Genomic DNA, 72,089 nt, shown 5'->3' on the forward strand with positions numbered 1-72,089 from the left:
CAAAAATGTGGAAGCAACTTTGGAACTGGGTAACAGGTAGAGTTTGGAACAGTTTGGAGGGAGCAGAAGAAGACAGGAAAATGTGGGAAAGTTTGGAGCTTCCTAGAGACTTGTTGAATGACTTTGACAAAAATGATGATTATAAAATGGACAATGAAATCCAGGCTGAGGTGGTCTCAGATGGAGATGAGGAACTTGTTCAGAACTGGAGCAAAGGTGACTCTTGTTATGTTTCATCAAACAGACTGGTGGCATTTTGCCCATGCCCTAGAGATTTGTGGAACTTTGAGCTTGAGATAGATGATTTAGGATATCTGGAAGAAGAAATTTCTAAGAAGCAAAACATTCAAGAGGAGACATGAGTGCTGTTAAAGGCATTCAGTTTTATAAGTGAAACAGAGCAGAAAAGTTCAGAAAATTTGAAGCCTGATGATGTAGTAAAAAAGAAAACTCCATATTCTGAGGAGAAATTCAAGCCGGCTGCAGAAATTTGCATAAGTAATGAGAAGTAAAATGTTAATCCTCAAGACAATGGGGAAAATATCTCCAGGTCATGTCAGAGACCTTCATGGTAGACCTTACCATCACAGGCCCAGAGGCCTAGGAGGAAGAAGTAGGTTCATCGGCCAGGCCCAGGGTCCCTGTACTGTGTGCAGTCTAGGGGCTTGGTGCCCTGCATCCCAGATGCTCCAGCACCAAAGGGGCCAATGGCTAAAAGGGGCCAAGAGCTGGAGCCATGGTTTCAGAGGGTGCAAGCCCCAAGCCTTGGCAACTTTCATGTGGTGTTGAGCCTGCAAGTACACAGAAGTCAAAAATTGGGGTTTGGGAACCTTTGCCTAGGTTTCTGAAGATGTATGGAAATGCCTGGATGCCCAGGCAGAGTTTGCTGCAGAGGTGGGGCCCTCATGGAGAACCTCTGCTAGGGCAGTGTGGAAGGAAAATGTGGGGTCAGAGCCCCCACACAGTGTCCCTATTGGGGCACTGCCTAGTGGAGCTGTGAGACGAGGGCCACCATCCTCCAAACCCCAGAATGGTAGATGCACTGACAGCTTGTACTGTGCACCTGGAAAAGCTGCAGACACTCAACACCAGCCCGTGAAAGCAGCTAGGAGGGATGCTGTACCTTGCAAAACCACAGAGCTGCCCAAGACCATGGAAATCCACCTCTTGCATCGACGTGACCTGGATGTGAGACATGGAGTCAAAGGAGGTCACTGTAGAGCTTTAAGATTTGACTGCCCTGCTGGATTTCAGACTTGCATGGGGCCTATAGCCTCTTTGTTTTGCAATTCCTCCCACTTGGAATGGCTGTGTTTACCAATGTCTGTACTCCCATTGTATCTACAAAGTAACTAAGCTGTTTTTGATTTTACAGGCTTATAGGTGGAAGGGACTTGCCTTGTTTCAGATGGTACTTAGGCTGTGGACTTTTGAGTTAATGCTGAAATGAGTTAAGACTTTGGGGGACTGTTGGGAAGGCATTATTGGTTTTGAAATTTGAGGATATGAGATTTGGGAGGGCCCAGGGGTGGAATGACATGGTTTGGCTGTGTCTCCACCCAAATCTCATCTTGAATTCCCACATGTTGTGGGAGGGACCCTGTGAGACATAGTTGAATCATGGGGGCAGGTCTTTCCCATGGTTTTCTCGTGACAGTGAATAAATCTCAAAAGACCAGATGGTTTTAGAAATGGGACTTTCCCTGCACAAGCTCTCTCTTTGCTTGCTGCCATTCATGTAAGATGTGACTTGTACTTCCCTGCCTTCCACCATGATTGTGAGGTTTCTCCAGCCACGTGGAACTGTAGGTCCATTAAACCTCTTTCTTTTACAAATTGCCCAGTCTCAGGTATGTCTTTATCAGCAGCATGAAAACAAACTAATACACAGAATAGTCTGGTTTCTATCTCTTTTCCAAAATACTGTTCGTTCACTATTTGTATTTGTAGTATATGGCATTCTTTCTCTCTCCACACACACACACACACACACACCCCTCCTTACACTTATACATACATACTGATACATATACATACATATGTGTATATATATTTATATATTCTAATATCTTTAATACCTCAGTACATCTTTACAATATATTTAGACTCCACATTTTAAAAAATTGTCCATTATTTCCTAACTCTAAACAACTTTGAATTTAACTAGCTATATTTTATTCCCATGGGGCCCCTTTTAATATAGGGCCTTTATTCAAAGTTTAATAACATAACATCAGCCTTCCCTATTAGTTCCTTAGTTGTAAAAGTCTAGGCTTTGCATGTCTGTCTCCATCACTGTTTTGTTCAAGTGTTTTTCTTTGTTACTTTCAATAATAGACAGATTATACAGGCATTATTGGTCAACCATTATTTCTAAAATGGAAGCTGAACCTCAAAATATGCCAAGGAATTTTTTAAGAGATAAAATAATAGATAATACTACAAAAAAGAGAGAAATTGTGAATGTATAGTGAAACTAAATAATTTCAATGAGGGATGCTAATATGAAGATTTCAAACAAATTGTCAATTTCTGTAAAAACTACTAACAAAAGGAGTCTGAAGTTACCAGGTAGAGTGGAGAAGACAGAAATACTGAAAAATGTTCTGTAACTATTAAGTAGAGGATACTGAGCCAAAATAAACAAACAGTAATTCACCAAAATAAGGTCATGAGCTTCAGAATTTTATTGCAAGACATGAGTCTTTGTGATTTTTTTTTTTTTTTTTACCCAGAAGGGGTAACTTCTAAATGCTGAGAGGTAAAACTGTTGAATTCCTTACCTCACTTTCCAGACATTCTCAAAATTGTTTTGAGACTAATGGCCTTCTCGTAAAGTAGACTTCAAGAGCAAACTTCTAAGAGGGTATATGTGAATAAATACACAATAACAAGAAATGAAATCATAAAAAAGGAAAGGAAGAAAGATAAAATCCAAAAAGTAGTTACAAGAATATGCGTCAAAGGAGGAATTAATTTGGCTAGCAGAACACTTAAAATAAATATTTATTTGTACCTTAGAAAAAGTAACGCAGTTACTACTGGAAAAACAATATTAGATGCCAGACCATATATACTCAAAGCCTGTGCTTTTAACTGTCATGTAATTCTACTAAATAAATCTGAAAAAAAGGAAGAAACAAAGACATAGAACTGAATGTGTTAAGAAATTGAAAATGTGCAAAATACATACATTCAAAGATTGTTTCTTTGAACAAATTAATTAGACATATTAAACACTAACATAAAATAGGGAAAAAATAAAAATGCAAACAATCCAAATTCAAAATAAGAACAAAGAATTAGCCAAAAGTTAGATGACATTAAGAAAATCATAAAGGAATAGTTTCCTCAACTATATAAATAAGTTTGAATGTCTGATTGAACTGCAAAATATAAATTATTACAATTTGATTCAAGATACATAGAAAATCTTAAGTAGACCAGGAGCCATAAGTTAAACAGTTGCGAATGTATTCTATAATATGCCTCTAGAAAAAAGAATGTAATGCTCAGATAGTTTCACAGGTTCAATTCTACCAATATTTCAAGGAGTATTTAAATCCAATTTTATTTAAATAGTTTCATAGAATATAGAAAGAAGAAGGGCTTCTAAATATTTTAGGATAGTACACATGCCACCACCTTGAAAAAATAAAATGGATAAAAATAACACATAGAACCATACAATTTCAGACCAAAATCCAGTCTAGTCTCAATACAAAGCAAGTACTCTCTTGAAAAGCAGAGATGATTGCTTTTAAAACAGTGTTCCTCTCCTCTTACCAGATCTCCCCAACAGACCACTGTAAAACCCAGTCTTTAGAGTAGCTGACAAGGCCCTTTGTGACCAGCTCACTCCATTCTAGCCAGATGCAGGTACCCTCATATCTTAGGTCTTTTGTCCTTTGGAGCTTCCTCTGGAAGAACTTTTCCTCATATATCTTCCTGGCTAATGCCCTCCTTCAAGTCTTTGTCAAATCTCACTTTTTATAAATGAGGTCTGCCCTAATCACTCCTAATCATTCTATCTAAATTAGCAACCAGTTCCCATACCCTCTCTGGATCTCTCTTCCCTGCATCTGTTTGTTTGTTTCTGATAGCAATGATCACTTTGTACCATATTACATAAATGACTGAACTATTGTTTGTCTTTGTTTGTCTAGCCCTACCAGAATGTAAGTTCCAGAGAGTGAAGTCACTTTTATCTGTTTTGTTTGTTGATGTATTCCGAACACCTAGAAATAGTGCTGGAATATGATAAACTAATGATGTATTTATTGAATTAATTGATTGATTTAAAAAATTGTATTCCTACTATTTTCTTTGTTCTCTCTTTTTGGAAACTACTATTATTTATATATTGAACCTCTTGGATTGAGTCACTAATTTTCCTGTCTTTTGAAAAACTTTTTTATCTTTTCCTTCTGGTTCTACTTTCTGAAATTCTTCTTAAACTTTCTCCTCTAGTATTTGAATATGTTTCTTTTTTTCATTTCTGCTCTAATAGTTTTAATTTTCAAGGACTGTATAGTGCTGATTTTTCTTCTTTATATAGTGTTCTGTTCCTATTTCCTGGATGTCATATCTTCCTTAATCTTTCTGAATAATATGCTAAATATGGGATTTTAGGGGGAGCTTTTTTTCCCCTCCCATTTTATAATTATAGAAACAAAAAAGGAACTGATAACAGTGAAATCCTATTGGAAGTAGGAGCTAGGGGAGGGGAGTCTTTCATTTTTCATTTTATATCTTTTAACACTACTTTAATCTCTTGCATTATGAATGTATTACTTTTATAATTATATTATTGATAATAATAATGAGAAGGTAGAGGAGAAGGAAGAAGAAAAGTCATTAATTAGATAAGCACTGTGACCTTTGACCAATGCCTTTATAATATTTATGCAAGAAAAGAAATACTCTTACCTATCGGCATAACACCTACGAATACATAATACATAAAAGGAATACCTATCAGCATAGACCCAGACAGAATTCAAGTTTCATCAGGCGACTTAATGCCCTTCTGCATTCTATAGTAGTTCTTCAATGAATAATTTAGTGTCCCTGTAATGAGTTCTACTAACTGATGTGTCTATTCATCCTTATCTATTGCAGAGTAGGACTATGGTGAAGGATTTTAATATGATCTGGAATTTTATTCATCTGTAGTTATGCTACTTGTGTCTTGCATGGCAATGTAGGCTATCTTTAGCCTACTGTGCAGCAATCTAAAGGTTAAACCTTCAGCTATCCTAATTTGGTAGTTTCCACTTTGGCTATTGAGCCCAGCCTGTTTGCTGTTTGACTATTGGGCCCCACCTATGTGCATGCATAAACCTTAAGAATTTTCTTTGCAAACATGACCTGGGAGGCTGAGCCATCATTTCCAGAGAAGGTGACTTAAGCTTTATATCCAAATTTGGATAGTTTGGGCCAACCTCCCATGTACCATGTTTGGGACAATTTAGGGTAGACATTCCTGGCCTAAACCCATATTCCTGTGCCAGTTTCCTAAAGCAGATACTATGAAGGCCCCATATTATGAGCAGAAGACACCAGGTAGCCTGCTTTTGCAATTCTCCGTCTACCTGACGGGCCCTGAAAGAGGACTGGTCATGCAGCATCAAGAGCTGACCATCCTAATGCATGCAGCCCTTCACTGGAGCCCTTTTCTTATGGAATGGCTGTTATTCATTCACCGTGGTGTGTCTGAAATGAATGCACGTACGAACTTCTTGCAGATTCTTTTAATGATAAACTCCAGTGTCCTCAGGAAGAAAACTGGGAAAAGCCACTGTGGAAGAACCAGAGGAGAGGCCTGCAAATTACAGGCAGTCCTATGCTGCATTGTGCTAAAGTTGCTGGAGGACACAGAACATGTGTTTTACAGATTCTTAAATCATTGTTCACTATTATAAAAGTGAGTTTTATTCTCTAATTCAGAGGAAGAAGATAAGTAAATTGTCTAATTCAGAGTTAGACAAAAAGCAAAGGGTCCATCAAAATGATGGCATTGTTTTTATTTAGGATGAAGTAAGAAGTGATAAGTCCAGAGATATAAATCTGGGGTTTCTTGAGTTGTACTTGTAACTGGGTTCACAGAGGAACAGTGATGAGGTTTGATTCCCATAAACTTCAAAGAGAAGATTATGCGAACAAAAAAATAAAATTAAATACTAAAATATGGTACAAAGCACCATTCATTGCTTGAAAGGGGGCTGAGTGATATATGGTATCTCAACTTAGAGGTAATGGTTTGAGTCGGTTATTTCTCCTCTATCAGGAAAAGAGAGAAAGAGACGAAAAAAGAGAAATAAAAATTCTCACATGTGATTTATTTTTGTGTTAAAATTGGGGAAAAACAATCTTTGAAATTGTTTGTTTAACTCAATGGTGGATGTAATTATTTAGCGATGTTGACAATAAAAAATGTTGTACATTGGACTATCAGGGCTTTGAAATGATAGCATATCCTAAAAACATTAGATTTTATTTTATGCATTATCACAATGATACCTAACATCCTTGTGAGGAAAAAACATACTCCTTGAAAAAAATCTTAATTTTCACGTAACATTTAGAACCTTTGGTAAATTAGGTCATTAAAGTTACTGGGTCTCATTTTGATTGGCTTATGACAGTCTCAGTCTGAATGACTGAACCTGCTTGAAAGGCATCCTCAGATTAATAATAATAAGAATTTCCTAGTGGCAGAGCTCATTAGTGAGCTAGCCTTCTTCAACCGGAGAAGACTTTAGGTCAAGCCATTGGAATAGGGTGAAAACAAAGAAACAAAGCTTTCCCCTGCCAACCATGATAAAAAGCATTTTTGAAAATATTTGAATACATGGTTATAAAAAAGACATTTGTAGTTGTAATAATTTATTAAAGCAACACAAACAGTGGAAAATTAAGACCTCAGTTTGATCTTTTATGAATTCGTGTATGTGTGGATGAATAGATGATGGATAGATAGATAGATAGACAGATAGATAGATGCTGATACACACTTTCTTTGTTTCTGCCCTCAGTGTGAAGGGATAGGTGTATGTTGAATAATTCTTACTGATGCAAAATTTAATTGCTCTTCTGCTTTCTTACAGTTATTGGGATTTGTGGACTAGATAGAAGAAGGAAACCTAGAACTCGCCAATGTCTAGATTCTTCTCAGTTGCTAAAGGAAAGATTCCTACTTTTGATACTCCTTTGTCCAACTCATCACCTCAGTGAGGTGGGGATGTGCAAGATGATGATTGTATAACATAATGCTTCTCTAGGGCACAGTCAGAGGATGCTAGGAGGACCCTAGGGGTCTCCCAGGTGATCCAGAGGAAGTTTGGCAAGTTCACAAGAAAAAGTGACATAATTGTTTGGCTTATGCACAGTTCTTAAGTGTGAAATGTTAGATTATTTTAAATTTTCACAGACATTCTGCATGCATTTCACATTTTTCTCAAAGGTTTTGCATGTGCTTAAAAAACTGAGTTGGTCAGTACACTTTGACTAACATTACATTAATAGAATGGTTCATTTGACAATGCTATTTTCAACATCCAAACAGCAAAATCAGATGCTTATATATTGTTTTCATTTGTTAAATAGTCTTTGTTCTTACTAGTGTGTCCTGTTATATCCCCAATTGACACAAACGAATAGATGACTCAGAAATACTTCATTGGAGATAATAGTGCTATTAAAAACAAATAAAAGGATTATATTTAGATGATGTTATGATATAAACAGTAAATAGATCTTCAGTATGAGTACAGAATGTGACTGTATATATATTGATAATTTCACTCACATAGCTAAAAATTAAAAGGGCAAATAGGAAATATAATTGTTAATATCAAAATTAAGATATTATTATTGTATGGGTGAGGTTTTCATCTCCAAATATGCCTGCTGTGAAACTTTTGAAAGCATTTTATGAAGGCTTCTAGATTTTCGTGTCATTTTTAAATTCATAAATGAAACATGCACTTATTTATCAGAACAAATGCAAATTAGTAAATCAGGACCAAATGGAAAATTTTATCTCTGAAGTCAAAGAAGAGATAAAAATGAGGTGCATAATTAAAAGTTTTTTCTCTATAGCAAAAACCAGTATAAATCTTATTTCACCAAAGTGCTTGCAACAGTCAGCCAAAATTAATGTCAAGTAAAAGAGCACAGAAAGAAAGCTGATTATGTCATTGCCAAAATAAGTCATTACCATAATTCCTTTATCCATTATATTGTTGGATATTCCTTTATAATAGTAGGCAGTTATGATTAATACAATTCCAATTTGACCCAAAGCCTCACCTAAGGAGTTCTTCCAGTCTATCCTCAGGATGACTACCATGTCATATTTTGTGTGTTCATCTACCTCCTACAATCACAAAGTCAGCATATTACAGGAACTGGTTGGGTAACCTGGTTAAATTTGTCTTCATCAACTCAGTCCTCCCTTTGAGGTAACTATAATTCTAGTTATTTTTTTCTCCAAGTGAGTGAAAATTATATTATACCTTTGTGATCAAAACTATGCAAGAACCTTTTTTTTTTTTAAGTTCATTTTGTAGATACCAATTGGGATTAGAGTGCTCTGTCTTTTCCCGTCCTTGCATATTTGATTCCAGGCAAAATTCTATTTAGTTAATTATGTGTATTAATCTTAAAATATTACTTGAGTATTCTCGTGTATTTTAATGTTCATTGCTATCTGCCCCATTATGTCTACTCTGTAACTACTGTGGATATGCTAACAAGTGTTGCAACTTACAGCGGGATGAAACCAGAGGTTGTGTAGTGTGTGAATCCGTTCTTAGTGTAGGAGAAAGTCTCAACAAAGGGAGAAAGGTATAATTTTTTGTTTTGTTATATGCTAAAAATTCAAACTGGAAAAGAAGATTATTTCTATTTACTTATTATTGTTTTGTAAGCATTCATATAGACTAGAAAAAAATGCATTCTCATAAATGCTAATACTAAGACCCACTAAATGTGCAATAAAGATTAGCGTTGCAGTGCAGATGAAATTGGCTCCACCTATACTCTCAGCCACACAGTGATTTATTCATAGAGAACAGTTAGCAGCCAACAATTTCCCTTCTATTCTCAGTTTGGAATGGAGAAAAAGGTACAAATTGTGAATATAACTAAATGGCCATCGGTGAATACAGATAGAACAAGACTCTACTTTTTCATACTGAACTTTTGAGTTTCAATAAAAACGGTAAGCATGTGAGTATTTGAAAAGAGGCTTGAAATGAAAGCATTTCCTCATAACCTAGACCAAAACAAAGACATCATTTTTATGGCTTCCAGTACTTCCTTCCAGAAATATAATCCTAGAAATTTTAGGGCCTTTAGAAATATAAACATGTCACCCCAGGTCCAACATCCCACAATTCTAAAATGAAAGAATAGAAAACGTCAGGATTTCTTAAAGTCTACGTTTTGGTACTATGACTCAATTATTAAAACAAAAGTTTTTTTTTCAACGACTAACAATTTTCTTAACTTCTTGGTCAAGAAGGAAATAGATGTTTACATTTTATATAATAACTTGATTATTGAAAATTTGCCTTTTTGCCAGCTGTATAATTTTATTTACTTTTGTAAAAGAATTTGTTGGCCCAAAAGATGAAAGAGAATATAAAAACAGAAGAAAAACTAATAATATTTTTCAAATCTTAATGCAAACAGTATAAGAATGAAGAATGCATTTTCAAGATGAAATATACAGCCTTGCCTGCTTTGAAGGGGATGAAACTATTGACTCAGCACCCAACAGCACTGAAAGTTATCTTCACTGAGAGCCACCGCTATGTTTTGAGTCCATATTCAAATGAGAATACCAGATATTTCTGGTATTCAAATGAGAATCCAGATACCTGGTATTCAAATAAGATATGACAGATATCTGGTATATCTCATTTGAACATGGACTCGAAACACACTGCCATCATTTGTGATACATAGGATTTTCTACTTTTGTTTGAAGAACGTATAGCAGTGAAAAAGAGAACCAAGTTGACAAATGAGTACCTATTTCTCAGGTTTTCTATCATCAGTATAAATGCAAAAATGTTGGTAAAAGTTTACAAGAATATTTTACTCTCAATATGAAACCATTATAATTGAACTTGAAATTATTTATGTTAAATGGCTTTTTATATTTAGAAGTATAAAGTTTTTTTAAATATGAAAATTTTGGGTCCATATATATTCTGAATAATCATTAAATGTTCTATTAATGTAAAAAGTTGATAATATTATTCTTACAAATATTCAATCACTTAAGATAAGCACAATAAAAATAATTAATGATCATCATACTAATTATACTAATTGTCACTATTTAAATATGGAAAGTCAAGTATATTTTATTTTAGCTATCTAAATTTGTTAATCAAAATAATGTACTCTTTATGAATTAAGACAAAAATCAGAGAATTAGGACTGTAGACTCTTTCAGGTGCCAGTAAATTTTTAGAAAATGAAATATTGTATTTAAAATGAATACTGACCCTTACTGAGATATGTTAGCATAGTGAACACTTGACTACCACTTTTTTTATTCCAGCTACTGCCCAAATAACTCATTCTTGACCCTGACTTGTTATTTACCCATTTCAACCACATTCATTTATTCACTTATTTGTACATATAACACTTATCGATAGTAGCCATCCTAACAGAGATTATAATTCATTATGGTTTTGATTTGCATTTCTCTGATGGTTAGGGATGTTGGGCACATCTTCATATACCTGGTGTCCATTTTTACTCTTCTTTGGACACATATCTATCCAAGTCCTTGTTTTTAAAAACGATATTTGCTTGGTATTGAATTGTAGCACTTTCTTACATATTTTAGATATTAATCCCTTATTAGATAAATGGTTTTCAAATATTTTCTGCCATTGCACAGGTTACCTTTTTTACTCTGGTGATTGCTTTCTTTGCTACATAGAAGCTGTTTTTCATTTGATGTAGCTCCATTCATCTGTTTTTGCTTTTGTTGTCTGTGCTTTTGGTGTCATACTCAAGCAGTCACTCTCTATGCAAAAGTCAAGAAGCTCTTCCCCTTCTAGGAGTTTCATAGTTTTAGGTCTTAATGCTTAAGTCATTGATCTATTTTGAGTTGATTTTTGTGCATAGGGTAATAATTTGATTCTTTGCATGCAATATTAATATTTTCCAGCATAATTTGTTGAAGAGGCTACCCTTTCCCCATTGTGTATTCTCAACACCCTTGTCAAAGATAAGTTGGCCATATATGAATGGCTACTAGCAAAATATAAGAAGTGTTTGTGAAGATCTCAAGAAATTGAAACCCTTGCATACTGTTGGTGAGAATGTAAAATGGTGTAGCCATTGTGGAAAGCAGTTTGGAGTTTCCTCCAAAAATTAAAAACAGAACTATCATATAATCCAGCAATACTACTTCTGGGTATATATTGTGAAGAACTGAAATCAAAATCTCAAAGAGATACCTGCACTCTCATGTTCATTACAACATGATTCACAGTAGCCAAGATATGGAAAAAACTCAAATGTCCATTGACAGAGAAATGGATTTTAAAAATTGTAGCATGTACATACAATGAAACATTATTCAGCTTTAAAAAAGACAGAAATCCTATAATTTGGAACAACATAGATTCTTCAGGATTTGGTGATGAACCTGGAGTACATTATGCTAAGCTATTCATGGAAGGACAAATACTGCATGATTCCACTAATATAATGTATCTAAAATAGTCAAACTCATAGAAGCATAGAATAGAATGATTTCCAGGGTCAGGAGACAGGGGGAGATGGGAAGTTGTTGCTGTATGGGTATAAAGTTTCATTTATGCAAGATGGGTGAGTTCTAGAGACCTGGTGTACAGCATAGTTCTTACAGTCAACGGTATGTTAATATGCACTTAAACTTTGTTAAAAAAGTAGATCTTAAGTTTTCTTACCACACATATAAAAACAACCAAAGGGAGAAAAAAAGAACACAAGTAAGTTTTTGGAGGTGTTGGATATGTTTAATGCTTCAATTGTGATGATGGTATCACAGGTGTGTGTATACGTTCAAAGGCATCAAATTGTATGCATAAAACATGTGCATTTTGTATATCTATTATACACCAATAAAACTGTTAAAAGCATTTATTGAGCACTTAATATGCGTTAGACACTGTCTCAGGTACTGGCATACATATTGAACATAATAGATCAGTGTTTCTACCCTCATGCAACTTACATTCTAATGAAGGGGAGTAGAAAATAAGGAAGCAAATAAGTAAAAACTTAATGTTATTATGTTCAATTATATCAAACATATTGTGAGTAGTTAATAAAGCAGGAGAGGGTATATGAAGTGTCAGGGGTACCCCCAAAAGCCCTTACCAAGAAGGTGACTTTTTAAAAAAATATAAAGGATGAAGTCAGCAAGCCACAGCTGTATCTATGGAAAAAGTATGTTAAGCAGAGGGAAGAGCAGGTGTAAAGGCCCTGAGGTGGGAGGAAGTGTGATGTGTTTACAGAACAATGAGAAGCTCAGTATGGCCTGAGTGTAAAAGCAAGAGAGAGAGAGTAAGATCAGCAAGTAAAGTGTTGAGGCAGTTTACATAGGGCCATATGGACTTCAAGGACTTTTGCTTTGATTCTAAATGATCTGAGTTAGTTTTTAACCACGTCACTGTGACTTGTATGATCAGGGAGAACAATTCCCAGCTAATCCAGATGAGAAATAATGATCATCTGAACAGGTAATAGCAGTAAAGATAATAACAAGTGGTTAAAATCTGGATATCTATTTTAATGCTAAATTCCTCAGAATTTGGTGATGGATTAGATGTGAACTGCAAGATAAAGAGGTGAATCAGGTTGACACAAAAGGTTTCGGCCTGAATAATGCTAAGGTTAGTGTTGTCATTAATTGAGGACAGGAACATTTGCAAGTAGAACTTAGAATGGGGAATTACAGGAACACTTATTTAAGCATGCTGAGTTTGTAATGCCTACTAGACATTCAAGAGGATGTGTTAAGTAGAAATTTGGATATTTACATCTAAAGCTGTGCAGTGGCAGGTAGTGGGAGGAGGAACAGCTGCTGATATTAGTCAGGAATCACCTGCAATGATTCACACAGTGATCACACGGGGACTGACTGGATAGAAAATGGAGAAGTTCCAAGGACAGAATTCTGAGACATTATAGTATTTAGAGGTAGATGAGGAAAGGAGAAACCAGGAAAGGAGATGGAAAAAAGAGAAGCCAGGACAAGAAAAAAATCAGGTGAGGGTGATGTCCTAAAAGCTAATGAAAAAAAAAAAAAAAAGGCAACAAATACAGAGTGATCAGCCGACGGGTCAAGAAATAACCATCAAGAATTGGCCATCAGGTTTAGCAATATGGAGATGACAGGTGATCATGACAAGCCAAGTTTTCAGAAAGTGTTTAGGAGAAAACCTAATTGGTGCATATCCAAGCAAATTTGGAAGGATGTCATTTGAGAACAAGGACAGACAAAACCACAAGGAATTTTACTGGATAGATGACCAAGAAATGGAAGAATAATTGGAGGGAGAAGTGGGCATTAAGAATGAATGCCATTTGGAAAAATAACATGTGTTTTTATGCAATATAAATGATCCAAAGAGGTTGATATTAAATACTTACATTAATTCATAATCCCCACACCAAGCATGAATATTAACAATGAAGTAAAATTTTGTGATGAGGTGAGGATTTGTTTAGATCAGACTAAAAATTATATATATATTTCAAAGCAGCTGCACTAAAACCACAATTTTTAAATGGCTTCACCAAAATTGCCAAGTCAAATGCCTTGTAAATCTAACTCCTTCATGTCCTTTTGTTCTTTTCTCCTTTCCAAATACTTCTACTCTTGTAGGAATGTATTCCTTTTAAACTGCCATCTTTCCTTGAACTTTTTGTATTTTAAATCTTAAACATAAATTTAGGAAAAAAAGCTTTGTTTCTCTTTAAGGTGATTTCTGCTACTAATAAGCCATGTTATGGAAATATCTTGGAAGTCAAGAGGCTCCTTTGTATGATCTTGGCCCTGTAGTCAGCCCAGGACCTGAGCTAATTTTGAGAATTATAGTCCGGTTATGTTGGGGTATTACATAAGACTGGATCAGGGAATGAGGGAAGCAGAATAGGACAGGGAAGAAGCCAGGCAAAGATGTGGGCTTAACTAGTGACTAACTTCAGCCTGATCCCATGGGGAGCCCTGAGGCATGACTTTCATCATGGAGTTGTTTCTTTCTGAGATAAGGGTGCTGGGCTCTTGTGCCACCTTGTTTGTCAGTCATCGTCTATAGGCTGCTCTCAGTGCAAAAGTTGGTGATAAAGAGCAGTCACTTCCCAGATAAGGCAGTTTTGTGCTTCCCAGGTTAATTTTCAGGAGAAAAGGAGCTCTTAGCAGCTAGACGTGGATGTACCACCCCAGGACAGGGATCTGGATGGAGCGGCAACAGTGTCCACTACACTGGCCATCAGTACCTGCCATTTAGATGCCTCTACGTTCCTCTTAGGAAGAGTGATATAGGTTCAGTAAGGTAGGCATGGATGTTGTTTATTGCTCCCGAGAGTACCAATAAGGGAAAGTGAAACATTCCAAAGCCTTGATGTCTGCAAAATGTTAGTATGACAACTCCTTGTCTATTTTCCCATGTGCATCTTATGAATAGCCATGAAGGCCGATCAGGACCACAGTTTACCTCTGCCTGTCTGGGGCCACCCACAAGGAATCCCTGGGAGCTGAGGTACAGATATATCCTCTCTGCTACCCCGTGTAAGGAGAGTTCCCGTCTATAATGCATCATCTATCATTGTCCTTAGGTGATATTCACAGTAGATTATAATGACTCCATACTTGACATGTATGTGTAAATTTCATGTGGCTTTTTGCTCATGTTAGATAACTGCTTTAATTGTGTTGGTGGTTGACAATAATCACTATAACTGCATCCATGAGATATTTATACAAGCATAATTCATGTTTTGTATTTATGCCTGTTAAACTTTCCTATAAGTATTGGCACAGGTACATCACCACATACTTTTACATAACACCAGAAAACATTGTTGTAGAGCAATTTTAGGAGGAGGGAGAACACTGAGATGTCAAACTTGTGTTTAGATTTTGGTTCTTTTACTTTATAGCTAATCTGGCCAAATAAGTTAATTGATATTCAGTTTTATCATCTTCAAATGGGAATTAACCAATCCACCTCTAATCCCATCCCCAAGGATTTTAGTGATGCCTCAATGTGATAAAATAGAAAGGGAAACTTGTCATAAATTCTTTGCTTGGGCCAATGTCCAGAGATTTTTTCCTAGGTTTTCCTCTAAGATTTTTATAGTTTCCGGCCTTACATTTAAGTCTTTGATCCATCTTGAGTTAATTTTTGCATATGGTGAGAGACACGGGTCTAGTTTCATTCTTCTGAATATGGCCAACCAGCCCTCCCAACATCATTTATTGAATAGGGTGTCCTTTCCCTTCTGTTTATTTTTGTCACCTTTGTTGAAGATCAGTTGGTTGTAGGATGTGGCTTTATTTCTGGGTTCTCTATTTTGCTTCATTGATCTATGTGTCTATCTCTGTACCAGTACCATGCTGTTTTAGTTACTATAGCCTTGTTGTTTAATTTGAAGTCAGGCAATGTGATGCCTCTACATTTTTTTCTTTTTGCTTAGGATTGCTTTGGCTATTTGGGCTCTTTTTCTGTTGTTCCATATGAAATTATATGATTGTTTTTTCTAATTCTGTGGAAAATGATGTTGGTAATTTGATAAGGATTATATTGAATGTGTAAATTGCTTTGGGAAGTATGGTTATTTTAACAAGATTGATTCTTCCAATCTATGAACATGTGATAATTTTTCATTTATTTGTGTCATCTACAATGTATTTCATCAGAGTTTTGTAGTTCTCCTTATAAAGATTACTCACCTCCCTTATTAAATGTATTTCTAGGTATTTTGTGCTTGTGTGACTACTGCAAATGGAAGAAAATATTTGCAAATTAGGCCTCTGATGAAGAATTAACATCTAAAAGGAAATTAAAGAACTCAACAAGAAAAATAACCTAATTCAAAACTGGACATGAACAGACATTTCTCAAAAAAAGAAATACAAGCAGCCAGCAAATGCATGAAAAAAATGCTCCACATCAATAATCATCAGAGAAATGCACTTTAAAACCACAATGAGATGTCATCTTACACTGGTCAGAATGGCTATTATTAGAAAGACAAAAAACAACAAATGTTGGTGTGGCTGTGGAGAAAAGGGAACACACACTATTAGCAGGAATGTAAATTAATTCAACCTCTATTTAAAATAGTATAGAATTTTTTCAAAAAACTAAAAATAGAACTACTATTAGGTCCAGCAATACCGCTACTATCTACCAAAGGAAAAAAAAAATCATTATTTAAAAAAGACACCTGCACTTGTATGTTCATTACAGTGCTGTCCACAATAACAAAGTCATAAAACTAACCTAAGTGTCCATCGGTGGTTGACTGGATTTAAAAATGTGATATATAAACACCACGAAACACTTTGCAACCATAAAAAAGAATAAAAACATATTCTTTGAAGCAACATGGATGGAGCTGAAAGCCGTTATCTTAAGTGAACTAACTCAGAAATAGAAAACCAAACACTTCATCTTCTCACTTGTAAGTAGGAGCTAAACAATGGGCACACATGGACATAAAGAAGGAAACAGCAGACACTGGGGACTCCAGAAGGGTGTGGGAGGGAGGGTGGTGAGGGATGAAAAATTATCTATTGGGTATAATGTTCACTATGTGAGTAATAAGTACACTAGAAGTTCAGTTCCCACCAGTATGTAATGTACCCATGTAACAAACGTGCACATGCACCCTATGAGTCTAAAATAAGATACAATAAAATAAAACAAATAGTGCAAAAAGAAAAAACAAGAAAGGAAAGGAAACTTGTTTAATGCCTGGCTCCTTAAATTCCTGCTCTTTCTTCTTCCTCCCTTTTATCCTATGCAGAGGTAGAGTTTGTGTGTTTTCTTTTTTCAAACCTGTCCTTCAAAGGAACTCATTTGCACTATGTCCTGGCGTCGGGTGTTGTACTGTGACTCCCTGTGATCTCTGTTTGCAGTCTGTCTTCACCTCAGGCCCAGTTCACCTGGACCTCAGCACTCCTTCACTTTCCTCAAAAAAAGAAAAAAAAAAAAAAGAAAAAAGAAAAATTCCCCAGTGCCAAATACAGTAGAGAAAAATAGGACATTTCCTCAATCTTCTGAAATGAAAATGCAGCAGCGTCCATATTTTCTTCCTATCCCTCATCAGCAATTTGCTCCAGACCCCTCTCCGTTGCACTTCCTCAAGGTCCCCGCCTAGCCAAAGCCAATAGCTCCCCTCCCCACCTTCCCCAGTCTCCCTTTGGCCTCTATTATGCTAACACTCCAAGCACTTATTAAAGGAAATTTCCTGGTAAAGGACATCTGATTACCCACCCACATTATAGTGAGAAAGCAGGCAAAGGAAGGTTTGCGTGAGCTAATACAAAACAACTTCCTGTTACTTGGTAGGAAATTTACTTCTGCCACTAATTTGTGATCTGGAGATTCTTTTGCTTCTAGGTCTAAATAATTGTGTAAACTCCATTTGTTTCATTTGAAATGTGGCTGTCATTTCCTGTCAGGAGGAAAACAAGAGAAACTCCTAATATACGTTCATCCTCTGATCACCTGTCAGCCTCACAGGAACACACATCTCACAATTTGTCCCTGCCCAGGCACTTCATCTTCAAACAGAAACTGCATCTTAATTATAGGCTTTAATGGGCTGTTTCACTCCAGGATCAATATGTCTGACAAAAACCAGGCTTCGCTAAAAGCTCATTAATTCACATCCGACTAATTCAGGATTTGTGATGATTTTGGCAGGGACCACGCTGAAGTTTTACCTCTTATACTGCTGCTTACAAAGGCTTAGCTTGGCCGATTAATTAGGGAGAACAGAATTGCCAGGGAAGTATTTACAGAACACCAATTTGCACAGAGATACAGCCTGTTTGTAGCTTCCAGACTGTTCAGCTCTTACCAGGCAACCCGATTTAGCAATTATTTTTTATTAGCACTCTGGACATAGAAACTGAAAAGTGTACTGTCTCAAAAAGTGTCTGCAGATGCACCATGTTAGCCCCTTGTGGCCCGTGCCTTCAGTACCTTATACCCATTGCTTGTTTTACCTCTCATTGCAGCTGTAGCCGAGGTGGACGTTTCCATGTGGGGTCAGAGTCATTTCTACAGGCAACGTGCAATCCCCAACAAGGAATGTGAGCATCTCCTTGTTCTTTATCTCAGGACCTCCTCTGAACCCACAGGAAAAACAAGCCAGAGGTGCAGAGGGTTAATCTCTTCAGAGAATAATGTTCTACCAAGGGGAACTGGTGTCAATATTGGTGAACACCTTGGAAGTTATTCTCCAAGCTTTTCAGAAGTCCATGGCCAATAGCTGTGACTGTGAAAATGTGCACTGTTTTGGCCTCCCCTGCTTTCCTGAGTTACCCCTTCACTTCAGGGTATTGCTTCCCAAATAAACTATCTACCCCCAAGAGTCACACTCGGCTTTCAGGGGAACCCAAACTAAGGCACTCACTCCTCCAAACTTTTGTGTGAATGAATGTACGTATTTGAGATGCTCTCCCATTTCTTCACCCACTTGTTTTTTGATAAATGTATTCATTTCTTGGGCTTTTTGGGCTTAGGACCGTCTTTTGGTAGTAATGTCAAACAAGCAATATCTGTCTTCATGCTTTTTCCTTTTCTACCCTTACAGAACTCTTTCTCTTTTTGCTAATGTCTTTTTCTTGGGTTCTTACAATCCCCTCTACATCCCTCTACCCGGTTTCAATCTGTCCCCGCTAATCTCATTTCTCTGCCTCCTCCTTTTCTCCAATATCCACATAAATTATTCCTCCCCTGACTTTATTCCCTGTCCAGTGTTCCGTTTCTTAGTAATGTAACCTCTACTGACTAATGTGGTAGATGGATCCATGTCAAATGACTTGCGTGTGTTTATGTTACTCTGAGAAGGTAAGAAGTATGTGGTTGTCCGGGGCCTTCTAAGCAACTGAGCCTCCCCATGATTGCCCAAATCACGTCTAGATTTGGTATCCCAACTATTCCTGTCTTCTTGAACCTAAATTGTCTTAGCATTTAGGACATAAACATCATTTTTTTTTTTTTCCCTGAGCTCCTCCGGTCTTCCTGCTTCATCTTTTTTGTCTCCTCTTCTTCCCATGCTTGCTTTAATTTCTTGTTACTCATAATGTGATCTGTGGATCAATAACATCTGTAACACCAGGAAGTCTTTTTTTCTTTTTTTTTTTTTTTTGGAGACAGAGTCTTGCGCTCTGTTGCCCAGGCTGGAGTGCAATGGCACGATCTCGGCTCACTGCAACCTCTGCCTCCTAGGTTCAAGCAATTCTCCTGTCTCAGCCTCCTGAGTAGCTGGGACTACAGGAGCCCACCACCAAGCCTGGCTAATTTTTTTATTTTTAGTAGAGACAGGGTTTCACCATATTGGTCAGCCTGGTCTCAAACTCCTGACCTCAGGTGATCCACCTGCATCGGCCTCCCAAAGTGCTGAGATTACAGGCATGAACCACTATGCCTGGCCAGGAAGTCTTTTTTATAAATGTAGAATTTTAGGTCCTACACCAGATCTACTGGACCACAGAATTTGCATTTTAAAAAGACCGCCAGGTGATTCATATGCATCTTAAGATTTTAGAAATGTTGCTGCAGTTGATGGTGGTTTCTTAAGTTTCCAGACCTGTTTCTCTTCCTCAATTTCTACATTCTTCTGAGAAATGTCTCTGTCCTGATAGCTCCAGATACTGTCCATGAACTGATGACTGCAAGAACTTATCCCCAAGGCCGGATGCATTGGCTCACACCTGTACTCCCAACACTTTGGGAGGCCGAGGTGGGTGGATCACCTGAGGTCAAGATTTCGAGACCAACCTGGCTAACATGGTGAAACCCTGTCTTTACTAAAAATACGAAAATTAGTGGGGCATGGTGGCGTGTGCCTGTAGTCCCAGCTACTCAGGAGTCTGAGGCAGGGGAATTGCTTGAACCCGAAAGGCGGAGGTTGCAGTGAGCCGTGATCACGCCACTGCACTCCAACCTGAGCCACAGAGCGAGACTCCATCTGAAAAAAAATAAATAACTAAAAATAAAAATAAACTTATTCTCAACTCAGATCTCTATTCCATGCTTATGTTAATTTGTACAACTGGTGAACTGCCCACATGACATTTATATTTGGAAATCTCACAGATGAGCCCAAATCAAGATATGGAAATGTGATTACTTCAGTGAGGCTGTTGCTGGTTGGGTTAGCCTGGATACCTTTCAGAAGCATGTTCACAGGAGTGAAGCTGTTGCTGACAGGCTAGCCTGGATATTGATGTCAATGGAGACCAGTTGAAAACTGATACAGGTAGGGAGTTAGGGTTGCTATAGTCAAAGAATAATTGGTCATATTCTTTCTTAAATTTGAAGTCTAAGAACTTTTTATTCCCCCAAATTAATAACTCCATGAATACTTCGTCCCACAAAAAATACTTCGTGGTAGATACTGTGGTACTTTTCCAGATACCCTGTTCAGAGTAAACACAACTATTCCCCTAATGCTGGGAGTATGTATCTGCAGCTGCAGCCCTTACTAGGAATTGTCCTAGGTTGTAGGAAATGCATTTTTTCAAAGGTATGTCCCTTCACAGGGGGTAGACTAAGGGCAGTGATGGGCTGATATAGGAATAGAGATCTAGCTCCCTTATTTCAATATGAGATAAATCTGAAGGTCTCATTTGAGTTTCAGAGCTCCCATAGAACCACCTGAGCCCTCAGAAGCAACCACACTATGGATCAGATTCTCTCTCTATCCAGTACTGCCTTCCTCACTTCCCCGCAGATGTATCTCCTGAGAGCATTCCTGTTCACAACTCCTGCAGGCAATGCTTTATCTCAGAGCCCATTTCTAGAGTATACAACTTAAGACATCACTGCTTCTCCATGACTCCCCCTTACTGAATGCACCAATACTATCCTGTTGCCGCAGCCAGACAACAGGGAATCTTTTTTTTTTTTTTTTTTTAACTTTTCTCTCCTCACTTTAGCTCACATACTAGGATGACACCATCGCATTTATTCTTCCTTTCTATCCTTATGATCATTGCCCTAGCTGAAGCTTTCATTCATCTCTTACCTGGATAACTGCAACAGCCTCCTGACTTGTTTTCTCACTGCAACCAACATAATATTTCTAAATTAAAAAAAGCTCATATTATTTACAATTCTTCAGTAACCTCCTATTCCCTCAGCATAAAATCTACACTTCTGAAGGTACTGCATAATACCATTTGGTTCACTCAGCACTGGGCTTACGTGTCCCAGAGGAATCATTTCATTGTGTTGCCACAAGTTATCAAATTGTCTCCATACGTAAAAGTGGCCTTTTTGATGCCAAGGATGTATTTTTGTCTCCCAGTATCCTTCTAGCCTTGTTCAAAGTGTGGCCTCTAGTGGGAACCTGAATGAAACTTCCCTGCAGACATCTACTCAATTCCTAAGTAAGTCATTTCTCTCATCCCACCCATTCTAAATTCAGGGAATGAAATGAGATCACTGTTTGCTTATGTATCTAAACTGTCACTTACGTTTACTTCTTAGGAACAACCATTTACACTTGAGGGCACGATGATCCATCAGGAATTTGCTGGGGTGGCTGGCCAGCCAGGATTTACAGCACTCTGCTGATGCGATTTTTTTCATGCACTCTGTAAATTTTAGTTATCGCTACACTTGTCTGTGGTCAGCATGGACAAGGCTGGCTCCTTTGTGTAATTTCATAAGCACAATAAAGTCATAAATTTCAAGCTGCCTTTTTCTTTTCCTGATTTTTTTTTTTCTTTCCAGTAGCCTATTGCCTGAAGCACAATGGGCTTTCAAAGGAAAATGTCAGCATTAATAGACAGCTACTCTAAATGAGCCAGGTAGTGCTGCTTCAAGGTTCTTTGAAGGTCATCTCTACCTTATAACTGAAGACCTCAGATTGGAAAAGTGTGAGGATTTTCTCTGTGAACAAGTAACCAAACCTTTTCAGAGCTGAAGGATAAGCATACAGATGAGTATCCAAAAGTTAGTGCCATCCTCATGCCTCTACCAGATGGTGCCTAGTCTTTGGAAAAACTGTACAAATAGTTTGACATCACAGAAATTTTCTCAGCCTTCCTGGATAATAGTAGCCTTCTTTTACTTCAGTACTGTGTAAATTTATCCCAACAATGTAGTTTATGCTCAACCAAAATATTATTCTCAAAGATTGGAATGGTTTCTATAATAAACTTAATTACAATAGTTGTAGATTTACAGAAAAATTGAGAAAAAATACAAAAAGTTCTCATATATATGATACCCAGCTTCTCTTGTTTTTTAACTTCTTAAATATTGTTATGATATATTTGTTATGCATAATTAGCCGATATTATCTAAAGATCCTGATTGATTAATATTTCTTTAGTTGTTTTGTTTTTGTTGTAGGTGGTGGTTTCTTGTTTTATTTTTCTTTCTTTTGTCCATTTTGATGACCTGGGCAGTTTTGAGGAGTACTGCTTGGGTATTTTGTAGAATATTCTCAATTGGAATTTGTCTGTTTTTTTTTTGTTTTGTTTTTGTCATATTTGACTGGCTGTGTAGGAATGAAGTGTTATTCTCATCACATCATATCAAAAGTACATATACTACACATAATCACTGTTGATGTTAACACGGATCACCTGGCTGAGATAGCATTTGTCAAGGATTTTCAATGAAAAGTTACTCCTTTCTCTTCCTTTCCATACTATATTCTTTGGAAGGGAATCATGTGCAACTCATACATAAGGAGCAGAGAATTATGCCCCATCTCTTTGATGGCCAAGTATCTATATAAATTTTTTGAAATTCTTCTGCATGGGAGATGTTCCTATTGTTACCCACTTATTTTTATTCAACAATTTATTTATATCAATATGGACTCCTCTATGTGATACTGTAAGCAGATCTTATACTTTCGGTTATAATCGAATACTACTTATTCCTTATTACTCAGATTGTTTCAGACATGGCCACTGGGCTCAGTTGGCCCCTTTTTTTTTTAACATACTTCCATTACTGTGGGGTTTTTTCTTTGTTTGTTTGTTTGTTAGAGCACATCTTTACTTTCTGACCCTGCAAGATTCTCCAGGCTTATTTCCTGTCACAATCTTAGAATCAGCCATTTCTCTAAGTATCCCTGGTTCCTTTTAAAGGAGGATGATATTAGAAACTTAGATTTGAATATTAGATGTGCTTGTTGCTATTAGAATATTATTTCTTCTAGGACCTCTTTACTAACAGAAGGGGGAAATATATGTGTATATAATAACCTGTGTATGTACATATATAGATAACTATTCCTATGTGCAACCATCTGTATCTATATTAAGCTAAACATGAGTTTATACTAATATTCCACTGTATGGATATACAACCATTTGTTTTTGTATTCACCTGTTGAACAAAATCTTGGTTTTATCTAGTTGTTGGAAATTATAAACAAAGCTGCTTTAAGCATTCATATGTAGGTTTTTGTGTGAACATAAGTTTTCCAATCAGATAAGTAATTAACTAAAAGAACAATTGCTGGGTTATTGTAAGATTATGCTTAGTTTTGCTAGAAACTGTTAGTTTGTCTTCCAAATGGCTATCCCATTTTTATTCTCCCTGGCAATGATGAGAGTTCTTAATGCCCTATAACCTTGCCAGCAATTAGTAATGTTAATTTTTGGGGTTGTGGTCATCCTAATTGGCTTGTAGCAGTATCTCATTGTTATTTTCGTTAGAAATTCCTTAGTGACAAATAATGTTGAACATTTTTACATATGCTTATTTGCAATTTGTATGTCTTCTTTGGTGTAGTGTCTGTTCAGATCTTTTCCCATTTTTAATTGGGTTGTTTTTTATGTTGAGTTCTAAAAGTTCTTTGTATATTTTGGATAGTCTTTTATCAGGTATCTTTTGCAAATATTTTCTCCAGTCTGTTACTTGTCTTTTTGTTCTCGTAAGAATGTCTTTCACAGATCAGAAGTGTTTAATTTTAACAAAGTCTGATTTAACATTTTTTTCTTTCATGGATCATGCTTTCCATGTCGTATCTAAAAACTCATCACTGAACCCAAGATCATTAGTTTTTTCCTCCAGAAGTTGTATAGTTTTCCATTTTGCATTTAATTCTGTGATTTATCTTTGTAACAACTGCTTGAGATACAATTAACATTGCATACAATTTGCCCATTTGAAGTGTACAATTAAAGGCTGCCAGTATATTGATAGAGCTGTGCAACCACCACCACAATAAATTGTATAACATCATTATCATCCCAGAAACAAAATTACCGTTTCCCCCACCTACTGCTCCTAGCTTTAGGCAATCACTAATGTGTTTTCTGCCTCTATGGATTTCTCTATTCTAAATATTTCGAATAAATGGAATCATAGAACATGTATTTTTCGAACTGGCTTCTTTCACTTAGCGTAATGCTTTCAAGGTTTATCCATGGTGTACAATGACAAGTACCTTATTTTTTATAGCTAAATAGTATTCCATTATACGAATCTATCACATTTTATGTATCCATTCATCATTCCATAGGCTTTTGTATTGTTTGTCTTTTAGCGGTCATTAAAAATGCTGCTATGAGTCTTTGTGTGTAAATTTTTGAGTGAAAATATGTCTTCATTTCTCTTAGTTACATACCTAAAAGTATAATTGCTGGTTTTTATAGTAACTTTATATTTAAGTTTTGAGAAAGTTCAAGATTGTTTTCCAAAGTTGCTTCACCATTTTACAGTCCCACCAGGAGTATATGATGGTTCTGATTTCTCCACATTCTTGCCAACATGTATTAGTTGGCTTTTTTAGTATGGCCATCCTAGTAAGTTTGAAGTGGGTTTCAAATGGTATTTCATTGTGGTTTTAATTTGCATTTCTATGATTACTAATGATACTGACCATCTTTTCATGTGTCTACTGGCCATTTGTACATATTTTTGGAGAAATGTTTTTCCCTAATTTTTATTTCCATTATTTGTCTATTATTGAGTTACAAGTATTCTTTATAAATCCTAAATATAAACCCCATATTAGGTATACAATTTAATAATTCTTCCATTTTATCTGTTATGTTTTTACTTTCTTCATATTTCTTTTTGAAGAACAAGAGTTTTTAAATGGAATGAAATCCAATTTGTCTACTCTTTTTCCTTTCTTGCTTGTGCTTTGGACTTTATTTATGAAAACTTATTGCCATATGCAAGGTCACAGGAAGATTACATCTGTGTTTTTTTTCTAAGAGTTTTACAGTGCTAACTCCTTGGTCTTGGATCCATTTTGCATTAATTTTTGTGTAGGTGTAAAGTAGGGGTCCATCTTTATTTTTTGCATGTATTTATCTAGGTGTTTTATAATTATTTGTTGAAAAGACTATTTTCCCCATTGAATGGTCTTGACATCCTTGCTAAAAGTCAGTTAGCCACAGATATATGGGTTTATCTCTGAAATCTCAATTCAACTGATTTATATGCCTATCCATACGCCAATACCACACTGTCTTAATTATTTTTGTTATCTGGTAAATTTTGAAATTGGAAACTTTAAGGCTTTTGAATTTATTCTTAAGATTACTTTTGCTATTCTGGGTTCCTTTTGTTCCCATATAAATCGTAGTGTATGAGCCATTTTGAGTTAATTTATGTGAAAGGTGTAAGGTGTTTATGTTCATTTTTTGCATAAGAATGTCCAATTTTCCCAGCATCATTTGTTGAAAGGTTATCTTTTCTTGATTTAAGTGCCTTGCTCTTTTGTCAAAGATCAGCTCAGTATATTTGTGAATCTATTTGTAGGTCCTTTGTTCTGTTGCATTGCTATGTCTATTCTTTTGCCCTTATCTTGCTAAAGGTATTAATTACTGTAACTTTATATTGCTTGAACTAAAAACAAATAGTGGGAGTCTTCAAGTTTGTTTTTCTTCTTCAGTATTATGTTGGCCATTATTAGAATTTTACTTTTCCATATAAACTTTAGAATCAGTTTACTGATAAATACACCATAACTTTTGATTGGCTATGTATTGAATCTATATTTTCTTTCTTTTTTTTTTTTTTTTGAGACAGAGTCTCACTTTGTCACCCAGACTGGAGTGTAGTGGCACGATCTCGGCTCACTGCAAGCTCTGCCTCCCGGGTTCACACCATTCTCCTGCTTCAGCCTCCCGAGTAGCTGGGACTACAGGTGCCTGCCACTATGCCAGGCTAATTTTTTGTATTTTTAGTAGAGACAGGGTTTCACCGTGTTAGCCAGGATGGTCTCAATCTCCTGACCTCATGATCTGCCCACCTCGGCCTCCCAAAGTGCTGGGATTATAGGTGTGAGCCACTGCACCCGGCCCATATTTTGTTAGATTTATATCTAACTCTTTTGAAGTTATTCTGAAGGTATTTAAAAAACTTTTAAATTGTAATAGTTTATTGATGGCAGGTAGTAAAGCAATTGACTTTACTATATTAGCCCTGTAAATGTAAGCTTGCAAACAAATACAGTTTTATTTCTTCTTTCTCATTTTATATACCTTATATTTCCTTTACTTGTCATATTGCACTAGCTAGAAATTTCAGTACAATGCTGAATGGAAATTATAATATAGGAAATCTCTGCCTTGTTCCCAATATTGTAAAAAAGCATCCAGTTTCTCAAAATTAAGTATCATGTTAATTGTAGATTTTTTTGCAGTTTTTTTTTTTTTAATCGAGTTGAGAAAGTTCACTTCTATTCCTAATTTGCTGCATGGGCAGTGTATCTACCTGATAAAGGAGTATATCAAATTGCTTCCTCCTCTCTCTTAAAATATTGCTGTCATTCATTTCACTTATCCATAGTTATAATTACCCAATATATAGTTGCTATTATTATTTTGAAAAAATAGATATCTGTTTGATCAATTAAGAATAAGAAGTGAAAATACTTATTTTACCTTCATTTATTTCTTCTCTAACACTTTTCTCTTTATGTAGATTCAAAATTCTGTTATCATTTGCTTTCTCTCTGAAGAACTTCTTTAAATATGTCTTGCAAAGGAGATCTATTTTGACAAATTCCCCCAATATTTCTTAGTCTGAGAAAGCTTTACTACTTCTGCACTTTGGAAGAGTAATTTCACTGGGTATAATAGACGCTCACTCAAATCTATCGAAGCTTTTTTTTTTTTTTTTAACTGAGTACCAGAGACTTTAAGATCTCATATAACACCCCACTGTCAACATTAGACAGATCAACAAGACAGAAAGTTAACAAGGATATCCAGGAATTGAACTCAGCTCTGCACCAAGTGGACCTAATAGACATCTACAGAACTCTCCACCCCAAATCAACAGAATATACATTCTTCTCAGCACCACACCGCACCTACTACAAAATTGACCATATAGTTGGAAGTAAAGCTCTCCTCAGCAAATGTAAAAGAACAGAAATTATAACAAACTGTCTCTCAGACCACAGTACAATCAAACTAAAACTCAGGATTAAGAAACTCACTCAAAATCTCTCAACTACATGGAAACTGAACAACCTGCTCCTGAGTGACTACTGGGTACATAACAAAATTAAGGCAGAAATAAAGATGTTCTTTGAAACCAATGAGAACAAAGACACAACATACCAGAATCTCTGGGACACATTTAAAGCAGTGTGTAGAGGGAAATTTATAGCACTAACTGCCCACAAGAGAAAGAAGGAAAGATCTAAAATTGACACCCTAACATCACAATTAAAAGAACTAGAGAAGCAAGAGCAAACACATTCAAAAGCTAGCAGAAGGCAAGAAATAACTAAGATCAGGGCAGAACTGAAGGAGATAGAGACACAAAAAACCCTTCAAAAAATCAATGAATCCAGGAGCTGGTTTTTTGAAAAGATCAACAAAATTGATAGACTGCTAGCAAGACTAATAAAGAAGAAAAGAGAGAAGAATCAAATAGACCCAATAAAAAATGATAAAGGGGATATCACCACTGATCCCACAGAAAGACAAACTACTATTACAGAATACTATAAACACCTCTATGCAACGCAAATAAACTGGAAAATCTAGAAGAAATGGATAAATTCCCAGACACATACACCCTCCCAACACTAAACCAGGAAGAAGTTGAATCCCTGAATAGACCAATAACAGGCTCTGAAATTGAGGCAATAATTAATAGCTTACCAATCAAAAAAAGTCCAGGACCAGATGGATTCACAGCAGAATTCTACCAGAGGTACAAGGAGGAGCTGGTACCATTCCTTCTGAAACTATTCCAATCAATAGAAAAAGAGGGAATCCCTCCCTAACTCATTTAATGAGGCCAGCATCATCCTGATACTGACAGAGACACAACAAAAAAAGAGAATTTTAGACTAATATCACTAATGAACATTGATGCAAAAATCCTCAATAAAATACTGGCAAACCAAATCCAGCAGCATTTCGAAAAGCTTATCCACCATGATCAAGTGGGCTTCATCCCTGGGATGCAAGGCTGGTTTAACATACGCAAATCAATAAATGTAATCCAGCAAAAAACAGAACCAAAGACAAAAACCACATAATTATCCCGATAGATGCAGAAAAGGCCTTTGACAAAATTCAACAGCTCTTCATGCTAAAAACTCTCAATAAATTAGGTATTGATGGGATGTATCTCAAAATAATAAGAGCTATCTATGACAAACCCACAGCCAATACCATACTGAATGGGCAAAAACTGGAAGCATTCCCTTTGAAAACTGGCACAAGACAGGGATGCCCTCTCTCACCACTCCTATTCAACATAGCATTGGAAGTTCTGGCCAGAGCAATCAGGCAGGAGAAAGAAATAAAGGGTATTCAGTCAGGAAAAGAGGAAGTCAAATTGTCCCTGTTTGCAGATAACATGATTGTATATTTAGAAAACCCCATCGTCTCAGCCCAAAATCTCCTTAAGCTGATAAGCAACTTCAGCAAAGTCTCAGGATACAAAATCAATGTGCAAAAATCACAAGTATTCCTATACACCAATAGTAGACAAACAGAGAGCCAAATCATGAGTGAACTCCCATTCACAATTGCTTCAAAGAGAATAAAATACCTAGGAATCCAACTTACAAGGGATGTGAAGGACCTCTTCGAGGAGAACTACAAACCACTGCTCAACGAAATAAAAGAGGACACAAACAAATGGAAGAACATTCCATGCTCATGGGTTGGAAGAATGAATATTGTGAAAATGGCCATACTGCCCACGGTAATTTATAGATTCAATGCCATCCCCATCAAGCTACCAATGACTTTCTTCACAGAATTGGAAAAAACTACTATAAAGTTCATATGGAACCAAAAAAGGGCCCGCATCACCAAGACAAGCCAAAAAAACAAAGCTGGAGGCATCATGCTACCTGACTTCAAACTATACTACAAGGCTATAGTAACCAAAACAGCATGGTATTGGTACCAATGGAACAGAACAGAGCCCTCAGAAATAATACCACACATCTACAACCATCTGATCTTTGACAAACCTGACAAAAACAAGAAATGGGAAAAGGATTCCCTATTTAATAAATGGTGCTGGGAAAACTGGCTAGCCATATGTACAAAGCTGAAACTGGATCCCTTCCTTACACCTTAAAAAAAAATTAATTCAAGATGGATTAAAGACTTAAATATTAGACCTAAAACCATAAAAACCCTAGAAGAAAACCTAGGCAATACCATTCAGGACATAGGCATGGGCAAGGACTTCATGTCTAAAACACCAAAAGCAATGGCAACAAAAGCCAAAATTGACAAATTGGATCTAATTAAACTAAAGAGCTTCTGCACAGCAAAAGAAACTACCATCAGAGTGAACAGGCAACCTACAGAATGGGAAAATTTTTTGCAATCTACACCTCTGACAAAGGGCTAATATCCAGAATCTACAATGAACTCAAACAAATTTACAAGGAAAAAAACAAACAACCCCATCAACAAGTGGGTGAAGGATATGAACAGACACTTCTCAAAAGAAGACATTTATGCAGCCAAAAGACACATGAAAAAATGCTCATCATCACTGGCCATCAGAGAAATGCAAATCAAAACCACAATGAGATACCATCCCACACCAGTTAGAATGGTGATCATTAAAAAGTCAGGGAACAACAGGTGCTGGAGAGGATGTGGAGAAATAGGAACACTTTTACACTATTGGTGGGACTGTAAACTAGTTCGACCATTGTGGAAGTCAGTGTGGTGATTCCTCAGGGATCTAGAACTAGAAATGCCATTTGACCCAGCCATCCCATTACTGGGTATATACCCAAAGGATTATAAATCATGCCGCTATAAAGACACATGCACATGTATGTTCATTGCAGCACTATTCACAATAGCAAAGACTTGGAACCAATCCAAATATCCATCAATGATAGACTGGATTAAGAAAATGTGGCACATATATACCATGGAATACTATGCAGCCATAAAAAGGATGAATTCATGTCCTTTGTAGGGACATGGATGAAGCTGGAAACCATCATTCTCAGCAAACTATCACAAGGACAAAAAACCAAATACCGCATGTTCTCACTCATAGATGGGAATTGAACAATGAGAACACTTGGACACAGGAAGGGGAACATCACACACCAGGGCCTGTCATGAGGTGGTTGGAGGGGGGGAGGGATAGCATTAGGTGTATACCTAACGTAAATGACGAGTTAATGTGTACAGCACACCAACATGGTGCATGTATACACATGTAACAAACCTGCATGTTGTGCACATGTACCCTAGAACTTAAAGTATAAAAAAAAAAAGATCTCATAGTAAATGTATTTTCCTTTATGAATCTTGGGCACAAAATTGCTTTGGATATTTTTTCTAACTATTCAGCTGACAAATATTGTGCTTACAAAACATTTATTAAGTGAACAAATGTCTTTAGTCACTATACAATGCATAAAATCAAATACAAAGTGAGGGAGAAAACTTTTGGTTATGTATATTAACTGCTGGTCAGTAACCAAAAGATGATTTTGAAATCCAAAAGAGAGATCTCATTATTATTATTTTTTTGAAAATGTCGCCATATCAAAGAAAATATACAGAATTGCAGGATTGGAAATGAGAACTGAAACCAAGATAATTTCCTATTTCTGAGTTAAACAACACTAAGAATGGGGATATTTTTCTATCTCTATGTTAAATACTACTAAAAACAATCAAAGTAACATAGCTACTTGCTCCAGAAAATTATTCTTCCAGGAAGGCTGCAAACAACTGAAATCACTTAAATATTATGACGAATAGCATGTTTACCAAGTCTTTTTTCAAGAGCCTTACCAGTTTTGCTCAGTAATCCAAAGCTATTATGTCATAAACTCTGCCCAGTTACAAACAGTTCCTCACGTTCCCACTTTAAGTCCACCAGTCCTAGTCCTAAAACCCTCTGCAGATCCTCTTTCTACTTCTCCGTACTGAGACATCACCAAAACCTATGAAGGTAGTGATATAGTTTGGATGTTGGCCCCCTCTAAATCTCACGTCGAAATGTGATCCTTAATGTTGGAGGTGGGGCCTGGTAGGAGGTGTTTGGGTCTTGGGGCTTGATGCCTATCCTGTGGTAATGAATGAGTTCTTGCTCTATTAGTTTACTAGAGAGCTGGTTGTTTAAAAGAGCCTGGCATCTCTCTCTTGCTCCCTCTCTCACCACATGACATGCTTGCTCCCCCTTCACTTCCACCATGAGTAAAAGCTTCCTCAGGTCCTCACCAGAAGCAGTTGCTAGTGCCATGCTTCTTGTACAGCCTGTGGAATCATGATCCAAATAAACCTCTCTTCTTTATAAGTTACCCAGTCTCAGATATTCCTTTATAGCAACACAAAACAGACTAACACAGGTGGCACTCTACTTCACTGAAATAAATCTAACAATCTTAGCTTTGTTTGATCAGTAGGTATATTTAAATATCTTTTGGGCAATTGATAATTGACAAAAGAAGCTGAAAAGGGAACTGAATGTAGCACTTTTTAAGGCCTGTAGTATAGTTTACATTGTAGAGTCTACTATTGCTCTCGGATTTTTAAAAAAATGTATGCCTAGGCTGGACACGGTGGCTCACGCCTGTAATCCCAGCACTTTGGGAGGCCGAGGCAGGTGGATCACGAGGTCAGGAGATCGAGGCCATCCTGGCTAACACAGTGAAACCCCGTCTTTACTGAAAAAATACAAAAAATTAGCCAGGCATGGTGGTGGGTGCCTGCAGTCCCAGCTACCTGGGAGGCTAAGGCAGGAGAACGGCACGAACCCGGGAGGCGGAGTTTGCGGTGAGCTGAGATGGCGCTACTGACTTCAGCCTGGGCGACAGAGCAAGACTCCGTCTCAAAAAAAAAAAAAAAAAAAAAAGCCTAAATCCTCTCTAGTAACAGGAAACTTATTATGTTTATTTTCCTTGTTTTCTTCTAGGACAAATCTGTCAAAAACTTCTCCCTTATTTGGCTAAATTCCATCTCCTTTTTACATTAACCACTGGAAAACTCATGAACCCTCTTGCATCATCTGGGATGATTTATAGCTCTTATGTGCACTTTCCAGAAACACAAATGCAATAATAGTTCTCTTGAGAAGCTTAAAGAGGAAGGTAACTTATGACTGTTCTAACGTATTTTTAAAATACAGATGGCTCCTTAAAGAACTCAAATGGACAACAAAACATTTTAACAAAATCTGAGGAGATATCTACTAATGGGATTTATTATCAAAGATCTAATTTCTAGTGACAGCCGTTCTGAAATATTATTTGAGATCACTGTAAATTAAGTAAGCAAGCCACAATCAGAGACTAGAAAAAGCTTCCCTACATCTCTACTTACTTTTTTTTATTTTTTGGGTCACTTCTTAAATCCACAGAGCATAAAGAGCTTGGGAAATGATTTTCATGTCAAGGTATAATTGCATTATAAGCTGATATATAAATCATTTTCTTAAGCTAGGTAAATTATGCTATGCCACTGATCAATAGTGTCTGAATTTCTTTCTCTTTTTCATTGCATTAACATAATCAACATATCATTTTGTGACTACATTTCTAAGCCCACATATACTGTTTTAAAAGCTCAAGATCTGTTGGGACAATCTGGACTTGGTCATGATCTGGCTTCTCTGGGTCGTTGTCAAACAGCTGGTCAAGGTGAGCCTGAACAGAAGAAAATCTGTGGAGGGACACACAAAATGATCATTTAACTGTCCACATATGCTGGCAAAGATGCGGATTTGAATGACCTGCCCAGCTCCGTAATGTGCCTCTCCCCACTGGCCACATCTGAAAGCCCTTGATGTATCCACTTATAGGCTTGAGGGACAAGTCACTATTCAAAGGAATGGGAGAAGCACTGATCCAGGAGTTCTAATACTATGATCTGCAAAGAACTGGGCTTCAATGATCAACAGTGAGTACCTCTGAGACAGCAAAACTTACTTCAACCAACAAAGTGCTATATTTTTGTTTTCTTGTTTTACCTAGTAATAGTTATGCAGATTTTATTTGAATAAAAAGAAAAAAGTGCTTCTGATGAAACATTTGAAAACTTGTTATCTATTTCCATACTATAGGGACTTGCATCCAATTCAATTTAAGCTTTTTTCTATCCAAATTCATGGACCTCCCATTCAAGTCTATGTGCAGACCTGGCTGGTGCACAGATTCCAGTCTAACAGCCCCATCTTATGACCACAGATAGCTCTGTTATCTGCCAACAGTCCTCCTTGACACAAGTTACCTGCCTTGTACATGTACATATTGCATTATTACATGCCTTTGGGCACCTTCTCCCAGGGAGCCATCTGCCTAGCAGGTGACTCCCACAGCCTGTTCCCCATGGTCCTACCCTGATGGCCCTTCATCACCTATGAAGTCAGTCAGTATCACATCTTCAGCAGGTCTCCCCTGGCTGCCTTTTCCACAATAGCAACTACATTTACCCCCGATATGGTTTGGCTCTGAGTTCCCATCCAAATCTCATCTCAAATTGTAATCTCCACATGTCAGGCGAGGGACCTGGTGGGAGGTAATTGGATCTTGGGAGTGGTTTCCCTCCTACTGTTCTCATGATAGTGAGAGTTCTCTTGAGATCTGATGATTTCAAAGTGTTTGGCAGTTAACCCCTCATGCATTTTCTCTCTTTTGCTGCCGTGGCCATGTAAGATGTACCTTGCTTCCCCATCACCTTCTGCCATAATTGTAAGTTTCCTGGGGCCTACCCAGCCATGTAGATCTGTGAGTCAATTAAACCTCTTTCCTTTATAAATTACTCAGTCTCAGGTAGTTCTTTATAGCAATGTGAAAATTGACTGATACATCCCCTCAGTCTCTTTCATTCTGTCCAGCTTTATTTGTCTTTGCAATTACATGGAACAATCTACAATGTATATTAAATAATGTACTTATTTATTGTCACTCTCTTGCACTAAAATATAAACTCCATCCATTCAAGGACTTTGTTCCACTTTCTCCTAGATCACCAGTGCCAGGCAACTCAATAAACTAATTATACTTAAAAAAAGAAAAAACAAAACAAAATTGTGGTTCTACTCTGCAACTTCCTAGATTTTTTTTTTTTGTTCTTTCGCTCATTAGTTTCATTAAGGGTTGTTCAGGTTCTGTGTCATGGCCAGGTCCTTTTCATATAAGCCCCATTACAAACTTAATAGGAAGATCAAAAGATCAGCCTCCTTCTTTCTCAGAAAGGACATTCTGTCTTATGCCCTGCCTTGCTTTTGATCCATGGATGGCTGACTTCTTTCCAATAAGATGCCCATTCATCTTACACAAATAGAGGGATGGGAACTACTGCCTATTGCCTTGTGTAAAGAATGTCTGGTTCTGCCAGCTGCCTTAGTACCCTATAGCTACCCATCAAGAAAAACAAAAAACATATGTCTGAAATGCTAAGAAGTCCAGGACTCTACACATCACAGTGAGATTGCATTGTAGTCCAATTACTGAAAGTAATTTAAAAATGTTTCTATCCTTACTCAAGTGCCAAGTCAATATCCACATTAAGCCTTTGTTTCTTCTTTTAAAAACACACATATAACACTTCCGTCTTTTCTCTGGTTCTTAAATAACACATTGCTGCACTGGAATGTCACTAAACCCTTCATCCACAAATCTATCACTAAAACTGTCATGAATACCCAAACTTCATAGGCCCTTCTCTGTCTTTCTGTCTTCCACTCCCTGGACCTCACTAACCTCACCTCCCTGGCTGAAGTTGCCAGCCTGACTTTTGCCCTTTTGCCTTCTATCAGTCTGTCTGTCTGTCTGTCTATCTATCTATCTATCTATCTATCTATCTATCTATCTATCTATCTATCTGTCATGTATCTATTGATCCATCTACTATCTAATCATCTATCTCCACCATATCTGTGATTGAGTTATACCTCACTCCAGAACTTAGTAGCTTAAAACAATCATTTTTTAGTCTAACATATCTCTTCCAAGACATTTATTTACTACAAAGGGAAACATAATCACTTTAAAATGGAACAATCAGGAAGAAACCACCTTAGCCTCCTGTGTAAGGTGATTAGCACTAGCAAAAGGCCAACTTAGCATGATGGATTTGTAGATATGATGCACTGAGAAGGACCCCACATCATTCCTAAAATGCAAAACCTCAGTAAATCCCAAATTGAGAAATGTTTCATGAATGACTGTTCAGTACTCTTCAAAAGTGTCAAAATCATGAAAAACAAGGAAAGACTTAGAAGTTGGCATAGAGTGGAAAAGACTAAAGAAATCAAAACTAAATGCAGTCAATCCTGGATTGGATCTTGAAAAACGAATGAAAAAATAGACTCTAGTGAAAAAACTGGTGAAATTTGGATATGGTCTTCCGTTAATAGTAACATGCCAATATTAATTTCCTGGTTCTGATCTTTGTACTATGGTTCTATGTCATGATAATATTAGCAGAAGCTCAGATAGAGATTTATGAAAACTTTCTATATTACTTTAGCAAGTTTTATGTAAGTCTAAAGTATATCAAAATAAAAAGTTGAAGAAAAACACACAAGGATTTATTATTTCTCACACTTCCACAGATTCTCTTGGTGATTCTTTTGTGTCTCTTCTGGACTCGTGTATCTAAGAGCATTTACCTTGTAGGTTGGCTGAGTGTCAGCTTGGCTGGGACATGACGAAACTGGGAATCTCTCTCCATGTAGTCTTTCATCCTGGGCTGCTTTGCATCATGTCAGGAAATGGTTCCGGGAGGGCAAAACCATGAGCTATAAGCCTCCACTGCCTTCCCTTGACAGTGGTACCACATTACTTCTACATTATTCTGTCAGTCAAAAGTGGGTTTTGAGTCCAGGGCAGGTTAAAGGGGTAGGAAAATAGACTTTAGCTATTGATGGGAGTAGTGGCAGAGTCACATCACAAAAGGTTGTGGACACAGGGAGGTGTCTATGTCTCTTCAGGCTACTACAACAAAATACCATAGAAACTATTGGCTTATAAAAAACCACCATTAATTTCTTACAGTACTGGGGGCTGGAAGTCCAAGATCAAGGTGCCCGCAGATTCAGTGTCTCGCTGGGGCCCATTCCTCATAGACAGTGCCTTCTCAATTTATCCACACATGGTGGAAAGGGCTAATTAGTTCTCTGCAGTCTTTTTCATAAGGGCACTAATCCCACTGAGGGCTTTGCCCACCAAGTCTAATTATCTCCCAATGCTGCCCCTATTATATTAATATCACTGATGTCAGGCTTCAGATTTCAACATATGAATTTTGAGGAAACACAAACATTGAGGTCATGGCAGGAGTCATAATCTATTGAGGTCGTTATTGTAAAAATCTATATAATAAGCCACACTGAGCTGCACCGGGATACTCAAGCGACTGAAGGCGGAGACTGGATGCCTCCTCCCCAACGGCAGTCACATCTCCTGCTGCAGCCCCTGGAGAGCATGGGCCTCCTCTTATCCTGAATCATCCTTTATCATGAAAAAAAATCCTCATGGAATAAAAAATAATTCCACCCATACATCTCCTTGTAGAATGTATTATATGTGTATGTATGTGAGTATGTGTGGAGATTTACTTTATGTTTTTAGGTTTATTTTACTTTGTAGTAGCAAACCTGATTGTCCCATCGTTAGTTTAAATTTTATTTCCCAAAGCTCAATTCTGTGTTGATTGCAACACATATGGTTTCTGGGTGTGTGTAACACTAAGAGCAGGGGTGGGGAGGGCAATGGGAAGTTCACTGCTTCATGATAGTATTCACCACAGATAATTCAAAGAGTAGATCTCCAAGACATTTATAAATTGAAGTGACCCCTGAATTCCTATTTTTCCTAGGATTTTGCTGTGTTACAAACAAAAAATTTTGCTTAATGTCAAATTAAATGAAGGATAAAATCAACAAGAAAACAGAAATCAATAGTTTTCTATAAAGCATGGAGGAAATCAATAGAAATTGGAAGGAGAACTTATTATCTATGTTCAGAGTAATCAGAGTTGAGAAGAAATTCTGCTACTAGTTAATTGGCAAGGGCAAACTAATGTGTCTCACAGATGGGATTGTTATTTATTATTTGATACTGGAAGGGGTATTACATTCAGAGCTTCCAATTACAGGACCCAATAGAAAGTAGCATCTGTACACACTTCATTTTAATTGAATTTGGTGTTCAAATAGAAAATAAAAGTGAGTTCTCTCAAAAGACCTGAACTCTTAGTCTATATGAGCCCCAAAATAAGGCTAATGCCCTTTTCACTGTTTACCATATGTTTTGATGCTATGTAAAAACAGGTGATATTATTTCTTATCTATGCAAATGGAACAGTAGTTTCTACTTTTGTCTAAGTCTCCCCAAGACTTAATCTGTCAGGAATTTTATGTACCCATGGCCAGCTTCATCTGTCTTCCAGACAGAGCAATAAAAATTGGAATCACAGCTAATGGAGTCCCATGCTGGTTTGTGCTCTTAATTACCTTCAAAACTTTGAAATCAGGATAACCTTTCCAAAGAGAGGTATCTCTAATTTTAAATGATGTTAGTATTTCTTCTAGTTACCACACTTCTTTTATGTCTTTAGCCTGAAAAACTGAAAGCCTTTGATACAGGAAATGAGAAAAGCCCTCTGCTTTCATTCCAGGAGTTGGAAGATGAAGATAATGTCAATGCAGCTAACTGCTAATGTAGTGAAAGGTTATGATGCAAATGGTTTTGATAAAATAAAACTCTTGGTGCCTAGGTATATAGATTCTAATACACATCATTTTAAATACAGAACGTCTATAGAGCAATGTTTTATCTAACAGGTAAAATTAAAGACGTTTACTGAATATAGTTTGTGCTCAATAAAAGTTTCAACTTATGAATAAATTAAAAAGGCTAGTGCAGGTTACTTTTTCCAGAGACATTTAGGTTACAAATATGCTTTTACACAACTTCACCTATTGCATTAAATTATGCACTTATGTTTAATAAGATAGCTTGGTTGAACACAGGTTTGAAAATTTGACTCTCGTTTATAAAGTCCAACTTTTAAGGCTTTCATTATACTTTTCTTTAGAATAAAATCTTAGAATTTTTTTTTTTGCTAGAAAAACCATAGAACATCTCTTCTCCTTGTGTTGAAATGAGGTCCATATGGTCAATCTGTGGATAATAATTGTCCTAGTTGCAGGATAATGACCTGGTTGCTATAGGAAAATAGAAACAAAATAGAACACAGGAATCCTGACCTCCAAAAGTTTACATATGAAAGGAACAGCCAAGGCTAACATAATAGAGAAAAAAACACAAATCAAATATATTAACAATTACATATTAATAAATCTGTGAAAAAACAAAATGTATAAATTCTGAAAAAAATTACATATATATACACATGCTCACAAACTCTTTAAGAAAAGCTAACTTTTGTAAAAGAAATGGAAGAAAGGAAGGGAAGAATAAAGCAGGGAGGGAGAGAGGGAAAAACAGAGGAAGGAAAGGAGGGATCTCAGTGGTGATACACAATACTAATTTGTTTCTCTATTGTGTCACAGATGCTCTGCTCTATGCCGTCAATCTTGGACTCAGGTTTCTACTATCTTTTTGTTCCATTCCTCCGTGAGTCCTTGAAGGCATCACTATTCAACTGAATAATTAGGAAGGAGAAGCTTGAACATGGGATAATTAGAACATGGAATATTGTAGAGAGTGTTTTCTGTGTGCCCACTTTGGGAATAGTATAGATCACTTTCACACATATTCCACTGGCCAGAACACAGTGCCAAGACAGCCCCCAGTGATCATTCCTCCTGGTCTTCACACCCTTGTGATGTCCCCTCACCTTGCATCTGTCAGAAGTGATGGTATGACTTTTAAGATCAGACTATAAGAGATTTCTGCTTCCATCTGAAGCTTGCCTTCTCTTGAATCACTCACTCTGTGGAAAGCAAACTGTCCTGTTGTGAGCTGCCCTAGGGAGAAACCTACATATTAAGGAATTTCTAGTAGATATCCAGCAAGGAACCAACAACCACCATGTGAGTTGGCTAGGAAGCATATTCTCCAATTCCAGGTGAGTCTTGAGATGACAGCAGCCTCTGCCGACATCTTGACTGCAACCCAGTGAGAGACCTGAAGCCAGAACCAAGTTGCTAAGCCACATGGAATTCTTGGATTTCTTGACTGTCAGGAACTGTGTGAGATAATAACTGTGATGATTTAAACTCCTGAGGTTTGGGTAACTTATTACATAGCAAGAGGTAACTAACATGCATAACCTCACCCAACTGAAAGGGAGGCTGGAAAATGACTTCCAGTTGTGTGTCCAAGAGGAAGGGAGAGAGGGTTTAGTGTCCATAGCTGTCTATACCACACTGAATATCCACCCTGGGCAGGTCTTAGGGTCAATGAGACTTTTACCTTCCCCTCAGGAGCTCCTATGGACAACACAGCCGCAGAGGCATCACTCAAATTCTCTTCATGCTCTTAGCCTTTTCCATTTACTCTGACAACCATGCTAGTGACCTCTATAAAGAATGCCAGAATGAATGGTGCCTATGGCTCCAGATCTCAGTCTTACTTCCTCATAGGTTGATAGTGCAGACTTTGATATTGTCTAGGGGAATCTAGGAGCACTCAGAACTCCAGACTTCAAGAAATACTTCTGCTCTCATGCACACCCAGATCCTTGTACTTAACCTTTGTACTCAAAGACTTTCATCGGGCCTTTACAAGCCAAAAGATAATCCATAATAGGCCCAGGGCCCCAGAACACATTATCCTCAGGCCTGGAACCCTCCAGTGGATTACTCAAACAGCAAAGATGGGATAGCTTTACCCACCTGCTTTCCATTGGATATTGCATAGCTCCATAGGAATGCAACACATATTCTGATGGGTAATTTCTTGCGTGAATATTTTTCAGGTAATCACTTTGCACTCAAACTTTTTACCTGTAGTCTTTCCTGTAATTAAAAACACTCTACAGGAAAGAGAAGGATAGTGGTTCCAAGATGGCTGAATAGTGGTTCCAAGAAGACTGAACAGCTCCAGTCTACAGCTCCCAGCATGAGTGACACAGAAGACAAATGATTTCTGCATTTCCAACTGAGGTACCGGGTTCATCTCACTGGGGACTGTTGGACAGTGGATGCAGGACAGTGGGTGCAGTGCACCGAGCATGAGTCGAAGCAGGGCGAGGCATCGCCTCACCCGAGAAACACAAGGGGTCAGGGAATTCCCTTTCATAGCCAAGGAAAGGGGTGACAAACGGCACCTGGAAAATCAGGTCACTTCCACCCTAATACTGTGCTTTTCCGATGGTCTTAGCAAACAGCACACCAGGAGATTATATCCTGCACCTGGCTCAGAGGGTCCTACGGCCAGGGAGCCTCACTCACTGCTAGCACGGCAGTCTGAGATCAAACTGCAAGGTGGCAGCAAGGCTGGGGGAGGGGCGCCCACCACTGCTGAGGCTGGAGTAGGTAAACAAAGCAGCCAGGAAGCTTGAACTGGGTGGATCCCACTGCAGCTCAAGGAGGCCTGCCTGCCTCTGTAGACTCCACCTCTGGGGGATGGGCATAGCCAAACAAAAGGCAGCAGAAACCTCTGCAGACTTAAATGTCTCTGTCTGACAGCTTTGAAGAGAGTAGTGGTTCTCCCAGCATGCAGCTGGAGATCTGAGAACTGACAGACTGCCTCCTCAAGTGGGTCCCTGACCCCTGAGTAGCCTAACTGGGAGGCACCCCCCAGTAGGGGCAGACTGACACCTCACATGCCCGGGTACTCCTCTGAGACAAAACTTTCAGAGGAACGATCAGGCACCAACATTTGCTGTTCACCAATATCCGCTGTTCTGCAGTCTCCGCTGCTGATACCCAGGCAAACAGGGTCTGGAGTGGACCTCTGGCAAACTCCAACAGACCTGCAGCTGAGGGTCCTAACCATTAGAAGGAAAACTAACAAACAGAAAGGACATCCACACCAAAAGCCCATCTGTATGTCACCATCATCAAAGACCAAAGGTAGATAAAACCACAAAGATGAGGAGAAAACAGAGCAGAAAAACTGAAAATTCTAAAAACCAGAGCATCTCTCCTCCTGCAAAGGAACGCAGCTCCTCACCAGCAATGGAACAAAGCTGGACAGAGAATGACTTTGACGAGTTGAGAGAAGAAGGCTTCAGATGATCAAACTTCTCTGAACTAAAGGAGGAAGTTCGAACCCATGGCAAAGAAGTTAAAAACCTTGAAAAAAGATTAGACAAATGGCTAACTAGAATAACCAATGCAGAGAAGTCCTTAAAGGACCTGATGGAGCTGAAAACCACGGCACGGGAACTATGTGATGAATGCACAAGCTTCAGTAGCCGATTCAATCAACTGGAAGAAAGGTTATCAGTGATAGAAGATCAAATGAATGAAATGAAGCAAGAAGAGAAGTTTAGAGAAAAAAGAATAAAAAGAAATGAACAAAGCCTCCAAGAAATATGGGACTATGTGAAAAGACCAAATCTACATCTGATTGGTGTATCTGAAAGTGATGGGGAGAATGGAACCAAGTTGGGAAACACTCTGCAGGATATTATCCAGGAGAACTTCCCCAATCTAGCAAGGCAGGCCAACATTCAAATTCAGGAAATACAGAGAATGCCACAAAGAGCAACTCCAAGACACATAATTGTCAGATTCACCAAAGTTGAAATGAAGGAAAAAATGTTAAGGGCAGCCAGAGAGAAAGGTCAGGTTACCCACAAAGGGAAGCCCATCAGACTAACAGCTGATCTCTCGGCATAAACTCTACAAGCCAGAAGAGAGTGGGGCCCAATATTCAACATTCTTAAAGAAAAGAATTTTCAACCCAGAATTTCATATCCAGCCAAACTAAGCTTCATAAGTGAAGGAGAAATAAAATACTTTACAGACAAGCAAATGCTGAGTGATTTTGTCACCACCAGGCCTGCCCTAAAAGAGCTCCTGAAGGAAACACTAAACATAGAAAGGAACAACTGGTATCAGCCACTGCAAAAACATGCCAAATTGTAAAGACCATCAATGCCAGGAAGAAACTGCATCAAATAATGAGCAAAATAACCAGCTGACATCATAATGACAGGATCAAATTCATACATAACAATATTAACTTTAAATGTAAATGGGCTAAATGCTCCAATTAAAAGACACAGACTGGCAAATTGGATGAAGAGTCAAGACCCATCAGCGTGCTGTATTCAGGAAACCCATCTCACGGGCAGAGACACACATAGGCTCAAAATAAAGGGATGGAGGAAGATCTACCAAGCAAATGGAAAACAAAAAAAGGCAGGGGTTGCAATCCTAGTCTTGGATAAAACAGACTTTAAACCAACAAAGATCAAAAGAGATAAAGAAGGCCATTACATAATGGTAAAGGGATCAATTCAACAAGAAGAGCTAACTATCCTAAATATATATGCTCCCAATACAGGAGCAGCCAGATTCAAAAAGCAAGTCCTTAGAGACAAAGAGACTTAGACTCCCACACAATAATAATGGGAGACTTTAACACCCCACTGTCAACATTAGACAGATCAACAAGACAGAAAGTTACCAAAGATATCCAGGAATTGAACTCAGCTCAGCACCAAGCAGACCTAATAGACATATATAGAACTCTCCACCCAAAATCAACAGAATATACATTCTTCTCAGCACCACATCACACATATTCCAAAACTGACCACATAGTTGGAAGTAAAGCACTCCTCAGCAAATGTAAAAGAACAGAAATTATGACAAACTGTCTCTCAGACCACAGTGCAATCAAACTAGAACTCAGGATTAAGAAACTCACTCAAAACTGCTCAACTACATGGAAACTGAACAACCTGCTCCTGAATGACTACTGGGTACATAATGAAATGAAGGCAGAAATAAAGATGTTCTTTGAAACCAATGAGAACAAAGACACAACATACCAGAATCTCTGGGACACATTTAAAGCAGTGTGTAGAGGGAAATTTATAGCACTAAATGCCCACAAGAGAAAGCAGGAAAGATCTAAAATTGACACCCTAACATCACAATTAAAAGAACTAGAGAAGCAAGAGCAATCACATTCAAAAGCTAGCAGAAGGCAAGAAATAACTAAGATCAGGGCAGAACTGAAGGAGATAGAGACACAAAAAACCCTTCAAAAAATCAATGAATCCAGGAGCCGGTTTTTTGAAAAGATCAACAAAATTGATAGACTGCTAGCAAGACTAACAAAGAAGAAAAGAGAGAAGAATCAAATAGACCCAATAAAAAATGATAAAGGGGATACCACCACTGATCCCACAGAAATACAAACTACCATCAGAGAATACTGTAAACACCTCTATGCAACGCAAATAAACTGGAAAATCTAGAGGAAATGGATGAATTCCTCGACAAATACACCCTCCCAACACTAAACCAGGAAGAAGTTGAATCTCTGAATAGACCAATAACAGGCTCTGAAATTGAGGCAATAATTAATAGCTTACCAACCAAAAAGAGTCCAGGACCTGATGGATTCACAGCTGAATTCTACCAGAGGTACAAGCAGGAGCTGGTACCATTCCTTCTAAAACTATTCCAATCAATTGAAAAAGAGGGAATCCTCCCTAACTCATTTTATGAGGCCAGCATCATCCTGATACCAAAGCCTGGCAGAGACACAACAAAAAAAGAGAATTTTAGACCAATATCCTTGATGAACATCAATGTAAAAATCCTTAATAAAATACTGGCAAAACGAATCCAGCAGCCCATCAAAAAGCTTATACACCATGACCAAGTGGGCTTCATCCCTGGGATGCAAGGCTGGTTCAACATACGCAAATCAATAAATGTAATCCAGCATATAAACAGAACCAATGACAAAAACCACATGATTATCTCAATAGATGCAGAAAAGGCCCTTGACAAAATTCAACAACCCTTCCTGCTAAAAACTCTCAGTAAATTAGGTATTGATGGGATGTATCTCAAAATAATAAGAGCTATCTATGACAAACCCACAGCCAATATCATACTGAATGGGCAAAAACTGGAAGCATTCTCTTTGAAAACTGGCACAAGACAGGGATGCCCTCTCTCACACTCTTATTCAAGATAGTGTTGGAAGTTCTGGCCAGGGCAATCAGGCAGGAGAAAGAAATAAAGGGTATTCCATTAGGAAGAGAGGAAGACAAACTGTCCCTGTTTGCAGATGACATGATTGTATATCTAGAAAACCCCATCATCTCTGCCCAAAATCTCCTTCAGCTGATAAGCAACTTCAGCAAAGTCTCAGGATACAAAATCAATGTGCAAAAATCACAAGCATTCTTATACACCAATAACAGACAAACAGAGAGCCAAATCATGAGTGAACTCTCATTCACAATTGCTTCAAAGAGAATAAAATACCTAGGAATCCAACTTACAAGGGATGTGAAGGACCTCTTCAAGGAGAACTACAAACCACTGCTCAATGAAATAAAAGAGGATACAAACAAATGGAAGAACATTCCATGCTCATGGGTTGGAAGAATCAATATCATGAAAATGGCCATATTGCTCAGAGTAATTTATAGATTCAATGCCATCCCCATCAAGCTACCAAGGACTTTCTTCACAGAATTGGAAAAAACTACTTTAAAGTTCATATGGAACCAAAAAAGAGCCTGCATCGCCAAGTCAATCCTAAGCCAAAAGAACAAAGCTGGAGGCATCACGCTACCTGACTTCAAACTATACTACAAGGCTACAGTAACCAAAACAGCATGGTACTGGTACCAAAACAGAGATATAGACCAATGGAACAGAACAGAGCCCTCAGAAATAATGCCACATATCTACAACTATCTGATCTTTGACAAACCTGACAAAAACAAGAAATGGGGAAAGGATTCCCTATTTAATAAATGGTGCTGGGAAAACTGGCTAGCCATATGTACAAAGCTGAAACTGGATCCCTTCCTTACACCTTATGTAAAAATTAATTCAAGATGGATTAAAGACTTACATGTTAGACTTAAAACCATAAAAACCCTAGAAGAAGACATAGGCAATACCATTCAGGACATAGGCATGGGCAAAGACTTCATGTCTAAAACACCAAAAGCAATGGCAACAAAAGCCAAAATAGACAAATGGGATCTAATTAAACTAAAGAGCTGTTGCACAGCAAAAGAAACTAACATCAGAGTGAACAGGCAACCTACAGAATGGGAGAAAATTTTTGCAATCTAATCATCTGACAAAGGACTAATATCCAGAATCTACAAAGAACCCAAACAAATTTACAAGAAAAAAACAAACAACCCCATCAACAAGTGGACGAAGGACATGAACAGACACTTCTCAAAAGAAGACATTTATGCAACCAAAAGACACATGAAAAAATGCTCATCATCACTGGCCATCAGAGAAATGCAAATCAAAACCACAATGAGATACCATCTCACACCAGTTAGAATGGTGATCATTAAAAAGTCAGGAAACAGCAGGTGCTGGAGAGGATGTGGAGAAATAGGAACACTTTTACACTGTTGGTGGGACTGTAAACTAGTTCAACCATTGTGGAAGTCAGTGTGGCGATTCCTCAGGGATCTAGAACTAGAAATACCATTTGACCCAGCCATCCCATTACTGGGTATACACCCAAAGGATTATAAATCATGCTGCTATAAAGACACATGCACATGTATGTTTATTGTGGCACCATTCACAATAGCAAAGACTTGGAACCAACCCAAATGTCCATCAATGACAGACTGGATTAAGAAAATGTGGCACATATATGCCATGGAATACTACACAGCCATAAAAAATGATTAGTTCATGTCCTTTGTAGGGACATGGATGAAGCTGGAAACCATCACTCTCAGCAACTATCACAAGGACTGAAAACCAAACACCACATGTTCTCACTCATAGGTGGGAATTGAACAATGAGAACACTTGGACACAGGAAGGGGAACATCATACACTGGGGCCTGTTGTGGGGTGGGGGGAGGGGAAGGGATAGCATTAGGAGATATACCTAATGTAAATGACAAGTTAATGGGTGCAGCACACCAACATGACACAGGTATACATATGTAACAAACCTGCATGTTGTGCACATGTACCCTAAAACTTAAAGTATAATTTAAAAAAAACTCTATAATTCCTCTATATACTTCCTTCAAATAATGCAAATTTTTGGCACTACATATAAAATTACTAAAATCTTTTTAATGTCCCTCAGTGGCCTCTTCTGTGATTTTATCATTTCTCCCTAAACTTATGGAAACCATAGTTCTTCCAAGGACTTGATATCAATCTTTCACATCTTAATAAAAATTGAGTTTATTATGTAAAAATCTTTGCCTTGAAATATATATTTTAAAATTTTTCATCCTACGCAAGAAGTTGTAGTGACACTGTTACTATCCCATTCAGATCCCCTCTACCAGGTAGCTGCTTCTTGAGTGTTGTAGTGGCTGTGAATGTCGGATATTATTGGCTCTCAGCTCCTTCCTTTTCCGTTGAACTGCCCTGTGCAGATAGGAGCCACCTTGCTGTGGAGATTATGCCCTCCCACCCCAGGAGCAGCTCACAGCCAATGACTGACTAATATAGGAGTATACAATCTTCCCCCTTTGACTCATGAAGGGATAATTCTGTGGTCCCTGTCATACTCCAGAACTCCCTGTGGGATCAAACTGAAACTAGGCTTCAGTTGAACCACTTCCTTGTCTAGCTTCTCCCCCTACCCTCTTCTGCTTTCTCCACTCTCTGAGAGGGTTTTCCCTCAATAAAGCCCTTGCACAAAAGCCCCATCTCTGTCTCTGCTCCAAAAACCCCAAGAAAGAACTTTTAGATATTACTGCAGAGAAAAACTAGCAAAAGGAAGAGTAAATGGCTTTTCTAGCCTCTGGAAATAATAATGAAATGGACTCCCATTGTGTCTATACATTGAACTAGCTCAGAACACTGAGGTAGCTGTCATCAGTTACCATTAGGGAAAATAAACTGACAAAATTTAAAAAAAAGTAAACAACACTACCATCAAAAATTGTGGCTCTCTCCTTTTATTGTTGGGACTAGTCCTTGTTCAAATAGAAATAAGAGAATTATCAAGTGGAAATAGAGAGTTCAGAGTAAGAAGGCCTAAGCTCACCATTCTCGTTTTATAACCTGGAGATTTTGACTTCACTAAGTCTGCTTTAATTTCTGTAAAACGGGGTAAAAATGCTTTGTTATCTGTCTTTTATTATAGAAGCATAAATAAATAATATAGAGAGTGGGAAATGTATTACTATTTTTATAGCTAAAGGTGAATTTAATAATTCAACTTTGCCCTTTATTACTAAGGGCCTTTAATTTCTTCAACGGCATTTTTTAGAGTCTCACATTTTATTGTTCATACTATTGTGTGGGTTTCCTTCAGAGTGAGGAATTAAGACTGCCTCGAATTACGGGAAAGAGTTTATAAACAAAGCATTGAATAAGAACTGAAGTGACTTAAAAAATATTTACCCCTGAACTTTGTTATGTGAATGTGTGTTCTACTCATGGAGAACTATACACATATTTTAGTGTGAGGCCCATCTTTAGCATCTTTTGGAGTTACATCCATCAGCATGGAATTCTCACCTGAGGCCTGCTCTTTCAACAAACATTGTCTGAGGGCCTGCTATGTGACTGGAAATGTGCTAAGCACTAGGCAGGCTAATTAAATCAAAATTTTTATTTATGAAGAATATTTCTCCACTGATAATTAATTTGATTTTCCCATGAATAGATTTTCCCATGAAATCTAACAATCACAGGGAATCAAGTCTATTAGAAAAGTTTGGAACTAAGAAATAGATGATTACATTTGGTATCAAACATGAGCTAATGATTGGAATACAATGAAACTGATTTTTCCAATAAGGCTGGCAAATTTGATCTAAAGTGAGTTCCAGACAAAGGGAAAACTAATATATATTGAACACTTAATATGTTCCAACAATTAAATTTTCCAAATATCACTTTAGGGGATTATCTCAAAAGCCCATCATCTGTACTTGCCAGTGAGATTGAGTGATTATTACAGATGAGTTTGCTAGGATTTGGCAGTGGCAGATACAATCTCACATTGCTCTGATGTCAAAGTGAAAGACCATGTTCTTTCAGTTACAACAGAAACGCATCCCTGGGGGTTTCAAACGTTTTATGGGCAAAGGCAATAAAATTGAAATATTTACATAGCTTCCCGAGGGAACCACTTAGAAATAAAAAAAATAGGGGATCAGTAAGTTTTGAATTGTTTATCAAAGAACATCATTCTTTTTGATAAGTGTACCTTGTACTTCCATGCAATAAGAAGAGCAATTTCCATTCCAACAAAAGACAGCAAATTCCAACTGAAGGATGACGAGATGAGATTTACAATGGATTACCTGATGAAAATCACTAGACAGTGACTCCAAGGTGATGGGATTACAAACTTTAAAGCACTTCAAACCTATAATTATTTGCCACATTTGTGATTTAACTTGAGGGTACCTAAACCCTATTTGTTGTAATACAGAGAATTTCCCAGCACTAAAAACAAAAATCTCCAAATAGGTAATATGTTTCTTTGTTCTTCCATGGCGTTGTCATCATCAAAACCCAGTCAGCCAGCCCGGACACCATATCCTCTTCTTAGAATCAAATTGGGGAGATAATAGCAAAAACCATCATTTATTACAAATTCACTATGTACATTATTATATTTCATGCTGTTAATATAGCTAAGAAGTGGACATTATTATTATACCTCTTTTATAGGTGAGGTTTACAGAACGTAAGGATTTTTCATATAACACATAGTTGTAAGCAATGAATGCAGGATTTGAACCCAGTGATATCCAACCACAAATCTTTGTTTTTTAACTATTATACTATAATTTTATCGTCACTGCAAGAAAAGTAATTTTTAAAACAAAAAATAAAAATAAAGGTTATAAATATCAATTTAGTACCACAGTACAAGAAGAAAATGGGTTACACAGTGCCAAATATGTGGGAGAGTAATGAGGATCCTTGGATTTTGGGAGTCTGAGTCAGACTCCACAGAAAATGGTAAAGCATTCTTGAGAAGACTTTTTCTGTCTTTAACTGAAATAATAATTTATCATTCAATACTTTTCACTCTTTGGTTTGTAGATAAAATTTTTGTCATGAATTAAATAATATAATTGTTCTTTCAATAAATAGCAAGTTATAGAAGCACGAGTGCTGGCCTTTCTTAGCGCAATGTCCCGCCATTAACCTAGCAATTGTCCTCTTCAGCCCCACTTTTTTCTTCTTGACTCAAGACTGGCCCAGATAATGGAACCAGCAATTCAAAAAGGCTCAGCCACACTTATGGAGCACTCCTGGGTGCCAAGCGTTGTGCAAAATGCCTCACAAACATCCCAGTGAGTTCTTTTGGTGGTCCATTATCTATATTTTCCAAATAAGGGATGTAAAGGATAAAATACCTGTGTAACCGTTAGAAAATTAAGAAAAAGTTCTTCCCAAAGTTTCCTTTTCTGAAATCTCACGAATCAGCCTTTCTTCTTGTCTTAGAAATGAGCTGGATATGGCTCATTTATGATGCCAGAGAGAGAAAATATACTCACTTCTCGGATTCTTACGTGAGGCCATTCCCTTTCTGCCCATCCACTTTATTTTCTAGGGAAAGACTTGACCATCCTCTTTCCTCAGTTCAGCAGTGGCCAGTCCATGTACTGGTTTGAGACAAAGCAATGAAAAACCTTGCCATGTCTTGTTTTTCTCATTTCAATTCTCCTTGGGAGAATGGGATTGTAGTTATGGTAAACCAAATATTGCTTTTCTGCTTTCATGCGTTTAGTAAAGTCTCTCTTTGAGTTTCTTGGGGATAGAGACTATATCTTATTGCTTTTATTCCTCTAGCTCCTAATTTAATATCTGGTGCATTATCTGTACACCATAAGTATGATATGAATTTGATTCTATAAAAAGTCACTTATGTGATTTAGATGTTTAACATTATTTAACATGAGCAAGGGCATTCATTTTATATGAAAGACAAAGCTTAAAGGAAATCATTATCACAAAAGTCAGGGGATCTGTTACCTTCAAGTTGAAGGAAAAATCTCCCATAGGCAAAAGACACACAGGAACTTTTTGAGGCTCTGTCAATATTTTATTTCTTGATTTGCATGGTAGGTACCCAAATGTTCAGTTGCTATTATTTAAATTTTCATAAGCACTTTTCTGTATGCTTTATAAATTTTATGAAATACATCATACATGTATGAAATAGATGAAGCAAACAGAGATGTGTTTGCACAATTTAAGGGAAATTATAAACCAAACACTATGTAATCACCAAACCACATGTGTTACTACCAAGCTAAAATGAAAAAGAAAAAAATAAAGGTGACTTAAATTAAAATGCCCCTAGACAAAGTAATTATCCGACTTAACTTCCAATGTCCCTGCACGCGATACTTCCTTGTGAGGACAAGAAAGGGAGTGGCACAGTGAATATGGAAAAAGAGTGTCAATAATGGGATTGAAGGACAAGAGGAAATAGTTCTTGGTTCATAGGTTTGGGCAGCAAATATTCTTCCTATGTGAGTGATGAAGAGATACGTACTCCTCTCAGAAGGATGGCTCCTTTCTCTTCACAGGGGATAAAAGATGAGTGGAAGTCAGACTAGGGAGGGGCGGGTGTTAGATGGTGGTGGTTTTGATAAACCTGATAATTTCAGGTGAAAAATCAGATCTCCCAGATTAAGATTATGATGCTCTAATAACACTGTAATATTACTTAATGGAAAAGATGGGGAGCTAAGTCTTGGCAATGGTCACACAAAAATTATTGATGTATTGATCATCTTAAAAGGTTACTATGTTTATAAATCATAACTGTTATGGAGCCATGGATTGGTGGGCTGCTGATTGGTATTACAAACTGACATCAATGAACTATGGTGGCTTGACATTTGTTCCTTTGTTCCTCTCTATGAGTTAATTTATGTGACAGGCTGTGTTTTCGAAGTTCTGAGCTTTAGAATGAATCAGAATAAACAACTGCTCTGCAATAATAAAATGCCTACACCTATTTGCTGAATGAATCCTCGGAAAGAGACAATTCTGAATGGAATGGCTCTCTTCTTAGAAAGCTAATAATTAAACACTTTTTCACCAGTGGATCAAGACCCATGGTTATGGGTGTTATTATCCCCTATATAGAATATGTTCCATTTTCCCATGTTTAAATTCCTGAGACCAACGGAATGGAAACATAAAATTAACCTGATTGAAGCAGAAAGCATTCTGGAGTAAAAACCTCTCATTCTCCTGGTCTGTCTTAATGGGAAATCAAATGTGATTTGTGTTGTGTGGAGATGATTACTGATGGGTAATTATTCTAAAATATCTCTTTTCAAATCCTTTACATGGCAATCAAGGAAGACTGTGAGAGGTTAGGCATTACGTTACCAGGGCTATCAGCAGCATATAATTTCTTAATTATGCGTAAAAATGAATAGCAATACCTACTGAAGGAGTTCTTGAATTTCCTTTCTGAAGTCTGGAGGACACATGGGCCTCCGAGCCTTATTAGAGAATATGTGGTTAAAAAGACGGAAGCAAAGATTCTTTCTGATAATTGTGTGACTGAACCTCAGTTTTCTCATCTCTAAAATAGGAATAATGATACTTTTTACTTGGAGCTGTTGTGTGAACTGCATTATGAATGTCACAAGCTGCTTATTTTTGTGCCTAGCATATAATACAAGACACTCAACAAATGATAGCCCTTATTATGGCTGTTATTATTAGTAGTAGTGTTACTATTACTACTTCTTGTACTACTACTTTTGGCCAAGGCTTACCTAATTCAGGTAGAAATAAATTTAATTGAAATGAATGTCACTTGGATATTTCATTTTGTTATGAAGTTATTGACACAGTTAAAAGTAACACACATTATTAAGGTAAGTTTTAAAACTGTTGTGACAGAGTCTATCAGAATATTTTCCTAAGAGCATCTTCAATTTCACCATGGTAAATTATCATCGGTTTCTTTTAGAGTGGCATGTGCTATTTGATTGTGGCAACCAGCTTTACATAAATTAACATATTTATTTACACATCCCAACGCTGCATCCTCTAATTTTTTGGGGAAAATATGTACATTTAAAAAATCTATTATGAAGGCTTGTCAGGAACAGATGAAGTGCTATGAATTGTTACTATTTGTGTTCTCTTTTTTTTCTCAGCGTAAAAAGAGTACTTTAACATTGTGCATCCTTTCTTAAGGAATTTAAGAAATTACCAAATCAAGCAGTTGGTTGAAGGAGACTTTAAGCTCTCAGCTACTCAAGTAGCCAGTGCCATGGATTTCCAGCTTTGGAATCACATTTATGAGCAGTGACAAACCAAAGCAGTTCATCTACATGGTCTTGTTGCCATGTTTGATTGAGGGTGATGAGGAATCTAATAAAAGATGTTTTGTGTAATGAGAATAACACTGTACCCAACACTTCATATAGAAGCAAAGCTGGACTGAGAGTTCAACTCCCCTGGTGAGGCCATATGCTAAACACCCTCATCTCTGGTGCATCTCATTCCCCCTTCACCATTTTCACTTCCACTGTCCTAAGACATAAGAAAACTGGAAGATAAAAGAAAGCATCTTACATTTTTATTGACTCACGAGGAGGCAGGAACAGAGATATTCCTAATCAAAGCAATAGATGGTGACTGTAGATTGGAAGGTAGGTGAACTGTGGCCCTTAGAAGGAAAGAATCAGCAACTAGAAGCCAACCAGCCTGAGCGGAGTCTCAGGCGTTGCTCCTAGCCAGAGGTTTCCCATTCACTCTCAGATGTTCCTGCTGTACCCTGCCAGGCCACCAAGTCATTATCATGGGCAGAGGTTTGTGTCCCTGGGCCTGGCATGTGGCAAAGGAGAATCAAAGATGGAACTTTGAATGATTTGATCTCAAAGGTGGGAGAGAGAGGAGTTCTTAGTTCAATGTACTCCCGCCATTAGTACTCCAGGGATAGCCAGAACTCCAGGGTCCAGGGAGTATTGTCAATGAAAAACGAGTGTGCAGATTTACAAACAGGAAACGTATAGGTAGCCTTTTGAAATATGACATTTGAGAACCTCTTGTGTCTTTTCTTTTTGTTTTTTTTTTTTGAAGTGTAAAATCTGTTTTTATTTTAAACTTTTATAATTTGAAACCGTAAAGAGATAAGTGTAGCTGAAGTCTCTCAGCCTTGCAACTTGAGGTTTTTAACAAACTGACTCATCAGGAGATTTGGACCTGTGGTTCAGCTTTGCTTGTGTATACTTTGGTTGCTGACTTTAATGTTCTTTCAAGTGCATTGGCCTTATCTCTTCTGCTAGTCTGGAGGCTATCTGGTATCTCAGATGGTGCTTTTTCAGTGTTAGCCATAGAAGCTAGTATTTTGTTTGTTGGTTGTTGACACTTTAGTACAGGGTTCATCAACTTTAGTGTGCACCAGAATGGCCCAGTGAGACTATTACAACAGATTCCTGGATCCCAATTCTAGAGACTGAAATGTGTTAGATCTAGGATGGAGCCTAACATTCTACATTTTTGACATACCCCTATCCTCCTCCAAGTGATCTTGATATTGCAGGTCTTTGAACTACACTTGACACTTCACGTAACATTGTCTTTGAGTGTTGCTGCATTCTACAGTCTTCATGTTCACTTTGCTCTGGAAGATTCTAGTCTTAGTTATAATGTATTGTTTGGTCTACCAAAGTAGAGATGCACCAGATTGCAATTAAAATCCACTACACAAGTCCTCAAGCCCTCAGTAAAACCTTCTGGAAGCCCTTTTGTGTCTGTTATTCTTGGATCTTTAAGCTAACAGAACCTAAGATGCATGTACCTTGGGATGGCTGAACAGACTCACTCTATAGCAGTGGAAGTAGGAGGGACAGGAGATATATATAAAATACCATATTTCAGAAATGATTAGTTTTGTTTTTCACAGAACACAAAGGAATCAATTTAAAAGCCTACTTGATCTCATCTCTGTAATTTCATTCTGGTGTACAAGGAAAGTAATACACACTGCTGGAAAGGAGATGAAACATGGCTAAATTAAAGCTACGTATAATCCAAAAATCTTTTAGATCTGGCTTGAAATTCAACCATACCCTCACCTATTCACTGCCCCATTTTGGGCCTGGCTCTGGGAGATTTCTAAACATAGTGAGGCATTTGTGGGACAGGGGTAAGGTATGGGAAGGCAGGGTGGGTATGGGAGTCAGGCAAGCTTAGCTTCTCTGACCCTCTATTTTCTCATCTGGCAGATAGAAATGTTATATATGGAAGGTTCTTACAAGAATGTTATTCACACAGAGGTTCTTAAAAGAACCTCAGAGTTCTTTTAAGCATTGCATGTAAATATGTGTACAAACAGTATAAAATCTAGAACATGATAATGCCCAGTTAATATTAGGGTTTTTTTTTAGTGCTTCCTGCCTATAAAGTTGGAAAACATGGGGACTGAAGAAAGAAAAGATTATTAAAAATTGCAAAGTGGTTAATCTCCTGGCACATGATTTATTCTATTTTTTAAAGGCTGCTGATAGCTCCAAAGACTGGCCTAGAAACTGAAGTTACTGGCAACAGAAAATCTAAAAAATGGCATCAAATTTTCAAAGTAGAAGGGACACATCTTGGATGTTAAAGATAAGAGGTCCAATACAGATGGAAAATATTTACATAAAGTCTTCACTATTTGACAATTGTCCTTAGGAGCTCCTAAAATGTCAAAGTAAGGTGCAAATTATATGTAATTGAATAATAAGGGAGTCTGACATAATACAGCATATGGAAAGGCAATGGAATTGGAAGTTGGGTTTTAATTCCCGTTCTACCCTTAACCAGCCTTGTGATCTTGGTAAAGTCACTTAACTTACTCCCAGTACACACACACACACACACACACACACCCTCTCTCTCTCTCTCTCTCTCTCTCTCTCTCTCCAGGAAGACCAGCTAAGTGACTTACAGCCCAGAAATATTATCCTTTGTTCAAAGTCATCAAGAATATACTTTGGATGCTAAATATTCCCATGAAAAAAATGCTTCAAAGACAAAATATGAGGGAAATAAAGTTTTGCTATTGGGAAGCTGATCTTTATATGACTGTAGTCTGTAGCTCTGAAGACAGATATTTTCTGAAAATCTTTCCTTCTTAACTTATTCCTAGGTTGTTCTGCTCACAGGAGGACATCAGGAGGAGAGTGGGTCACTTAATCCTTCACTGAGGTAGGATCTCTTCTATTCATGCTGTGAAAATGGGTCTACATCAGACTGTTCACTGTAGGCAATGCCTACTATGTAGAAAGAGCTCAATAAATATTTGTAAACTGAATGAGGAAATGGATGAATGGCAAACAACTCAACCCCAAGAAAGTTACCCCAGAGAGTCTATACAAATCAAATTGTAAAAATTTTCACCTTGCCTGATTCTATGTGGACACAGCCTCAATTTCACCAGGGCCTGAAGAATAATTACAATGATCATTCATGTCTCCATGTCGAAAAAAGGCATAACATTCAAACTTTCCCAAGGTGTATTATTGCACACACTTCATTTTGGAAAGGTTGATATAGTAAATTAGCAGCTCCACCACAAGGCTAATAAGGCTAATGAGAGGTATTGGTAAAATTGCAGCCATAGAAAATAAGACATTGTTTCCCATCATGAGAAGCAAAAATGTACAGCAGAAGGCCATGCATGGAAACACATTCCACGACAAGCAGACCCTATCATCATACTTTTTTCAAAAGTGTTTTCCCTCTCTCTTCATGTATTAATTATTCAGTATTTTATCTTTAAAAATAACATTGAGTGCAAATTATGTGCATGAAATTATGATAAATAGTATGGGTGATAGATAACACATAAGTCAGTTTCTACCTACAAGAACTGCACAGTAAGTTGAGGACATAAACATATGCACACAAATCTACACGTGAAATGTCTGATGGTTCCTATACTAAGTAGGGAGAGGCCTAATTACTAAGATTTCTGATACCTGCAAGTAAAGAGTCAAGAGCTACCATGTTGGGTAGGGGGAGATTGGAAAGGTTGAAAGTAGTTATAATAAAAATAAACAAAGTTGAGGTGGAACATCTCTGGATATCTGTGGAATCAAGTCAGTCCAATAATCATGAGGTGGAGAAAGTCATGGGTCATCCATAGAGATGTGGCACTTGTGGTGACTAACAGTAATTACTGCTAAGTGGAGTAAGAGGAGCACTGGTTTTGGAGTCTAATCATGTACATTGGAACCCCAGTCCTGTCAATTACCATGCAACTAAACTTGAGCCAAAGCTATGAGCATCAGTTTACCAATCTGTTCGTAGTTGATAGGTATCTATCTCAGAGGGATCTTCAAAGGAACCATTGTAGCAGTATTTAAAATAAGAAACACTTTGCCAGTACACAGGGAAAAGAGAAAAAAATTACATTTCTAGTACATGAATGAAGTTTAGAAGTGGGTACTAAAAGGAAAGCATAGAAACACTGCCTGGGTGGTGAGAGGCTCAGATTCGTCTCATGCATTTGGCTGAACCAGTCTAGATGAGGCTGAGTCAATAGGGTTACCCATCTCCAAGACTGATGTTTGAAAGATAAGCAAAAAGTCAAATAGTTCTAACACCTATCACTGCCTTGTTTCAGCCTGTATGTCCCACTCAATGTGTTTAGCTCCATTTGACTAGTTAACCTGCTCAGAGTGGAAAACTGAATTGGATCATTCAGCCCTTGCTATTTTTATATTTGGATCAATTCAATTTGGCAGGAGACACGGAGGAAAGTAAGCAAATGACTGCCAAATTTCCACTTATCTTGGTGGAAATATATATACAAATCTTAGCTCTGAATGAAGGTATATCTGTGAGTGGGGGGTATTGCTAAAGGGTGAAGAAGTTTGTAGAAAAAGAGGCAAGAGGTCTCTCAGATTATCTTATTCTTGGAGAATTTTCACCATGCACAATGCATCCATCTATTTAAGTCATTTCTGCTATAACCAGCAGCCTCCCTGGATTTCATTCCACTTCTGCCTCCTAAATGACTTCTGAATCTGGCTCACACTTTTCTTTACCATCTAATAATAATGATAACAACATCTACCAAACAAGGCATTTTGTTTTACATTTTACAAAAGCGTTTTCACGTAATTATTCATTTAAGTCCCCTAAAAACCACGAAAGGTTGACATTGTTATTTTTACTTTACAAATGGGAGAATAAATTTAGAAAATAGAAAAATGGAAAAATACAAAGTCAAGAGTAGAAAGAGGAGGGCAGCCTCCTAGAATTAAAAACACCATAGGAAGTAACACTGTTCAATGGATGTTATACCTCAGTGGCCACCAATTTTTGATAGTTTGTGAGGTTGAAGTTTGCACCTTCTTTTGAGAGCCTACAACCAAATGTTCCAAGTCTTCATACTAGCTCAGATTGGCTAATAAGGGCCCAAGTCTCAAATCCTACATCATACTATCTCCTTGTGCCCCCATGCTTGAGATCTCAACCCTCTTATCTAATAACAAGACCCATCTTTGCCAGAACATGCCATTGAGTGCAGGAGGGGCAATGGTATATGGTGGTGCATGACAGAAAATCCCGATTGTAGAGCAAAACTATGCAAGGAAGCAAAACAAGGGCACGAAGTTGTGTCAGGGGAAAAAATGTCAGGATGTCAGGCACTGATTAGATCACAATCTATTTCTACCTAAATGCATATCCCATTACCAAATATTTTGTGATGCATACAAGGTTCTTAATAACACTATGCCCATCCACAAGGACTTATTTCTTGAGTTCTTTTCTTCTGATATCTGTCTAAGAAACTAATTATCCTTTGATACACACTAAGGACAGATGGGTTCAGGAAAATGATAAACGAGTAAGAAAGAAAGCCGATAAACGAGTAAGAAAGAAAGCCTATAAACAATAATTTGATGCTGCCTCTATTTTATTTGCTTTGTATTAGCATCCATGGCATATATTTTTCTTTAAACCAATGTTTCTTACTCAGGATATTTAATCCAGATGAGTTCCTTGTCCCTCTGAATTCTTACTTCATCTCTGTGCTTTTCTGCCCTTTAGTTACAGAAGAAAACTTCCCACAGATAGGGGAATCTATCCTGTAGATCTTTAGAGCAGAGTTGGTTCATGCCTTCACATGCAAAGACAAAAACATAAGCCGCAGAAATCTTTCTAAACACTCTGTCTCAAAGTACCCTAACACAAGTAGCTGATGGCCTTTCCCACTTCTCATCATCCTTCCCTTTCCAGCCACAGCTTCTCACTGAACTTTATTTCCGCTTCTGAGCTTTGCCCACCTTTTTAATGGCAGAGGTCTAGAGGTAATTGCTAACTTGTACAATCTAAGAAACCATCTGAGAGTGAAGGTAGGAAGGCTTGGCCACCAAAGGAGAAAACACAAGAGCCTGGAAGCTCTCTGGGTTTAGGGAATTGGAGATTCATCTTCCTCTATGTGCAATGGGAAAAAAGAAGGGAGAAAGAGAGAGTTGAAAGCTAGATGGGGTTATTGGGTATTGTGATGGTTAATATCGAGTGTCAACTTGATTGGATTGAGGGATGCAAAGTATTGTTCCTGGATGTGACTCTGTGGGTGTTGCCAAAGAAAATTAACATTTGAGTCAGTGGACTGGGAAAGGCAGACCCACCCTCAATCTGGGTGGACACAATCTAATCAGCTGCCAGTGCAGCCAGAATAAAAGCAGGCAAAAGAATGTGAAAAGATTAGACTGGTTTAGTTTTTTGGCCTACATCTTTCTCCCATGCTGGATGCCTCCTGCCCTCGAACATCGGACTCCAAGTTCTTCAGCTTTGGGGCTCAGATTGGCTTCCTTGCTCCTCAGCTTGCAGACAAGCTGAGGTCCTATTGTGGGACCTCACCCTGTGATCCTGTGAGGCAATACTCCTTAATAAACTCTCATTTATATATACAGCTATCCTACTAGTTGTGTCCCTCTAGAGAACTCTGACTAATACAGGTATACAGTGGGACTTGGTGGAAAATGGATCCAGACACTATGGGGAGGAAGTGGGTGCAAGGAGCTAGATGAAAATAAGGATATGTGAGGATGTGAGGGGGCTTCTTCTTAGACCCTGGTCTGGAAGCTAGAATCTAGCTGGGCATTGAATTGAACAACACAACTCCCCCAAATAATAAGTAGGGAAGTCAGATGAGTGAAAGCATTTTCTCCAGGGGAGAAAAGAGTAAATGCAGAGTGTAAGTGTAGGCATGGGCTCAATCAAGAGCAGCACTGCCCCAGTAAATAACCACAAATATTGGCTGCTGCTGTGGTTTACTTTTATTAACCCTTATGTTGTTCCAATTCTGGAAAATATCTTCACAGACACAGTTTCTTATGTGTGGTTCTCTGGTTTCTAGTTCATACTACAATTACACAAAGAAAGTAGAGAAATTACATGATAGAATTTTTTTTGTCTCTGTGGCAATATGAATTATTCACCTTAAAATTTTCCTTTCTTCACTTAACTTTGGAATGATAGAAAAATGTTGACTTTAAAAATAAATGGAGAGAATTGAGAGACAAGAACTCCAGAAGCGCCTAGTCTTTATTCACTGATGAGTTCTTGTCCCAATTCTACCACATTACAGTGAATGGATGCCTTGGAACCCTTCTTAAAATATCAACATTTCTTATTTAACATCTTTTCTAAAATGCATGACTCTACTTTGGGCAAATAATTAAATCTTTGATCATTTATGTACTCATGGAGGCCCAGAGGCAATCCTTCTAAATGCCAATTTGTGCATAATACTGTGACAATAAATAAAAGAAATGTAGGATTTCAGCTGCAAGTGCATGCCTGGTCAGGCATAGAGCTTCGCTTTGTTTTGTTTTTGTAAAAAATCTTTTGTGTATCTTTATTCTCATATTGATTGATTTTTAGGATTCATTTTCCTAAAGCAGAGAAAAATAAATATTGGGAGAGAACTCTACATTGCGGATTTTTAGCTAAGGAAGTTTCAATTATGTCATGCCACTCTGCCATATGTTTTCCACCAAGGCCTCCTCATTACTTCTCTTCACTCAGGGACGCCACTCCTGTTTAGGTCTCATTCTACCTCTCAGGTGATTCCTGCCCAGTCTCCTTGTCTCTATTGCCTCATCTCACCAACCTCTAATGCAGTCTTCTGGAGCTCATTCCAAGGACAGTTTTGCTGTCCATACTCACTCCTTATTTGATCTCATCCAGTCCCCTTGCATTTTGATGGTTCCCAAAATTACATCCCAAGTCCAACTTTCCGCTAGGCTCATTATTCCAACCGCCTGTTAAGTGCATCCATTTTGAGAGCTAAAAAGACATCTTAAAGCAAACATAGCAAAAATTAAACTGTGGATGTTTCTTTCAAATCTGTATCTCCTATAGTCTTTTCAGTAAATGGCAAGTCCATTTTTTCAGGTGCTTATATCCAGATCCTGGAGTTGTCCTTGACTTTCACTCTGCACATTCAATCCATTAGAAAAACCTGCTGCCTCAGCTGTAGGATTTATCTAGACTCTCACCACTTCTGCCTTTCACTGCTAGGAGCCGAGTTTGTATCAACATCAACAGCAATAGACGTGTAACTCTCTCTCCTTTCTCCCTTATGGTCTGTACACAAAAGCCAGAGCAATTTTTTGAAAATGAAAGTCACATCATGTCCTGCTCTGTGCTAAACCCTCTACTAACTCCTCAACCCACTTGAACTAAAATTTTATGGTCCTATGAATCTAGTCATCTGCCACCTGGGTTCAACTCCTTCCACTTTCCCATCATTTACTTCAGTCCAGCCCGGCTGATCTCCCTGCTGTTTCTTTGCTCTGCTCCTTCCTTGGGGTCTTTGCACACACAGTTTCTGCTCTTTGAAATGTCTTCCCCCAGGAATATAGTTTATTCCTTCGGGTGCCATAAGCCTTTGTTCAAATGACACCTCATCAGAGACTTCTTATTTGACCAAACTATTTAAAGTAGCACCCTTCTGTCCTAGCCTGTTTTGCATTGCTATAAAGGAATACCTGAGGATTTATAAAGATAAGAAGTTTATTTGGCTCACGGCTCTGTGGGCTGTACAAGAAGCATGACACCAGCCTCTGTTTCTAGTGAAGACCTAGGGAATCTTCCAGTCATGGCAGAAAGAAAAGAGGAAAGGGGGCCTCACATGGTGAGAGGAAGGAAGGAAGAGAGGAGGAGGTGCCAGGCTCTTTTTAACAACTGGATCTGGGAGCTAATGGTAAGAATGCACTCATTATGCAGGAATAGCACCGAGCTATTCATGAGGGATCCACCCTATGACCCAAACATAGGTCACACGGCAGGTCCACCAGGCTCCACCTCAAACATTGGGGATCTCATTTCAACATGAGACTTGGAGGGGAAAATTATCTGAACCATATCACCCTTCCTGCCCACTCACTCTCCATTCTTTCCCTGCTTTATTTTATCACATAACCCTTATTTCCATCCCCAGGTATATACTTCCTATTTTCCTGTGTATTGTCTACCTCCTCAGTAGGATGTCAAATTCCTCTGAATAGGCGCTGCTAGTGTTTTATTCATTGATAGCTCCCCAGTGCCTAGAGCAGTGCATAATTCATAATAGTGAATCGATACATGAATAAATTAGCCTTTTTTTTTTTTTTTGAGAGGGAATTTTGCTTTTGTTGCCCAGGCTGGCTCACTGCAACCTCTGTCTTCCAGTTTCAAGTGATTCTCCTGCCTCAGCCTCCTGAGTAGCTGGGATTACAGGCTCCCGCCACCACACCTGGCTAATTTTTGTATTTTTAGTAGAGACGGTGTTTCACCATGTTGGTTAGGCTGGTCTCGAATTTCTGACCTCATCATCTGTCCGCCTCAGCCTCCCAAAGTGCTGAGATTACAGGCGTGAGCCACTGTGCCCTGCCAAATTGGCCTATTCTTATTTAAAAATGTCCATGAGTAGGAGATCCAGAGGGAAATTAGAAACCCAGGATTGGAAAAAGACTGTCTTTGAGCCTTGCTCTTCAAATTGTGGCATCACCTGGGCGCTCAGTTCATTCAAAATGCAGTTTCAGGCCCCCAACCCAAACCTACTGGAACAGAGTCTTCAGTTAAATTAGTCAGTTAAAATCTAAAGTTGATTTTAATTGTTCTAGGTCACATTGGTGTTATTTCATCCATTTTGGTGGGCACTGAGATGACATGGCTGTAGCTGTATGGGCCTCCTCTGTACCCTGGAGCAGGTATGGACTTCAACATTGAAATTGGTAGAGCTCACAAATACACACTTTAACAAGAGGTTCTCTAGTCACATACACTGGAGTAAGAAGCACTGTACTAGAATCCCCAGGTGGGTCTCTATCTTTCCTCGATGAAACAGCTGATCCTGTTTGAACAAGGTTGCTGATTGTCTAGTATCTCACATTGGGTGATCTTTCAGTGTTTTGTGCCTTCCAGAACTTGTGACCCATAAATGGTTGATAAATGAGTAAAATGACTTGAATCAGGGAAACTAATAAGACCAGGCATCCTGCTGTCATTCAATCTTTGACATAGGAAAGACCTACCCAGAAGACTCTGCAGGGGCAATATCATCACTCTCAAGATCACGGTGCTCTATCAAGAAGTGAGTTGCCAGTTTAAGCCAAACAAGTGTCCATTGAGAATCACCACAGGCTCAGCCTTCCCACTGTGGTGATCTGAGAAGACAGGTACTGTGTGTAACAGAACTTAATGTTCAGAGGGACAGAAGGGAGACAAAGCAGCTGCATGTGCATTGCACTTCATTCTTCTCTCTGGTGGTCTTGCAAAGAGCATCTCGTCTCCCGGTAGCTGCTATAATTAGTATCTTATTATCTTGTCACTGTTCAAATTTGATTTGCTAAATCATTCTGAACCTCCCTGACAGGCTGCTGATGCAAGGTCAGAAAATAACATTTCATACTTATTTTAGGCCAGCTTCCCTAGAAGCAGGGTCTGAGATGGGGATTTAAATGCATATGATTAGTTGGGAGAGTGCTCTTAGGAGAAGGGCGGAAAGTAGGGTAGGACAGGAGAAGAAACTCAGCCAAGATGTGGTTCAGCTGAGGTTTCATCTCAGCCTGATCCTACAGGAAGCTATAGAGAATGAAGGGCACCGGAGACCAAGTCATACGTTGAGGCAAAGAGGCTGGTCCTTTGAACCCTCTTGCCAATTAGCTACAGATTGTCCCCAGAAATTTAGTGTAACCCCATAACCTCCCAGATATTTCTCAGTGAGACAACTCCTCTAGACCAAGGTCGCAGTATAAGGAGGAAAGCGGTTATCTGGAAGCAAACAATACAGCAATAGGAGATGGGGCTCCTCAGGTGAAGTGTATCTTGACAATACTTACTAGCCATTGTTTAGTTATTTTAGGCAAAAAAGGAAGCTCTTCCAATTTTAGATATTAATTTTTTTTATTTCATTACCCTTCACTGCTTCAAGTTCAATATAACTATTAACTCATTTAATCCCCATAACAACCCAGGAATGTATGCACTATTGTTGTTTTCATTTTATTGATAAACTGGATGCACTAAAACCTTGGATATTTGCATAAATTTTTTTTTTTTTTTGAGACGGAGTCTCACTCTGTTGCCCAGGCTGGAGTGCAGTGGTGCGATCTCGGCTCACTGAAAGCTCCGCCTCCCGGGTTCACACCATTCTCCTGCCTCAGCCTCCCCAGTAGCTGGGACTACAGGACCCCGCCACCACGCCCGGCTAATTTCTTTTTGTATTTTCAGTAGAGATGGGGTTTCACCGTGTTAGCCAGGATGGTCTCCATCTCCTGACCTTGTGATCCACCTGCCTCGGCCTCCCAAAGTGCTGGGATTACAAGCATGAGCCACTACGCCCGGCCCTACAGATTCTTTATTCTTAGCTATGAGGTATCAACTGAATGACTGCCATTCTGAGAGTAGGCATGGCATCATTTACCCTCACTCAATGTTTGACACATTGTAGGTGCCCATTTTATGTTGCCTAAATGAAACCAAATGAAACAAATGGACAAAGAGAAACAATTTTGGATGAAATATGGATCTCTTAGATCTTGTATAGGTTAGCTTTTGTTACATATTAAAGTATCTTAAAACTTAGTAACTTCAAACAACAAATATTAATTAACTTTCAGTTCTGTGGATTAGCAATTTGCTCTAGAAACATCTGGGTGGTTCTCTTGTTCTTTGTGGGCTCATTCCTGCATTTCGTGAGTCAGCTGCCAGTTCTTTCTAGGCAGCTCTACCTCTTTGATTGGTTGTCTAAAAGCTGGAGTAATGGGAGCAAGTGGGCCATGTGACTATGATTATCTGACCAGTTATCTTGGGCTTGTCCACCTAGCATCATGGCAAGATTCCAATAAGGAGAATTCAAGCATGCAAAAGGGCTTGAAGCCTACAATAAGTATTATCATACCATCACTTTTGTTTCATTCAACTGGCCAAAGTCAGTCACATGACAACCTCAGATTCAAAGAATGAAATAGACTTCATATTTTGGTGGGAAGAGTTACTGAATCATATTGCAAAAAGACAAGGAAACTGGGAGGGGAATAATTTCTAACCATTTTTGCTTTTACCACATAATCTTTCTGCATCTGTTAGTTAGATATAAAAAGGCCATATAAACGCTTCCTTCAGATTTAGTGCTTTTTTTACATATAAAATGTGGATAATATTAGATTGGAAAGCTTAGAAACCGAATTACTACTGTTAATTGGTTTTAAAAAAAATCAGAGTACCTTCTGAAACAACAAGCTTGCCTCTTGATGCTTATCTTTTTTGCCTCTGAAAATACTGTAAAAATATCTCATTAGCAGCTCTAGAGCCCTATTTGTATATCTCTATTTTAAACAAAGTTAAAATAGAATAAAATGTTGGAGCTCCCACCTGCCCAATCTAGTACCCAGTTTTACTCTCCAGAGTGACCAACGACAGGAGTCATCTGCATGTATTTCCTAATGTGATCTCCCCGGATGGGAGCATATTATTATACTGTCCTCCTCTTTCTCACTTAGCACTCTCTGTCTTGGAGAGATTTTCATATTAGCAAAAACAGTTTTACTTCATTTTAAGAAACCGTATAGTAGTCCCTCCAAAGTCTAGAAATATACCATAATTTACTTACTTCTTTGTAGATGATTATTTTTATTGCTCCCAGATTTTTGTTCCTACAGCCAGTGATGGGGAGTAAATTTTTTTCATATTTCATTGGACTCATTTATGAGAGAACATCTAGGAGAATTCTAGAAGTGGAATTTATGTTTTAAACATGACTTTTAAAAAATCTGAAAGATACTGCTAAATGAACTGCAATGAGGGTGTGCCAAGCCTACCAATTTTAGATTCCCGTAAACAATGCATGACAGTAGGATTTCTCCACATGCTCATAGATAGTACATATTGGCCAATATTTACATTTTATCACTGTTCAACTCTTGCCATTTTGAGAGGTGAGTATGGTTACATGGTTATTTAATTTGCATGTTTTTAAAATAAATGAGGTTATATGCAATTCCATAAATTTATAGACCATTTATATTTAATTTTGTTAAATGCCTGTTTTAATATTGTGTTATTGATATTGCAAGGAAAAACCTTATATACATGTTTCATATAATAAAGAAAATTAACTATTTTGTGTATGGCCAATATTGCTTCTGTTTTTTCATCTACTTTATTGAGGGATACAATACGCACACAGGAAAATGCACTCATCTAAAGTACAAAGTTTAACCAATTTTGACAAATAGGTGCAACAATGCAATCATAACCCAAATAAAGATATTCTTTGCTTATTTTTTTGTCTACAATCCATTTCAAGTTAATATTAGTGTATGATGATACTCAAGTATTTTTTCTATGTAAATGCAACTGTTCCAATATCATCAGTTTAAATGACTTTTTTCCCATTAAGTTGTCTAGAATATTTCTAGTAGTCCAGAAATTTCCTCCTGTCTTTTCTAGTCAATCACTTCACATTTCTACAGAAGCAACCACTATTCTAAGTATATATACTTTTTTGCATGTGGCTTCTAATATATATGTAACATTTTCAACTATAGCATTTCTTTCATCAGTAGCTTGTTGCTTCTTATTTTGAAGTTGTTTTAGTATACTGTCTTTTTACAGTTCATCTGTTCACCTGTTGATGGACATATGAAACATTCTGTATTTTGTACTATTATGAATTAAGTTGCTATGAACATTCTTATGCATACATTTATTTCTCCTGAATATCTACCTAAAAGTGGAATAACTAAGACGTGGAGTAGACATATTTTTAACTTTATTTGGATTGTCAAACTAATTCTCAAAGTGATTATACCACTTTATACTTTCACTAGCAATGCATGGATATTTCCAGGTTCTCTACATGTCAACACTGATGAATTTCAGTCTTTATATTATTTCGCCATGTGTATATAGTATATCTCCTTGTGATATTATTTTGCATTTCTTTGATAATTAATGATGTTGATCATTTTCTCATGTGGTTGGTGGCCTTTTATCCATCCTTTGTGGAGTATCTGTCCAAATGTTTTGCCTCTTTTGGTTGGGTTCACTCTATGTTAGCACTGATTTGTAGAAATTCTTTGTTCAGGATATGATTTCTTTGTTATATATATTGCACATATTTCCAAAGTCTATGATTTGCCTTTCCATTTTTATAATGGTGTGGTTTTTGATTAGCATATTATTTTAATTTTGATAAATCTTATTTGTGAATTTGCTTTTTTTGAGGTTAGTGCTTTTTTATAACTTTATAATAAATTTTTGCTTATTTTTGTCTACGAGCTATTTCAAATTAACATTTGTGTATGATAACGGTCAAGTTTTTTTCTATGTAAACAAGCAATTGTTCCAACATCATCTATTTTTTTCCCACTAAGCTGCTAGATATCTGAGTTCCATCTCTGAGCTCTCTATTTTATTCCATGTTATACTTGTCTATCTTTACACCACAATCACACTGTATAAATTACTGTCAATCTTTAGGAAGTCTCAAAATCATGTAGTCTAATTCTTGATTTTATTCTTCACAATTATTTTAGTATTCTAGATCTCTTACATTTCCATATTGATTTAAAATCTGCTTATCGTTTCCGTAAGAAAGATTCCTGAGATTTTATTTGGGATTGTGTTGAACCTATAGATTAATATAGGGAGATTTGATATCTACAAATTTTGAGTCATTCAGTCCACTAACATAGTATATTTCTCATTTTACTTAGGACTTCTTTAATTTTTCACAGCAATGTTTTAACAATATTCAGAATGGAGATATTATATGTAATTCATTAATTAGATTTCTAGAATTTAATTTTTGAAATTATGAAAATGTCATCGTTTTAAATTATAAGTTGAAGAAATTCTATTCCTAACTTGCTAAGAGATTTACTTATTAAGCATTGGTATAAAATTTCATGAAGTGATTTTCAGTATCTATTGAGGTGATCATATTTTTCCTTTATTATATTAATTTAGCACATTATATTCATTGCTGACGCCAAATCAACTTCACATTCCTTGGATAATTCTGCCTTGGTTGTGGTTTACATATTGCTGAATTCAATTTGCTAAATCTTTCTAAAGAATATTTATGTCTTGGTTAATGAAGTATATTAGTATTAAATTAAATTAAATTTTTTTCTCATGCTTTGATATCAGGGTTTTGCTGGTCTTATATAACTACAACAGTTACGTGTATGAATCTTGAAAAGAAAAAATATCACGGAAAAATAGAGAAAACTGTTTCTTCAAAGAAACCATGAATAATATTATAAAGCAACCTTTTTTAAGACTGCAAAATCCCATCCTGGCTAACACGGTGAAACACCATCTCTACTAAAAATACAAAAAAAAAAAAATTAGCTGGGTGTGGTGGCAGGCACCTGTAGTCCCAGCTACTTGGGAGGCTGAGGCAGGAGAAGGGCGTGAACCTGGGAGGCGGAGCTTGCAGTGAGCCCAGATGGTGCCACTGCACTCCAGCCTGGGCGACAGAGCGAGACTCCGTCTCAAAAAAAAAAAGAAAAAGGACTGCAAAATCTTGAACAAGATGGGCAGCAATAAAAATACTGCCTGGCACTTGCCACTATAGTGCTGTCTGGAGTCAAATACAGATATTCTGTGTTTTTTGTTTTTGTTTTTAGAGACTGGGTCTCACTTTGCTACCACACCCAGCTAATTTTTAAATTTTTTTATAGTAACAGGATCTCACCATTTTGCCCAAGTTGGTCTTCAACTTCTGGGCTCAAACGATCCTCCTGTCTGGGGCTCCTGAAGTGCTGGGATTACAGGTGCAAGCTACCCTGTCCAGCCAATATTCTGTATTCTAAATACTGTTTTTCTGAAAGGGTCGTCCAAGTGTCCATTAGTTATGGTGATGTGATTCCAGACCACAGGTGACAACAAATTTTCTTCGGAGTTCAAATTCAACCATAGATTTCAAGGATAGATTAAGAAACAAAGCCAAAAAAACAACACAAGAGTATTCACAATATTAAAAACCACAACACAAACCAAAATGAGCATCAAAAGGAAATTGCAGACTAGCCTGATGGCAGTATTCGATATTGGATACAATGGGACAAAATTCTAAGGGATAGGAGATACAGCTTGAAATATTTGTACCCCATTATATTTTTATTCACATATAATAGCTACATGTTCAAGCACGCAATATTGGAGATCACAGCAATCATAAACCCTGCATATAAAAAAAATCAAGCCAATCTAGAAATAAATCTAAGTTTAAAATTCAAGAATGGGGGAAAAATGCAACATAAAAGTAAAGGTAATGGTCATTGAATCCTCTAAACTTTAAAATCAAGATCAAACAATAACCAGTATATTGATTATAAAATTTTTGGCAATGTAAACATAATAAATAAACATCAAATATGTATTTATAATACATAAACACCAGATATCAGAGAGGAGTTTGGAGAGAATATTCTAGTTCCTTTATCATTCAGAGAAGGGAATCAATAGAGCCTGTCTAAATTTGAAACATAAAGTTAAAAAAAAATTACTCTAACATCTTAAAGTGCCTCTAATTTAATTTGTTAATTTCCTATTACTTTTTGGTAATTAATGTCAGGTGGTGAAGAAACATTTATCTGAGGTTCAATATTTCTTAATTTCAATGCAATTTCCCCCCATTAGATATAATTAAATTCTAACTATGTCTAAGTAAGTGTAGCATTACTGTGAGATACCATCTTTGTAAAAGTATTTGTATTTTTGGCCGGGCGCGGTGGCTCACGCTTGTAATCCCAGCACTTTGGGAGGCTGAGGCGGGTGGATCACGAGGTCAGGAGATCGAGACCACGGCCGTCTCTACTAAAAATACAAAAAATTAGCCGGGCGTGTTGGGGGGCGCCTGTAGTCCCAGCTACTCGGAGAGGCTGAGGCAGGAGAATGGCGTGAACCCGGGAGGCGGAGCTTGCAGTGAGCCGAGATCGCGCCACCGCACTCCAGCCTGGGCGACAGAGCGAGACTCTGTCTCAAAAAAAAAAAAAAAAAAAAGTATTTGTATTTTTTATTATTCATCATTATATACATGCATATATCATATATATACCTGAAATAATATACATGCATATATCATATATATACCTGAAATAATATACATGCATATCTACATATATACATATATACCTGAAATAATATGCTTAAATGTTGAAAATGATTATTTTTCAGTAGTAAATATGAAGTAATTTTGAAAATATTTTATATTTTTGGAATTATCTGATTTATATAATGGCTGTGTATTATGTGTGTAACTTTTTATACATGAAATCATCCTTTTGAAAAATTAATTACAGAAATTAATGTAAATGATATTTGACTTAATAAATTAAGACTGAAAATCATATCAATTATACAAACTAGTCAAAGATATTTAAAAATGTGTATTTACAGAAAAGGCAAAGGACAAAAACAAACAATACAAAAAATGAAATATAACTGGCTAATACATTTTAAGTAAATAGCGCAAATTCTCCAGTAATCAAACAAATTCTAACTCAAATCAGTTGACCTGTATTTTTTTTTTTTTTTTAACCTGCTGGTAAAGGTTTATTGGGATAGGCCTTCTTACATTATAATGACAGAAGTCTGTAAGTTGATAGAATTTTTCTGAAATCCAATTTAAAAACATATGTCAATGTACATAATCTTTTGCAACTTTGGGAACTTGAGCCTGTAAAAATGCTCAAAAATACAACCAAAGATTTTTGAAAATGAATATGTAGTACACTATTCTTTCTAGAAGTTAAAAAGAGGAAATAATTAAGTGTTCAACGAAAGAGGAAGATTACAATTTATAATCATAATAATTATTTACTGAGTTCTTATAAAATGTACAATTTGTCAAAAGATTTGCTTATACAATCTCATTTTATCCTTATAATGACACAGAGGAGCAGTGACCATTCACATTTTATACTTGAGAGTTTGACCATCAGAGACTTTAGGAAACATAGTTGAGATTGCCGAACTCATTGGTGGTAAGGCTGGATTCAATGTGGTTAAAAAATGAAAATTCATCGATATTATGTACTTCCTTCCCCCATAGTGATATTGTGCATCCATTTTAAATGAAATATGTTATAGAATATTAAGAAGAGAGATACAAGAAAGAAAGTAAATATTACTCACAAACCCACTCAGAGATATCCAATGTTAGGGCATTTAATTTATTTACGTCTTTATTCAAATGTAATACTTCTCTCTCATATATATATAGATGGATAAAACTGGGATCTAATATATAAATATTTTATATTGTCTGTCCATTTACTTTCATATTTCAAATATTTCAAATTATTAAATATTATTTGAAAAATCTTTTTATGGAATACATTCTAATCTATTCTGTTATTTTCTTGTTATGCAAACCTAGAGTTTTAGAACACCTTTATAAAAACAAGTAACATTGTGATAAACATCTTTGTACTAAAATGTATCTCTAAATTCCTTAGCATAGACATTGGAAGAGAAATTACTAGACCCAAGGGTGCTTATATATTTTAAAGCCTTTTCATATCTATAATCAAACTTTAAAGAAAATAAATACCATTTATACTTGGCCAGCAGTGTTCGCAGTCAATTTCAATGATGACTCAACATAATGAACACTTGATTTAAAATGGATGCACAATGTTATTGCAGAGGAAGGAAGTCCATAATATTGGGGAAAATGAAAAAGTTTTAAAAAGAAGATAGTTTGTTAGGAGACTCTGGAATATGCCCACAAAAACAACAAAAAATGCCATTTTACAGTAAAGGTGCCATTGTAATGTGATGGGAAAATGACTA

Source organism: Nomascus leucogenys, chromosome 11 (assembly GCF_006542625.1).
Source record: "Nomascus leucogenys isolate Asia chromosome 11, Asia_NLE_v1, whole genome shotgun sequence".
NCBI lineage: Eukaryota > Metazoa > Chordata > Mammalia > Primates > Hylobatidae > Nomascus > Nomascus leucogenys.